The 57,921-nt window shown below is 36.8% G+C and overlaps 3 protein-coding genes, 1 long non-coding RNA gene and 1 other non-coding gene across 14 annotated transcripts; 2 read left to right on the plus strand and 3 right to left on the minus strand.

Annotated features, from left to right (window-relative positions):
- The first annotated feature begins 822 nt into the window (after positions 1–822).
- Positions 823–1,398, plus strand: LOC110866023 (rapid alkalinization factor). Its single transcript, XM_022115378.2, has one exon. The coding sequence runs from the start codon at positions 883–885 to the stop codon at positions 1,228–1,230; it is 348 nt and encodes a 115-aa protein (XP_021971070.1). The 5' UTR covers positions 823–882; the 3' UTR covers positions 1,231–1,398.
- A 30,628-nt stretch (positions 1,399–32,026) lies between these two features.
- LOC110864243 lies at positions 32,027–35,247 on the minus strand. Of its 9 annotated transcripts, none has more exons than XR_004859813.1 (5): positions 34,779–35,247; positions 34,636–34,705; positions 33,956–34,290; positions 33,673–33,899; positions 32,027–32,301 (listed from the first exon to the last, which is right to left on the minus strand). It is a non-coding gene; the product is annotated as an uncharacterized LOC110864243 (long non-coding RNA). The 9 variants fall into 9 exon arrangements; XR_004859812.1 differs by having other exon boundaries at positions 33,956–34,227; positions 34,779–35,246; XR_004859814.1 differs by having other exon boundaries at positions 33,683–33,899; positions 34,636–35,247.
- Positions 35,248–42,001: 6,754 nt separating this feature from the next.
- On the plus strand, positions 42,002–50,585 carry LOC110864241. Of its 2 annotated transcripts, none has more exons than XM_022113267.2 (27): positions 42,002–42,287; positions 42,391–42,571; positions 42,689–42,807; positions 43,688–43,810; positions 43,909–44,055; positions 44,150–44,637; positions 44,749–44,870; positions 44,938–45,029; positions 45,377–45,602; positions 45,700–45,763; positions 45,851–45,999; positions 46,098–46,168; positions 46,289–46,462; positions 46,552–46,623; positions 46,816–46,917; positions 46,992–47,081; positions 47,217–47,292; positions 47,383–47,479; positions 47,572–47,641; positions 48,100–48,279; positions 48,365–48,487; positions 48,796–48,879; positions 49,059–49,243; positions 49,354–49,492; positions 49,584–49,643; positions 49,763–49,867; positions 50,278–50,585. In XM_022113267.2, the coding sequence occupies exons 1-27, from the start codon at positions 42,204–42,206 to the stop codon at positions 50,389–50,391; spliced, it is 3,537 nt and encodes a 1,178-aa protein (XP_021968959.1). In that variant the 5' UTR covers positions 42,002–42,203; the 3' UTR covers positions 50,392–50,585. The 2 variants fall into 2 exon arrangements, with proteins under 2 accessions (XP_021968959.1, XP_021968960.1); XM_022113268.2 differs by having other exon boundaries at positions 42,695–42,807.
- Positions 50,586–52,251: 1,666 nt separating this feature from the next.
- Positions 52,252–54,311, minus strand: LOC110864242 (40S ribosomal protein S14-3). Its single transcript, XM_022113270.1, has 6 exons — positions 54,206–54,311; positions 53,496–53,615; positions 53,367–53,412; positions 52,846–52,931; positions 52,617–52,746; positions 52,252–52,492 (listed from the first exon to the last, which is right to left on the minus strand). Exons 1-6 carry the CDS (start codon positions 54,206–54,208, stop codon positions 52,425–52,427), a joined length of 453 nt encoding a protein of 150 aa, XP_021968962.1. The 5' UTR covers positions 54,209–54,311; the 3' UTR covers positions 52,252–52,424.
- Positions 54,312–56,419: 2,108 nt separating this feature from the next.
- TRNAV-AAC lies at positions 56,420–56,493 on the minus strand. The gene has a single exon. It is a non-coding gene; the product is annotated as a tRNA-Val (tRNA).
- Between the last annotated feature and the right edge of the window lie 1,428 nt (positions 56,494–57,921).

A 57,921-nucleotide genomic window follows, 5' to 3' on the forward strand; every position in this document is an offset into this window, starting at 1 on the left:
CTTGACATGTACGTATAGATGCCAAAAATTTAAATGCAAAGCTAAAAGATGGTTTTAAATATGAGATAAATAAATGGAAATAATAAATGAGGTTAAATGCAGCCATCATCAACTTTTCCAAATTTCTTTTAATTATTGTCGTATGTGAGATTTGAACTCAAGACCTCCTCTCTTACAAACTAAGATATTTAAAGGTTTTGTCTTTACTAAAGAACCAAGACTCCATTGGTCATCACTCATCATCAACTTTTTCTAAGGTTTTATCTGAATCTTTTGGTAAATGTACTAAAATGGATGAGGCTGTAAATAGATAAATAGACTCAATGGAGTTGTTTAAAAATGACTAATTTATAACTCTTTGTTTAATGTTGTATTTATGATTTATCTTCGTTTTTTTGTCATTAACGTTATGAGTACATTATTCATGTTCACAATTACAAAACTTGTTCGTTCTTAAAATTGTTATTTCAGAGAATCCTTACTTTCATTTGTTGATTTTTCATGTTTGTGCATTTTTTTGCATCAATTATTTTGCTATATCTCACATATAAATGCTAATGGTATTATAGCCTAGTTCGCGAACATGTTAATTTCCTTAACGAACGAACACGAACATGCCTTTATTCGTGTCCGTTCGGTTCGTTTACAACCCTAAAAGGACTATCCGGGCATTTAAATCTTATTATTATGGAAGAAATAGTGAGGGGCAAATTTGGAAAACAAGAAAAGAAAAGAATATGAAAACGAGTAAGGAAGGGGGCCGGGGCAGGCAAGTATAGTATTTAAATAAGGGCCTGCAACCCAACCCAACCCAACCCAACCCAACCGCTCTATTTGTCTTTCTTCTTCTTCTTCAGCCAAACCAAACAATACAGACAAACAATGGCGATTTCTACTACCAATCTTCTTCTTCTGGTGATCTCCGCCTTGATGTTATCTAGTTTCATCATGCCACCGGCGGCTGCCGCTAGTGGTGGAGATGAATTGATGTGGATGTCGTCAAAGCAAGGAGGAGGATGTAGAGGATCTGTAGGCGAATGTATGGAAGAGATGGAATCGGAAAGCACGAGGCGTATATTAGCGACGAGTAACTACATAAGCTACGGAGCGCTGCAGGGGAACAATGTGCCCTGCTCTCAGAGGGGTGCCTCCTACTACAACTGTCAATCAGGTGGTCAAGCTAACCCTTACCAGCGTGGTTGCAGTACTATTACTCGTTGCCAACGTTGATTTCATTTCTTCCTCCCTCTGTTTTCATTTCATTCCATTTCATCATCATATGAATGAATATGATTGATTGATTGTTGTATCAAATAATTCATAGGAATTCTGTTATCCTTCTTTCTAATCTTGAGATTACCGAATATATATATATAAAATATTTATTTTGAATTTGAATCACTGGTTTAATCATATTCACAATATCAAGAACGAGTATCGAGATTCGAGAGCCTGCCCTTTAACGTCGTTAATATATTTTATTTTTATTTTTGCTTTGCTACTCCTATTCTATCTCGATCTTAAAATAAGATGTTCATTTAAATTTAAGCAATCATCCAAAGCATAGCAGTGGTTTATCAGGGGTAGGTGATGGTTTTCCATCACTCACAACACCCAATCATTGGCCGCCACGTCATTGAGCTTGATGGATTTTGCTAGGAGTGCCCATCACTAGTGATGGTTTTTCCCAACGGTCAGAAATACAACACCAACCGTAACAAAATTTTGGGTTTCAACGCGTGATCATGGCAACGCGTTATCAACTTCACACGTGGAAAGGTTGGGTGGCGATGGTGTTTAACGTTCATTAACGAGTGATGGGTTGCCCACTACTGAGCGCCCCGACCCCCTAAGAACAAATATGTAACTTCAAAATTTATCAACTTTTGATAACTAACTTACTACACATGTAACATTGAAACCAAGTATAAAAATCAGTTTTTACACAAATGGTTCAAGTGTTATATGGATAGATATATTCCGTGCATAAAAGATTACACATTTGGTCTAAAATGTTTGACATACTTTCTTTCATGAATTTGGTCCGTTCAAAAAGAAATGAAATGTCTACCCGGCCATCACTTCAATCAATCCAGATTACCACTGGAAGTTGTTGTGCAAGGCTAGCAACATTTTACTCAATACAAGTTAAGTGTGAAGCGTTTTGATTTTGGTTTGTCAAGGTTGAAATTCCATGTTTTAATTATTGCAGCAATCAATACAATAGTAAGGTTGCTTCACTTGCTTGTAACTACTAGTTGTTGCTTCATTGAATTTGCTTCACTAATAGGCTCACGATTCGACTTTGATCGTTATGAACTAGTACCAAGATCGAGTCCTAGACAAGCGGACCTTATTTTAACAGCCAGAACAGTAACAATGAAAATGGCCCCTTCCTTAGTGAGATTATACGAGCAAATGCCTGAACCAAAATATGTTATTGCTATGGGAGCATGTACAATTACAGGGGGATGTTCAGTACGTTTTGGGTTTGGGAGTGAAAAAGGAAAGCACTCTTTATGACAAGAAGACTACCGTCAAATTCATGAATTATATTATATTATATTATAGTTTCATCAAAATCAAATTCAAATCCTCCTTTCCTTCCTGGCAAGAAATGTAGCACAACTAGTTATACTAGTCTATCAACAAATTCAGATTTGACCAATGATAAAAACACCAAAAACTGTCATTCCAACACAACACAATATAACCATAATATTTAACACTGCTAGAGGTCATGTGTATGACAAAGTCTAAATCTTATAGGATTAAATATGTAATTGCTTGCAGTATATCATCGATTATCATCTTTATATAAAAATAGGCATGCAACTAAAATGATTTAATTATGCATCATTCAGTATTTTTCTTTTGAAAAAACAAATTCATCAGTATTTTTCTTTTGAAAAAACAAATTCATCAGTATTTTTCTTTTGAAAAAACAAATTCATAGATGATTGCTTCGGTGGCTACCATGAATTTATTCTTTTCTTTACAAAATAAAAGTATAATCTTCAATTCGCGATATATTTTTTTTCTTAAAAGCTAGGGAAAGATGGACATTACTTTCCTGTTTTTTTAAATTCGCATTCTAAATTATATACTAAAGGAAAAAATAGAAAAAGCAGAAAAATGAGATGTGATTAGTCATCTAAATCTAATAAGAGTATTATATTTCTAAGTTATAGTTCCATAAAAATAAAAATTTAGTATACCATTATTATATTATATTTATACATATGACTGCATAGTTAACACGAATAGTAATTAATATATTTTAGTATTTGCTTTTATTTTTAATATTTTATTTATTATCGTTTGATATTTTAGTAACATATAGTAATTAATAATTCTTAGGTATTTGTTTATTTACTCTTTATTAGTAGTATTTTAATTAGCAGCTAATTTGGTATCGGTTTGGTTAATTACTGATCAATACGATTCATACATTCGGTATAGAAGTCAATACGTGTTTTACATTAACCGAAAATTACAAAAACAAACACCCATACAGACACCAATGTTGTTTTAACTGTACCAGTCAGTTCAAATTGTCACAGTACTGGTATTGATATTTATATATCGTCACAGACACAGTTATAAATTGTTTAAATGAAAAATATTTTGAAACCGAAAACCATAAGATGAATACATGTATCGCTACAGATGTTGTTTGGTACGGTACGCTAGCGATGCGATGTCAGTTAATCGAAAGAAAAGACAATAAAAATAAATACCGGTACCGAACTGATGTTGTTCGTTTGGTTGCGATTCAGTTCACTACAGTGACGGCACGATATCTATTATCAAACAAGAAACCATAAAAAATAATACATACCTGTACCGGTGTTACCATGGTATAAAGTATCTCACTTAATTTGATATCTCTTAAATAACTTCCGTTCGTTAACTTTTTCCCCGACATTATGGTATAAGTTTTGTTAAAAACGAAGTTGTATTCAAAATTGAGTATTTATTTGGTATCATAAAATGGTACGATAATAAACTGAACCGATTCTAATGGTTTGGTTTTCTAAACAACATGATTCATTTTCAAATAACGTTTGTTTTACATTATCATTTGTTTTGTTTCGCTGCAACGCGCGACGTCAACAAATATAATTGGAAAGGGATCATGAAATTTGATTTTTATAATAATATATAAAGTTTTTTTTCCATACTTTTATTATTTCAGTATTACAATAAATTAATATTATATTCACTTTAACTTAAACATATTTCTTTAATTTTAACTTTTAATGATTTTCTTTTTTTAATATTACTAATACTATTTGAACAACATTAGTACTATACCGTATAACATCAGTATAGTTTTTTTTATTAGTAGCGTCATCATGTGCATATTATTATGTACAATTCGATAAAAGTTATATTTGAACAAGCCATATATAGTTAATATTTTTTAATATCACTAAACGAACATATATTGACCAAACAACATTGGTAAGTCTACCGTATTTGTTTTTATAGTTTTCTCAACATGGCGGTATAAATTCATTGAACACAAAGTTTTATTTACAATAAAGTTTTTTTGGTATCGTAAGCTATATCGAGTGTAACGCTCCGCTTTTTCGTAACTTTTTTTCTAAACTAGCAAGCTTGTCTTGTAAATCTTATTTTGGAAACCTGTTCCTCTCATAATCGTATTTCGTCTTATCATCGTAAATCCAAGACTTAAATCGTAGTAAAATCCATCGTTTTATCTCAAATTATACCCTATTATTTCATTTATACTTATATGATTTTGATTCATTATACTTTGATTCATCATCTGTAATTCTTGTAATCATATAATAAACGTACGGATACGTATCATACATACACCATTTATACGTTTTACGCATATTTATACGTCTCTGACACTTACGGAAACTTACTCATGCTTCATTATACTTATCCACACTTGTTCTTATGTTAGAACCCCTATTAGATGCGTTATTTACTTAAAATACCCTTAAAATACACTTAAAACCTTCGAATATAAACTACTGGGGGTTAAATTGCCAAAACTGAAACTTGAATCCGGATTATATACCCGTCGCGTCACGCGACGGGAAGGGACTGGTGTTGTCGCGCAGCGCGAGCACGTCGATTCGTCAGCTTTGTGTTTCCAGCTCCGAGATTGGGCAGATTTGTGTTACTTGTTATGTTTTTCACATTTAATACTCACCTAAACCAACCCTAATCACCTCCTATTTAACCCAACTCACTTCCACTCACTTACCACTTTACAAACTCACTAATCCTCACTCAAAACACTCCAAATCAGTAGCTAATTCCCTGTTTAAAGTCAGAAACAAGTCAGATTCATACAAGTTGCTACAATGAGCATAACTTCCTCATTTCTTCATCTTTTTCAATGATTCTTCTTTCTAAACACTTAGAACAACCTTAGGTATGTTTTCCACAAGTTTTCCATGGAAAACCAAGGCTGGAACATCACCATATAAGGCTCCAAAGTGCAACAAACTTTCTTTTGATTAAACACTTGATTAACTCACTTAAACTTGAGGTTTCTCATACACATTCCTATGTCCTCATGCTCATAATCTAGTCTATGGTTAGTTGGGCTTAAAAACAAGGTTGTGGCATGTAAATCCAGAGGTTTAATCCTCATAAACATTCTATTTTGATAAGGTTTTGACCTACAAGTGATGAACAAGTCCTACACTTGAAGTTGTGTGATTATTTGGATAGCTTGGGCTATCCTACCTTCAATCCACACATCACTTGATGTTTTCTTAGTTAGATAGTATGTATTTCCATTTCCTTATTGTATGTATTCATGACCATCCTTATTGTCTATGACAACTTGTGCATTGGTGAAACACAAGAGGTTCCTAAATGGAAGATTTATCTTCCTACCTCCTACATGACTTCTATGACATCCTTGTGATAATCTTGGACTAATAACTTATAATATAAACTATATAAGATATATAATGCAGGTAGGAAACTTGATGATAACCAAAAGGTTATTTGTCAAGTTAGTAAGTTACATCACCTAAGTATTTAGTTTTCTCGTTATGATTCTAATGGGTGTTACACCCATGAAATCATTCAAACCCTATGGGTTTTCATAGTGTCAAGAACGAGTGCTAAGTCTAAGTGATTACTTTCTTGTATTTACTTTGTTATACTTTAATTTCGAATTTCCACCCTTAAGCATACCATGAACTCCAATCCAATTACATTCGATCTCTTAATCTCATTACTCGCCAACACTTGGATAATCGGAAAGCACATGCAATTTTGTGAGTATACTTGAACCCCTCTTTTCATTTACCTCTTTTTGGGGTGTAACATGTTTATGTATGAAACTTACACTTAAACTTTATTCGTAAATGCACAAACATTTCGTATACATGCTTGCATACTTGATTACTTGATACATTAAACTTGGGGTTATCGTTTTGTGTTAAACTTATCATTAGCTTCTATCGAGCCTATCCTTGACATATATAGCGTTATAGGATTAACGCACCACCCGTATTCTTGAGGTTATGTCATGAGCTTATTGCGTGTCATCATTGGGTTGATTAGTAGAACACATGCCGAATTTATTGTTTATATTGTATCAATAGCTTGCCATGTGGAATTGTTTAAACTCATTTTTATGCTATGTATGTATGAAAACTTGTATACTCGCCTTTTCTTTTGCATTGAACTTTATTTTAAACATGTTATAGGTTGAGGATGACGATGCTATGAAATTGAAGTAGCGATGATGCCTAGACACACATATAGACGCCTTAGGTTTTAATAAGTTGTATCAATTTTGTATTTGTTTGTTGTATTGTTTTTCTTGTATTAAACATGTTGTATTTCAAGTTCCATGTATTGTAACATTTCGTTATGAATGAAATCAACCTATTTCTTAAATCCATTGTCACAATTAGCGTTATGTGTGATGAGCAATCTTTCTTCGTCTCACTCTGATGTTTCCGCCATCGGTTGGGGTGTGACATCGAGGGTCTGTACGATACTGGTATCGTAATGGACAGATAACGATCGAACAACACCGGTACTGATACAAGTATTCGATTTTACTGTTTTCAATCGATGTAAAACACATGTCGATTGGTAACGATTATCATATTGAGTGCCAGAATGAGTACTGTAATGAACAAGACCCCGATAATGACCAAAGGCCCACAATGAAGCGCGTGGTAATCACACTAGTATATATAATTGGAAAGTGAGTATGTATGGTAACTTTATTTTTAAAATAATATATAGTTTTTTTCTACATAATACTACAATATATTCTATTACACATATTATTATTTACATTTAATTGCACCGCTATCGTACCAAAAAGAACCGAATAATCTAGGTGTCGGTACCAGTATTTATTTATATTGTTTTTGCTTTCAATAAATCAGTATTTATTTATATTGTTTTTACTTTCGATGCACTGACATCGTATCACTACTATAAAATACCGAACAACATCGGTACCTGTATATGTACTCATTTGTATGGTTTATGTTTGGTAATGAATTTTGTGCTGTAACTGTAGTCAATCGAACGAAAAAATCAATATTGGTACCGGTACTTATTTTTAGGGGTTGTTTATTTACCTCTTAATGAGGCTCTTAATGGTTCAGACCTCTTATTGGTTCAGCACTTAATGGTTCAGACTGTTTGTTTCATGAGCAAATGTCTAAATGGTTCAGGAATTTGCCTTTGAAAGGTTAAGCATTATACTGAGTCTGAATGGTTAAGACCTCTAAAATCTGAATTGGTTAGACATTTGCCTCTGAATGGTTAAGCAATATACTGGCTCTTAATGGTTCGGACTTCTTACTGGTTCATCACTTAATGGTTCAGACCTCTTACTGGTTCAGCACTTAACCATTTAGAAGTTGCCAAACTGCCCATTAGTGTCTTTACATTTGATAAACTAACGCATCCTATCGAACAACATTGTTACATGTACCTGTATTCATTTTTATGATTTCCAGTTTCAATAATTTTCATTAATACAATTTTGTCTGCAATGATAAACGAACATCACTACCAGTACCGTGACGATTTGAACTGATCGATACCATTTGGACAACATCGTTATCGATGTAACGCTTCGCATCTTTATACTTTCTTTATTTAGAAAGTTGTAATCGTATTTCTATTTTTGGAAACTTGTAATCGTATCGTATCCATAATTCATTTCCAATCTTGTAATCCGAGGCTTTGATCATAATGGAAATTCATTTTTATGCATATACTTGTTACATACTTGTGTTATCCCTCATCACACGTCGAATACATGTTTATACGCATAGATCGAGACTCGAAACATGTAACAATTCTCATTAAAATCCATAATTAGGATGATAATTAGTCAATAAGGAAACGCTAATTGAGACACCCAAGTAATTCTGCACTAACCCTAAAATTTTCGAAACAATCGGAATCAGGATCAGGGCCCCTAAAACTCAGGGGGGTTAAACCCTAGTGGATATTTATCTTCTAATTTTGCTGTAGAAATGAAAATCATTCGTACATTTACTCAGCAAAGCTATCTGGGACACGAAACAACCTAGGCTAGGAAGTAGACCCGTCGCGCCACGCGACGGGTACACATATCTCTTTCGCGTGGCGCGAGGGGGAGCATTTTCCAGATATAAATAGGTGATGTTGGCACTTGAAATTTGCTGTTCATTCGACGTTCAAACTCGAATTATGCTCTGAGATATCATAAAAATCGTTCACAACACACACTAATATCGAAACGCTGCCGCAAAACAGGGTAATTACTCGATCGCTATTACGATTCATTTTCCGAGATCAATATATCCAAAGAATGTTTAAGTGCCGCCCACATTGGGTTATACTTTGTCGTTCGTCGTTAAATCGATGAATGTTTAAGTATTGCACTTTGTCGTTCATTGTGAGAATTTGATTTCGTGAGTTATCGTGACTGCTGTATTGATCACTAACCCAGTTTTGTGTGCATTATTATTGAAATTAGGTTAACCAGGCTAAATCATATTCTGTCCGTGTTAAATCTGCAATGTGAGTCATTCTCTTTTTATCAACTGTTTTACAATACTCCAAATTATTTTCAGAAATATAATTACAGTGATTAAGTTGATGTAATCACCAAATTACAGCCAGTATGTGGGGTATTGTGCACATTACTACAGTTTAAATCATTTTAGGTGGGCGAACCTAATTTTAATTGATTTACGTCATTCATTGGGGCAGCCAATGGTGATATGACCACTGTCACAGATCCGGTCGAGTGACAAATACTGTGGGTAGTTGGTTGATATCAGAAACATGCGTAAAAGATCTTAACACTGTGTATTAAAATAAATGTGTCATTTTCAGTAAAATGAATGATTCACTCAGTATTTCCCCACTGACAAAACCTTTTTCAAACATGTTTCAGGTGATCTACTATAATTCAGGAAAAGTGCCGAGGAGCATTTCAAGCTTACGATAGTGGCTCAATATAAAATAAAGAAATATGTTTTGAAATAAAGATTATCAGAAAATTCTTATTATTGTAAATGATCGGGGTTTTGTCCCGAGTTGTGAAATAAAATAATCGGGAAAAGTTTTTAGCTTTAAAACGATCCTGACGTTAAAATTCCGCTGCTAAACTCAATTAAATAAATATCACGGGATTTCTGTCCCGCGGCTCCTGAAACGGGTTAAACCGGGTCGGGGGCCGTGACAAAACACTTGGATATATTAATCATACATGCATACACTCATATTATACTTTATTACACTTTGAAGACCTAAAAACGGGCTAAAATGCAAGTTTACGACATAAAATATCATAATTACAAAGTTCAGGGGCCAAAATGGACATTTTCATAAAGTACTCACTAGCGCCACGCGGGAGATACGAGGGTATCTCCAGTGATGCGTGGGAGATGTCGATCCACAGCAAAACGCTGCCAGCTCGCGGGTTGGTCTATTTTTGTCACCTTTTTCACCTCCAAACACATTCTAACTCATTTAACTTTAACCCTAATCAACTCCATTATAAATAGGAGCCTCCATAGACTCCTAAACACTTTCCAAACATTTAATCACTCTCAAAACACTTCCAAATCATCCATAAATTATGCGTTCTTGGCAGAATTATCTAAGTGCTAAAAGTGAGTTCAAACTCACCTTTCTTCATCTTTTATTCATCTCTTCTTCCACTACAAAGCTTGGAACATCACCATTTTGAGGTCCAAACTTTCTGTTTTGGATGATTATATTGTAAAATTTTATAAAACTTATACTTTCTTACATGAATCTTGTGTCTACTTGTTCCTAAACCCATCTATGGTTATGGGACTTGTTAGAGGCTGATTCTTATAAGTTTAGAGGTGCAAACACCCTCTAAACTTTCTGTTTTGACTAAGGTTTTAGATGACCTACAAGTGATGAAACCATCCAAGCTCACCATCTTCAATATGGTGCGACTTGTGTTTTGGTAAAGGTGTGAACCATGGAAGCCTTAGCTTTCCAAACTTGTTCCACCCCCTCATTTGATGTTTTATCATGTTATTCCAAGTAGTTTCCTAGACCTAAAGTAACACAACTCCGACGCATCTCCAACATTTTCCATGATGGATATGAAACCCCCGGGTTGCTCTTACTTGGCTACTTGATGAACTAGTTAGTCTTTATTTTATTTTCATTCAACGGGGTTATCAATTATGTTGATAACTTTGTGCTTTGGTGAATCATACAATGAGGTATACATACCTCCATGCTTGACTTACATAAATTCTATGATAATATATGATGGACTATTACTATATAATATAAAATATATAATTAGCCGAATTCGTGATACTAACCGATTTATGGTTAAGTGTTATGAACATTGGCTATTCTCTCTTCGTTCTAAATTCGCCATTTATGATTGGGCAAGTTAGAACCCATGAAATCACATAAAAACTTAGTGTCAAAATGAGTATTTAAGACGAGATATATTTTCGCATACGTATACTTTATCATATTTAAATTCCGAATCCGAATCCTTTGCCTAAATTCGAGTACTCACACACCTTCGTTTCCCCATGTAGAGTAACTTCGGTGTTCCCATCTCAAACGACTTAACAACTTCACGGTTTAACTCGGAAAGCTTGCAAAACCGTGAGTATACATGACTCCCCTTTTACTTTTAACACTTTTAGGTGGAATACGTATATGTTATTAAACTCACGCGATCACATACTTTATGCTTAAATCACAAACAAACAATCCAACATACATGCTTAATACGCTATACTTGAACTCATATATGCTAGAACTCTTTATGCTTTATACTTGTCATTAACTTCGTACGAGCCTCCCTTAACATGTATAGCGCTATAGGATTAACACACCGTCCGTATTCTGAGGTCATGTTGAGTTAAACAAAACGGTCTTATCGTTGCCACGATAAGATTACGCCAGCGTGAATCTTTTGGTTGACATTTATAGTTGCATGCTAGTATCGTATGTTAGTTTTAAGATAACAGTTATGCCATGTGGATTTGTTTAAACTTTTATACTTATGCTTGTAATCAAACTTGTATGTTCGCCAATACTTTATGTATTGACCTATACTTTAATACATATTGCAGGAAATTGATGATGATGATGAACGGAATCTAGTAGGATAAACTAGAAACCCATTTAAATTTTAGTACTTTGTTGTATCTTGTTTTTTGTTCAATGTTGTATTTTGTTACTTGAATTTAGTAATGAAATGAAATCTTGAACTTTAAATACTTGTCGCAAAATAGTGTTATGAAGTCTCTTGCAAACTCGTTTACAACTCACTCCGATGTTTTCGCAATCGGTTGAGGTGTGACAATCGATACCGGTGTGTTTGTTTTTTACGTTTTCAATCGATGTTAAACATGTGTTGATTTCTATACCGAGTGCATGTATCGTATCGGTACTATAACGAACCTAATTGATACCGATCGAATGCCTGCGATAACGTAACTCCGCAAAGCGTGAGCAAACATCATATTAAACCCTGCAATTTATAATAAAAATTAGACTTACATATTCCAACTGAAATAAAAGGAATAGGTATCATCACACTTGCCGTGATAGACTCGGTCATTAGCAAAACCAAAATAAATGTCAAAGAAAAATACACGATGACTTTTACTTTTAAAGTTTTGAGTTAAATGCTATTTTAGTCCCTGTGGTTTGGTCCATTTTGCCAGTTTAGTCCAAAGGTTTCATTTTTAACCTGTGGGTCCAAAAAGGTTTCACAGTTGCCATTTTAGTCCACTTGGTTAACTTCATCCATTTTTTCTGTTAACGAGAAGGCCAATTTGATCATTTTGTATGTAATTCTATTAACTAAAAGGGCAATTAAGCCATATAAAATGACCGAATTGGCCTTGTCGTTAACAGAAAAAATGGATGAAGTTAACCCAGTGGACTAAAATGGCAACTGTGAAACCTTTTTGGACCCACAGGTTAAAAATGAAACCTTTGGACTAAACTGGCAAAATGGCCCAAACCACAGGGACTAAAGTGGCATTTAACTCTAAAGTTTTATATTATATGACTTTTATCTCAAAAAAGTTTGGGAAAATTACAAAAATAATCATTGATCAATATCACTTTTCATGCGTCTTTGGAGCGGCACATCATGTGTGGGCTGCGTCTTTCAAGCATGGGATGTGTCTTTGCAGCGAAACCCAATAAAAATGGACACGTGGCCACGAGATGCGTCCTTCTAACGAGACATCATGCACGGGATGCGTCCAATAAATCCTTTTATGGTTAAAATTACAATCTGACAAAATTAACAAGGTTTGCCACATAAGATGTTTAGTGTGTGGAACTATTAAAATCTAATTTCCCTAATGAAATTTAAATAAGGTTCAAAAAATAAAAATAGATGAAGATGTCGTTTATTAGAAGGTTAAACAACCACTACTTTGAAAGGAAAGAGGTGATCGGTCTTTAGATTAAAATGGTGGAAATTAAATTTTAAACTTTCATTTTATTACCAATATATTGTATTGTCTTAATATATCGTGTCTTAATATCTCAAGTTTTAATATCGCATGGAAATTACTTTTTTATCCCACATAGTAGTAGGCACTAATCTTGAAAAAAATCATGAACGAGTATTTAGGACCCGCGCGTTATGTGACACCCACGAAAATGCTTAATCACGCTAGCTTCGCCAGCAACTTCATGTCAAATTTCGAGACGAAATTTCTTTCGACTTGGGGATGATGTGATAACCCGTAACTTTGAGGTAAAAACCGCCCTAGTTTTACTTTCATAAATCAAATTCTACGCTTTTATTATTTGATGAATTAATTACATTTTATCCACATCGCGGTAAACCGACCCGAAGTGTTTAAACTAAGTGCATGTCGATTCAACCCACTCGCGAAACCCGAAACTTATAAGGCCCGAACCATAGCACGAATATTACACATTTATATTAGTTGAATAATTATATATTTATACTTAGTTGATTGTTAGATGTAAAAACATAAATAAATAAATAAATTACTTAATCTAAATGCCTAAATGTTACAACAAGATTTCGTTGGCTGCCATCTTTGTTTTAATTACGGCCCACTCACTACAGCCCAAACCCTTTTAAGTGTTTTCAGCCGAAAAGCATTCCCTAACCGGCCCAATGAAATCCATTTTATTATATGTTCAGTAGAAACTCGATAAATTAATACTTGATTATTTACTAAACTCTCTAAGATAATATTTTTTGCCGGTCCCGACTCGGGGATAGGGTGATAAATTAATAATTCGCTAAAATTATAAGATAATACATTTTTGATAATTTCTTTAGACCCCATATAAAATATAAATTAATAATTCCTTATATATAGCATATTACATGAATGATTTATGAAGGTTTCTTGAAAAATGACTCAATTGTCTTTTGTTTTTTGTTGACTCAATGCCAGTTTGTGTCGCTTAACATCGCCTCTTTCGGGAGCAAGTGAGAGATACTCTAAAGACCGCTTAACTGTATTCGATATTGTCGCTTGACTCACCTGCAAACCATAGTTACTATGAACCCATTCTTGCAATTGCTTTTGAGTGAGACTTGGATTATCCTTGTTGTGCTTGCATAATGCTCTTCGAATCTCGTCTGTCATTGTTGTTTTTTTCACACCTTTAAGATGGGAAGCCATGTTGTGTGTATGATTTGTTTGTGTTAACCTATTTTGATCTTGTATTTATATAGAAAATATTTTTAATGTCCATAAAGTGATACATTGAACACAAGAAGCATAATAAGGTGGGAGATTGAAGGTTTCTTTCAAATTGGGTCGTTCATTTGATATACATGCATTGTATACAATAATTAAGTGGAAGCTTGAAAGGTATTTGTAAACTAAGTATTCTACTATAAATTAATAAAATATTAATTAATATATAAATTAATAATTATTAATTTATCGATTAATTAATAACTCTTTTAATTAATAAATTTTGGTGGTCCCAAGTGTATTATTTTATAGAGTTTCTACTGTACGTAATTGCATGATTATTAGATGACTCCCTAAAACCAAACCCTAACCTATGTTTTGCTATACCTGCGATCTCTCTCTCTCTCTTTCTCTCTCTCTGCCTCCCTTCTATTTGCGCAAATCAAGAGCTTCAAGGCTTCAAGCAATCGGTTTCTTGGCTAGAATCGAATCCCTTTATCGCTAGGTACGCACGTCTTGCGTTTTAGCTTTTAGTTCTTTTAGCTCTTATATGATCTAGGTTATTCTATTGTTTCGTTTCGTTGGTTGTGCTCTAGATTTACTTGGATGTAACTGGTGTTAAGATGATACTCATGGTTTCTTTTTGCCAGGATATATATTTTTTTTGAACAACGAAGATCTATTATATGTATGGGAAGTTGGGTTTGATTGTTGGGTTCGGTTGGGTGCTAGGGTTTGAAATTTTGTAGACATTGTGGTTAGATTGTCGGTGGGCTGTGAAACTTGTGATGTTTTAAGTCTTAAATAATCTGAGATGGGACATTAATCTGTTGTACGTAATGTTATATGTCATCGTTGCTCGTTAGGGATGGAATTAATGTCATAAAACTCGTTTTTATGAAGTCGGATAATGAAACAGTTCTGCGCAGGAGGTTACAGTCGACTTTAATCAGCTGTAACCGGGTCATAATATAATGAAAACTGGGTTTTCTTGAGTCTATGACGTGCTATTTCGAAATACGCTTCTAATGGCGCTAGAATCATGATTTTTGGACGTCGTTTGATATTTTAAATAAATTATTTCGTTTCAGCAACTAAAGCTGCGTTTTTCTGTAGATTCTACGAGTTATGTTTTAAGTCATAACTTGATGAATACTTAGAGCATCCACAATAAGGATGTTTTTAGATGTTTTTGGTGACATGGATGAGAGAGAGTGTTGAGGTGGAGGAGAGAGGTAGTTATTTTGTTCTTCCACAAAAACATGAAAAAACATACATGTGAGTATGATTAGGAGAGAGAATAGATGAAAAAGAAATTAATATTTTTATGTATTGTGTGTAGGGCAAGAGAGAGAAACAATTTTATTGGTGGGGCAATTGACATGTGGCAAATAAAAACATCCACAAAAAACATCCTTATTGTGGATGCTCTTAGAGTTAGACTAGGAAATTTATACTGTAGATGGTCTTAGGTGTCCGTGCAAACCTCCAACTGGAATTTCATCAATCGGATAAACGAGGATTTTTAAATGAATTTTTCGGTGAACTACAGTCAGAAAGTGATGAATCTGATTGCTGCTTAGTAAAAGATTTTTGTAAATTCTTGATAAAGAGTTATACTCTAAAACTTTAGGCAAAATGGATTTTAATAATCCAAACTTTCACCCATTGGCCGGCAACGGACCCAACTTCAAAAATAACCGGTGGTGGTCCCAACTTTTCGTATATTGTAAACCAATGGACTTTTACTAATAAAAACCTTAATTTCTTTTTGTCTCCTTATCCTTTTCGGCAACTTTTTCGTATAATGTAAACCAATGGACCTTTACTAAAACGGAAAGGATAAGGAGACAAAAAAAATTAAGGTTTTTTTTAGTAAAAGTCCATTGGTTTACAATATACGAAAAGTTGGGACCACCACCGGTTATTTTTTAAGTTGGGTCCGTTGCCAGCCAATGGGTGAAAGTTTGGATTATTAAAATCCATTATTCCAAAACTTTAACACAATACCAACCCCTCCGAGGGCACGTCACATAAAAATCACGTAATTTTTGCAAGCTCATAAGTACGGTAAATGGACATCCCAAAACAGTTTATTTTCAGTGAATTGAGTTATGCATGTTTATGAGTTTGTAAAGTGTCGAATGTGCTACTTTTAGTGTCCGCATGTGCGTAATGGTTGTATAGCTGATGAATGGCATGTCGTAGTGTATATTATGAACATGTACTTAAAAACTACTCGGTAAAATATTTGTGACACTTGTACGTATGTTACTTGTTGAATACGTGTAGATGAATACGTGCATTATTTGTATACGAACCTAATAAATATTGATAACCATAATAGGGTATGGTTGACCAACATAACACAAAATTTTATTTGCCGAGCTAAGCTAATGTGAGTTCACACATTTACTAAAAGCATGTATTTCCGGTGGTTGGGAACGGACAACACTTTCCCTGGTTTGGGATTGCCTATTATTCCTGGGGATGGAATACTGTTAATTTACTATTTATACTGCATGTCTTTAGCGGACTAAACGAAACTCTATTTGAAAATACCCGCGCATTTATATCGATTAATCGTCGAGGCCTGCGAACGGGATAGTAGTTAGTAGCACTATTAGGTTGACAAACCTTACACCGTGCCGTAGAGAATAGGAGTGAACTTTTATGCCTGGGCAACTGGTCAATGATGATAGACATTGACTTGGGGTACCAACAACATTTACAATTAGTTTTGGTATAACACAGTTTAGTAGCTAAAAGATGGGGTAGCTCTCCATGACATGTTTTATAAAACTGAGTAACTTAACAACCTACGTTTTTGAAACAACATCGGTAAACTGTGAACTCGCCAACTTTATGTTGACACCCTACTGCATGTTTTGCAGGTTGTTAGGTACAGCTATGGACGGCCGTTGCGATCGGCTGGAGTGTGTGTGGTTTGTAAGCTTCATGTTACGTATATATAATGAACTTGTGGTATTACGTTATAATGGGTTTACTTTATATTTCCGCTGCTAACTTAAACTGTATTTTGGACTTTTAAACATTGATCACTAATCGTGTTGATTGTGATGATTTATAACTTACATAAATGGTTCAACGTGATTAGTGGCTGGATCCTGGTCAGTCGCACGCCTCGCGGTAAAACCCCGCATGTGGAAATTGAGGGTGTGACACGTTACGGTGAGACCGTTAAACCCGAAAAAATAGAGGTAAAAGTGTGTTGAACCACTCCCGCACGTTGTGGTATATTAACTTAAAAATTGTAGACCGATAAAAAAAACGAAATTCTAAAAATCTGAAAGACGGTACCGTTAAACCGAACAAAATATAGATGTAAAATATACTTTTATTAATGAGTTAAGTGTCATTTCCGTCCATGTAGTTTGTCAACTTTTGCCATTTCAGGCGAAATTTCATAATTGCACCACTTTCCTCCCTGACATTCTCGAAATGTGTCATTTCAGTCCCAAAAATCTAGAATAAAATGTCATTTTCGTCCCTGAGTTAACTGAGTTTTTTTTTTTAACTAGGGTTAGTTTTGGACTGAAACGACACGTTTCGAGAATGTCAGGGAGAAAAGTGGGGCAATTATGAAATTTGACTTGAAATGGTAAAAGCGGACAAACCACAGGGACGAAAATGACACTTAACTCTTTATTAATTAAAGTGATTTAATATATTTTAATAATTCCTTACACGTATTGTCATTAATTGTGTTATAAGGTTATGAATTGTATCACACCTTGTAAACGGAAATCACATTTTGTAAGAGACATCTTCTGTACTTAATCGTGTGAAACACCCATTCAGAAGTTGTCAAACAGCCCCTAAGAGATCTGAACGATTAAGTGTTGAACCAGTAAGAGGTCTGAACCACTAAGAGTCAGTATAATGCTTAAGTGTTTAGAGACAAATGTCTGGCTGATTCAGATAAGAAGTCTTCACCATTCAGACTTAGGATAATGTTTAACCGTTCAAATGCAAATTGTCACACCCTGGCTTTTGCGGAAGCGTGGGTTTAGTTGGTGTGACTTCTCAATACCATAGTAACAATCACAACATGCTATATGATAAAATATTTGATGTTCATCCATTAAAATAATTGAAAATGCATAACATATTGTTTTGAGACAACATCAACCACAAGATACGTTTACAAACATGACTTGTTTAAAAATGAGTTCATAAGACTCGATGAAAAAACTACCAACAACACAAAGATTTGAGACAATGCAACTCGTCCAGGAAGGAGTTACACTTCCCAAACCTACGACTCCGGATGACATCCTTATTTAGTACGCAGCTAAACATGCATCACTTGCCAGATCCAACTTAATTTCCTGAAATACATGTAGTTTAAAAGTCAACAAAAGGTTGAGCGAGTTCATGAGTAAGTCTTATGTAAATAAAACCGTTTAGTATGTCTGTAAGTAAAATTTGTCCCTGGTATGTAGCAATAAGGAAAAAGAGATCACCGACGGTTTGCAAAGCCACCGGTATGTGTGAAAAGGTGCAGGGAAACTCAAACCTAGCATATTTGTTACCGGGCTTCCGGCTGGAAGACACAGTCACCACTATGGGCCGCCCCGGCCTCACGGGTGTGGGCTCGCTACACCCAAATAGATCTATCACTCTTGTGTCCCTTGGTCCTATAACGAGGATTAATGGCCTCAAGTGTTGTGCCCACCCTTCACATGATCTAGTAGTGTAAAACCTCCCTAAGCTAACCATACCATGTATATAAAAGTCTGAAATAATTTGTAAACATGTATTCCACCCCCGAAGTATAAAACCAAAAACAGTAAAGGAATAGGGGGTCATGAACTCACCTTAGTGCGTCTTGACTCGAACTTAAACTCTTTCCGCTACACGACAACCTACAACGTACTAATGTCTATTAGACGAACGGGCCGTGCCTTGGCTTAGAGTTTAGTGTTTTGATTTGCGTTACTTAGGTATTATTTTGTTAAAATAATAATAATTATTTTAACTTAAATAGCGTTCGTAGAAAAATAGTTAGACAACTATTTCATATCTATTTTCTCGAATATTTTACTAAGTGTTCGGATTCTCGGAAAATTTCGGCAGAGTCTCCTCTGTAAATAGAGGTGTCCATGCTTTAATAGCATATCATTTTCTTTTATATGAAATCAATAGTTCATTTACAATAATCAAACCAACATATAGACATACAAAACTTTACATACTTCATTTTAGCTTTATTACTCGAAACAGGGCTGTTTTCGAGGATTTTTATAAAATAGTTACCCTTTTCTAAAAATCACCAAATTTTTACAGAATATGAGATATGTTCCAAAGTTTATTGTGTAAAAATATCAAAGTCCAATTCGTTACCCATATTTTATAAAAAATCATTTTCTTGACTGCAATCAGATTTGTTACCTTCTGATCACAGTTTACGGAAATATTCGCTAAAAATCAACCGTAAGTCCGTTTGACGAAATTCCAGTTGGAGGGTCGTCCTGACAATGGTGTCTATCTACTGTAAAAATTTCATGAGTTGATTTTATTCAGGTTTAAGGTTATGACTCCGAAAGTAACCCACTTTTTCTGCAACAAAAATGCAGCTTGAGCTGCTGTCCAGAAATAATCTTTTAAAAATAGTAAACGGTCTCGAAAAATTATGATTCCAGTGCCATTTGTTTAGTTATTCCAAAACATTCATTTTAGGCTTTTGAAAATCCACTTTTCGACTTAAAATGATCCCGTTACAGCCTGTTGAAGTTGGCTGGAAATCCAACTCAGCAAGCTGTTTGAGTTCTTGTGTGAGCAAAACAATCAACAATCGAACAAGAATCGAAGTGAGGCAAGAGTATGAATGAACTTACTACTAGCACAAGGCTAGGGTTGTAATCTTAGGATGAGATGACAAGAAATGATGGTGAGAAAGGCCTTGAACAAAGCTTCTTGAGAGCACTTCAACTTCTTACTTCTATGGAGGGTCTTGGAGCTTTGAATGGAGTTTACTAGTGAAAGAGATGAAGTTGTGAAGGTATATGAAGATGAAAATCAGTTGTGGTGAGATGGGGGGGGGTATGGGCCGATTTTTAGAGGGAGAGGAGAGAGGGTGGAGTAGCAATGATGGAAGTTCTTGGAAATGTGCATTACTAGCTCCTAGGGGAATTATGCCAATAATTTTGGCCAATGAAATAAAGATCTTCTTTACACAAGATTTAACCAAAATATATGCTAATGATTATGGCAGATTTTCGGATATGGGGGGGTAAAGTGTAAATATTTTGTTAATTAGTAGGTATTTACTAAAAGCTTAAGGGTATCTACAAGTAGTGGGTGTATGTCATGTTTGCATGATGCATGGGGGTTTTTGTGACCATGATTAATTTAAAATACTAAAATAATATTTCTAACAATATTTTCATGTCCCGGGTAATGTCTGGTTGTTCGGTTTCGCATCGTTCCGTTAAAGCGTTTAATTTACCCGTAAAGCGTCTTTTGTGCATCTTTTTGTAACGAAATTAATTCCAACACTTAGGAAAGTGTCCAGGGCTACTTGGTCAATATTATGAATAATATGAGCGTGTTAAAAAAACTGAATTGTTATTAAAAATGTGGAATTCTGTAATTAAATTGCGTTTTAGGCACTTTCCGGCACTCAAACTGTCACCTAGTGACATAGTCTTATATTTCTCACTTCCCTATACTCCATACTGGTGTAGTGATTTAACTCTGGCCCACACTGGCCTAAAAATAGTATCTGTCTAAGTGCTGGCATTGTCAGCATGTGTCTGAGTTATCCGCTTACTGCGCTAACTGTGCTTTGTGCATCCGGTTTGACACTAAGAGTCTATATGAAATAATTGGAGTGACTGTATGTAAATAATGCACATGTATGTATATGACATAAATCAGTAAGCAGTTAAAAGTGTCAGATGTAATCAAGCACAGTCATTAAGCACATAATTAGGGTTAATTAATCTGTACAGTACCTGTAATTTTACGGGTTGTCACATTCTCCCCCTGTTAAGAAAATTTCGTCCCGAAATTTTAAGCTCTACTTCTAGTAGCAGGGGTCTTGGGGAATAAATGTGGGTACTTGGTCTTCATACGATCCTCACGTTCCCACGTGAATTCCGGGCCGTGTCGTGCATTCCATCGAACTTTGACTAGCTTGACACTGCTCCGACGTGTCTTATTAATCTTCCAATCCGTAACTTCAACTGGTTCCTCCACAAAGTGGAGTGTGTCGTCGATATGAACCTCGTCAGATGGAATGACAATTGTCTCTTGTGTTGGACTCTTCCTCAAATTTGATACATGGAATGTATCGTGAACACCGTTGAGTTCAGCAGGTAGGTCCAACTTGTAGGCTACAAACCCGATCCTTCGCAGGATTCTAAAAGGACCAATGTAACGCGGATTCAACTTCCCACGCTTTCCAAAGCGTGCCACACCCTTCCAGGGTGAAACCTTTAACAAAACCATATCCCCAACTTGGAATTCCAGGGGCTTCCTCTTTGGATCCGCATAGGCTTTTTGTCTGTCGCGAGCTGCCTCGATGCGTTTTCGAATCTGTGCGATCTTGTCTGTCGTCTCTTGGACGATTTCGGGGCCAACAAGCTGCCTATCACCCGCATCAGCCCAACATAGTGGTGATCGACACTTGCGTCCGTAGAGAGCTTCGAATGGTGCTGCCCCAATGCTTGTGTGGTAGCTGTTGTTGTACGAGAATTCGACCAAGGGTAAGTGATTGTCCCAGCTACCGCCTAGGTCCATAACACATGCTCTTAACATATCCTCTAATGTCTGAATAGTTCTCTCACTTTGGCCATCCGTTTGTTGGTGTAATGCTGTACTCAAGTTTAACTGAGAACCAAAAGCTTCTTGGAAGGATTGCCAAATCCTTGATACGAAGCGTCCATATCTATCAGAGATAATCGAGAGAGGCACTCCATGACGTGCAACAATCTCTCTCATGTATATTTCGGCCAGTTTACTCGTGTTGTCCTTCTCCTTGATTGGCAGGAAGTGCGCAGACTTTGTCAGTCGGTCTACAATTACCCAAATTGTATCATGACCCTTGGGCGTCCTTGGCAGTTTCGTGATGAAGTCCATGGAAATCTGTTCCCATTTCCAATTGGGTATTTCAGGTTGCTGCAGAAGACCTGAGGGTTTTTGGTACTCAACCTTCACCTTGGCGCAAGTTAAACATTTGCTGACGTATACTGCAACATCGCCTTTCATCCTGGGCCACCAATAGAAATCCTTGAGATCTTGGTACATTTTATCCGCTCCTGGATGAATCGAGTACCGTGACTTGTGAGCCTCATCGAATATAACTTTTCTTAATCCTCCACACAGAGGAACCCAAATTCGTCTCATAAAACACAAGGTTCCTTCCTCATTTGGTACCAATTGTTTCTCCATCCCACGGAGATACTCATACTCGATATTGCTTTCTTTCAAAGCTTCTCCCTGTGCGGCACGAATGCGCAACGAGAGATCTGTCTGGACAATCATCTCTAAAGCCCTAACCCTTATGGGCTTAATCCTTTCTTTTCGACTTAGGGCGTCAGCAACTACATTCGCCTTCCCTGGGTGATACTTGATCTCACAGTCGTAGTCGTTCAATAGTTCAACCCAGCGTCTCTGTCTCATATTAAGCTCCTTTTGATCGAAGATGTGCTGTAGACTCTTATGATCAGTGAAGATTGTACATCTCGTTCCATACAGATAGTGTCGCCAGATCTTTAATGCGAACACTACAGCGCCTAACTCCAAGTCATGCGTGGTGTAGTTCTTCTCGTGAACTTTCAGCTGGCGCGAAGCATAAGCTATAACCTTCTGTCGCTGCATCAACACGCAGCCTAAACCCTGACGCGAGGCGTCACAATATACCACGAAGTCGTCCGTGCCTTCGGGTAGGGATAAAATCGGTGCGTCACAAAGCTTGTTTTTCAACAACTGAAACGCTTCTTCTTGTTTATCGCTCCAATCAAACTTCTTGTCCTTCTGAGTAAGTGCGGTCAGAGGTTGAGCGATCTTAGAGAAATCCTCAATGAATCTACGATAATACCCAGCCAAACCTAAGAATTGCCGAATCTCGGTTGGCGTCTTCGGGGACTCCCAATCCTTGATCGCTTCGATCTTGGTGGGATCCACATGGATTCCTTTTCCATTAACCACATGTCCAAGAAACTGGACTTCGCGTAACCAAAACTCACATTTCGAGAACTTAGCGTACAACTTCTCTTTCTTAAGCAGCTCTAGAATAGCTCTCAAGTGTTGTTCGTGTTCTTCCTTCGTCTTCGAGTAGATCAAAATATCATCAATGAATACGATTACGAACTTGTCGAGGTATGGCTTGCAGACTCTATTCATCAAGTCCATGAAAACTGCTGGAGCGTTCGTCAACCCAAACGGCATAACCAAAAACTCATAATGTCCATAACGAGTTCTAAAAGCAGTTTTGGGAATACTTTCCTCTTGTATTCTCAACTGATGGTATCCTGATCGTAGATCGATCTTTGAGTAAAAACTCGAACCTTGTAGTTGATCGAACAGGTCATCGATCCTTGGCAAAGGATATCTGTTCTTGACAGTCAACTTGTTGAGTTCGCGGTAGTCTATACACATGCGAAAACTTCCGTCCTTCTTCTTAACGAACAAAACTGGAGCTCCCCAAGGTGAGAAGCTTGGTCTGATGAATCCTTTATCTAACAGCTCTTGGAGTTGCGTTGACAGCTCTTGCATCTCCGATGGTGCAAGTCGATAGGGTGCCTTAGCAACAGGCGCGGCGCCTGGAACTAAGTCAATGTGGAATTCGACTTGTCTTGGAGGCGGCAATCCTGGCAAGTCTTCTGGAAAGACTTCAGGATATTCCCTTACGACAGGGATGTCTTCGATCCTTGGCTCAGCGGCCTCCTTATCAACGATATGTGCCAAGAAGGCAACACATCCTTTCTTCAAACACTTCCTAGCTTTCAAGCAGCTAATGATCCTTAATGGCGTATCGCGCTTCTCTCCATGAACTACAATCGTCTCTCCATTCTCCGCCGGGATGCGGACGATCTTTTCATGACAAACCACTTCGGCTTTGTTGCTAGACAGCCAATCCATCCCTATTACCACGTCGAAGCTTCCCAACTCGACGGGCAGTAGATCTAGCGAAAATTTGTGTCCTCCCAATTCTATCATGCATCCCCTAATAACTTCACCCGTTTCCACTAGTTTTCCATTCGCCAATTCAATAGAGTACGGAACGTCTAACTTACTAGCAGTTAACCCTAGCATGTTCTTAAAGTCTAACGATACGAAACTATAATCGACACCAGTATCAAAAAGCACAGATGCATAGCGTTGATTTATAGGGAACGTACCAGTGACAACGTTCGGATCCTGGCGCGCTTCCCTCGCACCAATGTTAAAAACTCGGCCTTGAGCTTGATTTATCTTTGGGCATTCCCTTTTGAAGTGCCCAACGTCCCCGCAGTTGAAGCATCCTGGCCCTCGGCCATTACCATTACCATTCCCGTTTCGATTCCCGTTTGTTCCCCGATTACCAGCTTGATTCGGGGCATTCCCACGATTTCCGTTTCCCCCATTATTTCCTTGCGGTCTGTTTCCATTACCGCGGTTGTTGTTATTGTAACCCCTTTGGCCACCTTGGCCTAATCCAACCCAACACGTCTCCTTTGAATGACCTGTCTTCCCGCAAGATTCACATTTTCTGAGTCGGCACGGGCCGGGATGATGGAACTGACATGTACCACACTTGGGCAGAGTGCCCATGTATCCTCTTCCTCTGTTCTCGGCACCATTTCCGGCCCTGGCTGGTGCGCTTCCTTCTTCCCTCTTGCTAACACTGCTGGTGCCCTTTTTGAAATTTGAGAACTTCCTTTTGTTCTCACTTGGCGACGATTCAACATGTGTTTCCTTCTTTTTCGGTTCAGAGATTGAAAATTTGTTCAGTCGGATGGCTTCCTCTGTAAGTGCCACACTGAGATCAATGGCTTCGGTAATCGTTGGAGGTTTGGACGTCGTTACCATGCTCATGATTTGGGGTGCCAATCCCCAGATGAAACGCTCAATGCGTTTAAACTCAGGCTCAACCATATACGGCACAACACGTGACAAGTCGTGAAACCTTTGCACATATTCAGCAATCTTTGGGCCGTCCATCTTGAGGTGCCAGAACTCGGTTTACAGTTTCTGTATCTCGGCCCGAGAACAATATTTCTTCCTCATGAGCTCCTTCAGCTCAGTCCATGTCATAGCATACGCCGCTGCTTCCCCCAGGGTCTGTACTTGAAGATTCCACCAAGATAGGGCACCATCAAGAAAGAGCCCTGAGATGTATGTGACTTGGTGCTCGAGAGCACACTTGCTCATCCTTATGACAGAATCTGTCTTCTCTGTCCACCTAACGAAAGCAACAGCACCCCCAGTGCCGTCATAGTTCAAGGGCTTACAATCCAGGAATTGCTTGTAGGTACAACCGTTGGGAGGGTTGTTGTTGCTGTTCGGAATGTTGCCGCTTGTTTCTCCTTGAGAAGCAGCATACTGCGCAATAGCGGCAGCGATGATTCCTTGCAGTTCTGCCTGGTTAGTCGGCATGCGCGCGTCACGTCGAGGAGGCATTTCCTAGAGGATGTTCCATATCGGTCAGGTCATAGTAAGTATAATAATCATACGTATATATAGTATCATTCATCATTCACATAACATCTCATGTCATAACCATGACAAATAATCAACAATGCATGAAATTAAAAGACTTGCGATTCATGTTTCATAAACAAACCACCAATACAGTCTTTTACCATGTGCCAAAATATATGTCTGAGTACAAATACAAATAAACCAAAACCAAAATCGTGGTCTCCAAAAAAAAAGTCTTCATAATCACGACTTTAGCGCTGTCTTCCCACTAAGCGTAGCTGGTCTGAAATCTCTGTTGCCGAGTATACCCCTAAGCTGACGGTGGAGGAGGAGGTGGAAAATGAGAGAAAATCAATCGGCGCAACTGCACCAAGTCCTCCTCAAGTGCATAGGCAAAACGCAACACGAAGGCAACCTGTCGATCGAGAGGGAGGAAATGAATGTTTGAATCCTGAAACGATGGAAAGGAAGTGTGCGATGCTGGAAACTGGGTCTGACATGGACAGTGAGGATGTGGAGTCCTCTCCAACCGCTGGACACACTGCCTCAAGGCGTCCCGCCGTAACTGCAGCGACGTGAGCGTGTCCTCCACAGAGAATCCATCATAAAATGGATGATAAGTGTCAGATACTGGCATGACCTGGGGTGCTGACCATAGGGATGGTTCACCCATCGGGGCTGAAACCGGAAGTGTAATGTGTGGGGTAAATACAAACTGTGAAGTAACATGGGGTAACTGGGTCTCGAAAGGTGCAGAAAGTGACGCTGGTGGAACAAAATCTGAATAAGGGACCTGCGGTAAGAACTGGCTAACCTCTGGCATGAATAGGGTGTGCCCGAAAAGCTGGCTCGACGATCCCTCCCCAGGTTGGGGCGGAGGAATGCCCTGAAGGAAAGTGATAAGAAGGTCGGTACGATGGGTATCGGATGTGAACGGAGGAAACAAGGGAGCATCGAAGGTTACAGCGGTAGGTGCGGGAGGGGGAGTGACTGGGACTACGTACGAAGGGTAGTCATCATCCTCAATCCATCCATTGCTGGAGTTGGGGTACCTCGGGTCCATGTGTGTAGCAAATGGTGCAAGATCGTCAAAAATCGACACGGGGTCGGGTATGGGTGCTAAGTCGGGGATCTCAACAGCTGGTGGTGCAACAACGGGTGCATCAGTGACAGGAACAGGGTCAACGGCAAGAACGGGCTCGGAAGTGACTGGAGCGGGCTGATAATCAACAAGCATGGCAGGAATCGGATCATCTGGATGAGCAGGAGCCTCAGCAGGCTGCTCCATCTCCATCTCCTCATCAGCGTCCATGCGAGGAATGTAACCGAATCCCAATGGTGGGATATGAGAAGCTACAGACTCAAAAGAATCAGAAGCGGACGAATCGGACCGAACCTCCATACCAGGAAGCTCGACCATGGGAACAATAGGATCAACAACTGGGATATCAACAGGTGGAACACCGTCCTCCACTGGGGCCCCACCATCCTGGTCTCCCTCCGGGGGACCCTCGATGAGTAGTTCGATGTCACCATCGGGTAGAGCGTCGATAGGTTGTTCCTCAAAAGGAACTGCAGCGAAGGGGAGAGGGGCAGGGATGGGAACAAGGGGTAGGTCCTCCCCTGGTGGGCCGTCAGCTAAAGGTACATCATCTCCGAAGTCTGGTAGGGCAAAAGGCTGAAAGTCATCTTCATCAGTGCTCGTGTAGTCCGAGGTGTAAACTCCCGAATCGGTAGCCATCTCGTCGTCAGAGGTAAAAGTCCTCGGGTCACTCGCATCGGATACTCCGCTACCGGATGATGCCATGGTGTCTGTAACACAACCACAACATATGCACACAAATAAGGTAAGCATGTAAACAAATAATAATGAAGTCATGTATGCATCCTAGTCTTCCCAGACTATCCCACCCAATCTCTAAGACTGAATTCCCTAGTCTCTCAGACTAACTCCCTGGCCTCTAAGACCAACCTCCCAGTCTCTAAGACTCAAATTTTTCCCCAGCCTCTAAGGCTAAACATCCCCAATCTCTAAGATTGAATCCCTCAGTCTTTAAGACTGAACTCCCTCAGTCTCTAAGACTGATACGAAAATATTGAAAAAATGTATTTGTGACCTTTTGTTTGTAAAAAGTTTGTGCCACGGATCTGGACTTTTAGTGTATGCAAATGTAAAAACGTTTGAAAACATTTTCGTGAGAGCCCTAGTGATCATAGTCTAGACTCGAGAATGAATCCTAGTTCGCTATGATCGAGGCTCTGATACCAAGCTGTCACACCCTGGCTTTTGCGGAAGCGTGGGTTTAGTTGGTGTGACTTCTCAATACCATAGTAACAATCACAACATGCTATATGATAAAATATTTGATGTTCATCCATTAAAATAATTGAAAATGCATAACATATTGTTTTGAGACAACATCAACCACAAGATACGTTTACAAACATGACTTGTTTAAAAATGAGTTCATAAGACTCGATGAAAAAACTACCAACAACACAAAGATTTGAGACAATGCAACTCGTCCAGGAAGGAGTTACACTTCCCAAACCTACGACTCCGGATGACATCCTTATTTAGTACGCAGCTAAACATGCATCACTTACCAGATCCAACTTAATTTCCTGAAATACATGTAGTTTAAAAGTCAACAAAAGGTTGAGCGAGTTCATGAGTAAGTCTTATGTAAATAAAACCGTTTAGTATGTCTGTAAGTAAAATTTGTCCCTGGTATGTAGCAATAAGGAAAAAGAGATCACCGACGGTTTGCAAAGCCACCGGTATGTGTGAAAAGGTGCAGGGAAACTCAAACCTAGCATATTTGTTACCGGGCTTCCGGCTGGAAGACACAGTCACCACTATGGGCCGCCCCGGCCTCACGGGTGTGGGCTCGCTACACCCAAATAGATCTATCACTCTTGTGTCCCTTGGTCCTATAACGAGGATTAATGGCCTCAAGTGTTGTGCCCACCCTTCACATGATCTAGTAGTGTAAAACCTCCCTAAGCTAACCATACCATGTATATAAAAGTCTGAAATAATTTGTAAACATGTATTCCACCCCCGAAGTATAAAACCAAAAACAGTAAAGGAATAGGGGGTCATGAACTCACCTTAGTGCGTCTTGACTCGAACTTAAACTCTTTCCGCTACACGACAACCTACAACGTACTAATGTCTATTAGACGAACGGGCCGTGCCTTGGCTTAGAGTTTAGTGTTTTGATTTGCGTTACTTAGGTATTATTTTGTTAAAATAATAATAATTATTTTAACTTAAATAGCGTTCGTAGAAAAATAGTTAGACAACTATTTCATATCTATTTTCTCGAATATTTTACTAAGTGTTCGGATTCTCGGAAAATTTCGGCAGAGTCTCCTCTGTAAATAGAGGTGTCCATGCTTTAATAGCATATCATTTTCTTTTATATGAAATCAATAGTTCATTTACAATAATCAAACCAACATATAGACATACAAAACTTTACATACTTCATTTCAGCTTTATTACTCGAAACAGGGCTGTTTTCGAGGATTTTTATAAAATAGTTACCCTTTTCTAAAAATCACCAAATTTTTACAGAATATGAGATATGTTCCAAAGTTTATTGTGTAAAAATATCAAAGTCCAATTCGTTACCCATATTTTATAAAAAATCATTTTCTTGACTGCAATCAGATTTGTTACCTTCTGATCACAGTTTACGGAAATATTCGCTAAAAATCAACCGTAAGTCCGTTTGACGAAATTCCAGTTGGAGGGTCGTCCTGACAATGGTGTCTATCTACTGTAAAAATTTCATGAGTTGATTTTATTCAGGTTTAAGGTTATGACTCCGAAAGTAACCCACTTTTTCTGCAACAAAAATGCAGCTTGAGCTGCTGTCCAGAAATAATCTTTTAAAAATAGTAAACGGTCTCGAAAAATTATGATTCCAGTGCCATTTGTTTAGTTATTCCAAAACATTCATTTTAGGCTTTTGAAAATCCACTTTTCGACTTAAAATGATCCCGTTACAGCCTGTTGAAGTTGGCTGGAAATCCAACTCAGCAAGCTGTTTGAGTTCTTGTGTGAGCAAAACAATCAACAATCGAACAAGAATCGAAGTGAGGCAAGAGTATGAATGAACTTACTACTAGCACAAGGCTAGGGTTGTAATCTTAGGATGAGATGACAAGAAATGATGGTGAGAAAGGCCTTGAACAAAGCTTCTTGAGAGCACTTCAACTTCTTACTTCTATGGAGGGTCTTGGAGCTTTGAATGGAGTTTACTAGTGAAAGAGATGAAGTTGTGAAGGTATATGAAGATGAAAATCAGTTGTGGTGAGATGGGGGGGGGGGGTATGGGCCGATTTTTAGAGGGAGAGGAGAGAGGGTGGAGTAGCAATGATGGAAGTTCTTGGAAATGTGCATTACTAGCTCCTAGGGGAATTATGCCAATAATTTTGGCCAATGAAATAAAGATCTTCTTTACACAAGATTTAACCAAAATATATGCTAATGATTATGGCAGATTTTCGGATATGGGGGGGTAAAGTGTAAATATTTTGTTAATTAGTAGGTATTTACTAAAAGCTTAAGGGTATCTACAAGTAGTGGGTGTATGTCATGTTTGCATGATGCATGGGGGTTTTTGTGACCATGATTAATTTAAAATACTAAAATAATATTTCTAACAATATTTTCATGTCCCGGGTAATGTCTGGTTGTTCGGTTTCGCATCGTTCCGTTAAAGCGTTTAATTTACCCGTAAAGCGTCTTTTGTGCATCTTTTTGTAACGAAATTAATTCCAACACTTAGGAAAGTGTCCAGGGCTACTTGGTCAATATTATGAATAATATGAGCGTGTTAAAAAAACTGAATTGTTATTAAAAATGTGGAATTCTGTAATTAAATTGCGTTTTAGGCACTTTCCGGCACTCAAACTGTCACCTAGTGACATAGTCTTATATTTCTCACTTCCCTATACTCCATACTGGTGTAGTGATTTAACTCTGGCCCACACTGGCCTAAAAATAGTATCTGTCTAAGTGCTGGCATTGTCAGCATGTGTCTGAGTTATCCGCTTACTGCGCTAACTGTGCTTTGTGCATCCGGTTTGACACTAAGAGTCTATATGAAATAATTGGAGTGACTGTATGTAAATAATGCACATGTATGTATATGACATAAATCAGTAAGCAGTTAAAAGTGTCAGATGTAATCAAGCACAGTCATTAAGCACATAATTAGGGTTAATTAATCTGTACAGTACCTGTAATTTTACGGGTTGTCACACAAATGTCAAAATCATTCAAATATCTGCTCGTGAAACAGACAGTCTGAATCATTAAGTGCTAAACCAGTAAAAAGTATGAACTATTAAGAGCTAAACAAACAACCCCTAAATCTTCCCCTTCACAACGGGTTGATCTTAAAAAAATTACTTCTTGAACAAGAAGCGAAAGAAAAGAAAAAAAATGTTGTGGATTTTTCTTTTAACTAGTTTAAACCCCGCGCGTTGCGCGGCGGGACGTAAAATTGTGCTACCAATGTTTGGGGGTAGAACTGTGCTAAGTAGCAAGTCAACAACAACCAAAACCGGGAAAAAAATGTAAAAGAAAAACACGAATTATAACACCAAGTAACTGACGTGACATAAAACGTAGATGAACTTGCATTTATACCAACACGTATTAAAAAGTCGAAGGGGGTCAAAAAGCTTTTCGAAAATAGAGGGACAAAAGTGTCAAGTTTGAAACTCAAAGGGTAGCAAAGTAACCCACGTGACGTAAAACATAAACGAACTCGCATTTATACCGAAAGCTTTTAGAAAATGAAGAGACAAACATGACAAATTTAAAACTTAAGGGAGTAAAATAAACTTTAATTGAGAAAAAAAAAAGAAGAAGAAGCACCAGCAGCAGCTTGAAGGACCACCAAACAAACAAAGTTACTTTGGTGGCTAAAATCAATTAGGTGAAAGTGATAAAATGTTAGTGGTAGAAGTGTAATTAACATCCTATCCTTGTACAAATAATACACTGTAGATAAGATACTACCTCAAATGTTATATACTAGAATTGAGCCCCCGCGTTGCGGGGCGGGGGCGTAAAACCATACTATTAGAGGTCGGGGTGGAAAAATATGCTAAGTAGCAACCCAACAATGATCAAAGCTAGGAAAAAGATGAAGTGAATAATGTGACGTAACCACACCAAACATCATTATGGCATAAACCAAGTAGCTATAAATAAAAAAAAAACATAACGGGTTTGTCGTTACCCGGAGTATTTCTAATTTAAGTTTTTTTTATAGCGTAACGGGTCAATGTACCACAAACTAATGATATATAAGTTCTTTTGTCATGAGCTACACGTACTAATAATCCTTTGCTTGCCTTAATTTTTAGAATCCTCCAATATATCACTATTGCCTTGTTGTTCAAGAATAAGATTATTTCTTTGAGAAGGGTAGATCTGCATTTTTTGGAGGTAAACAATAGGTTAGTATTAGCTTCTATGAAATGGATTGCTGTTGTGGTAGTGTGAAATTTTGTTGCACCGTTGCAACATCTGCTGCATATTTTAAATTGATGCATCAACATAAATAAGAATGAATGCTGTACTAAATTAGGTATTTGATGTACAAATGCACTCCAGTTATAATATCAAATTTAATTAAAATTTGCTGCTGTCAAACTTTAGATACATCAATAGTTGAAGCATACATGAAATTTCAAATTTAATAGTTAAAGCATACATGAAATTTCAAATTCAATGCATAATATCGAAGATTTGCATTTATCCATTTAAATCGAGTATTTTTTTTAGTACACCTATACATGGATTTTATGGTGAAATTGAACAACTACGCAATGCCATAATCAAGTACAAACCATAATCAAAAAACTAAGAAGCACAATTAGACCGCGGGAGTGGTGGCGTTGGTTGGGCGGGGGAAGCCTGCCAACGCTGGCTAAGCCACTCCGTGCCAGCGTTGCCCAACCAGCGTCGCTATGGTGCCTGGCGGGGGGTGGGGTGAGCTGGCTAGCCAGGATTGGACCTTCAATTTTTTACCGTTAGCAATATTTAAGTGGGTTCCCCAACGCCGCTAACCCACGACGCTTCCACACCACACTTTTTTGGGGTGGTCCGGTGGACCCCACTATCGCCAAGTGTCGAGCAAAGCCGCCAACCCAAGCCGCACCACTCCTCACAGCCTTAATCAATGCCATAATGAAACACAAGCCATAATCAAAATGCGCGCCAAAAACCTATCAGTAGATACGAAGGGCTGATTAAATGAGTTAAAGAAAGAAATAAAAGCTTCTCAAGTGTTTCAGCAGGCTGCTATTGCAAGAAATAAGGCAGCTACAAATCTAGTCCCTGAAGAATTATGATTTTTAAAGATATCAACACAAACTCACAAAGCCAAAGTTGAGGTCTAAGAAATAGATACAAAGTAGCACTGTGATCATATTAAATTATATAAAACAGAAATTAACAATTTCACTATCAACATAGCAGCATAACTGAACTTGTAATTTGTAAATTGTGTCTCTATGAAAATCGATTGCTCAATTAGCCATAGAACGAAACAAAAATAACCTAAAACCGCACACAAATTCACGGGATACATTCTTACTGGTAACTAATAAGAAAAACTCAGGGAAATTAGCACAAATCAATTTGAGGATGACCTAAAGTCAGATGTAGTCCAAAACAAACAAGATAAAGTCATATGAATAAGTTGCGCACTGTATTGTAGATCATTAAACCCTAGGAATTGTAGATCTATTACCAATGAAAATGCAAAATAGGCGATTAAATAGCAGAAAACAAGCTTACCTTCACTCACCAGAAGTTTTTGAGGAGAAAAGACCTTAAACTTGGAAATTGAAATTGAAATCGAAAGGGTCTCTCTTTACTCTCTCGTGACCATTGTCCGGCTGTTGGAGTTACAGCTGCAAAAACCCATCAATTGTCACAATCCCACTTGTCGGAACCACCTCTAGCTGCTTTACTCGCCGACCAACAAAAACCCAACATCAACCACCAGCTAAAGACCTAAACCACTCTAATCTTTCATCAGTTGTCAAAAAACTACTGAAGCAATAAGGTGGGAACTTACCACAATGTCGGTACACCTTAGTGTTTGCCAAGCTACACCAAAACGGGAGATTTGACTCGTCGGAGTTCTCCTGGAACCCTAGGCACTACCGATAACCTCGCTAACATCATGGTCTCTTCCGTTGAGTTCATCGTCAACGTTAACCTTTGGTATCAACCAGACCCATCGCAGCTGGAACAGGGAGCAGAAGACGAAGATGGTCACCGAGTTCACGCTCTCTCTCTATTTTTCTTTTGTCTCTCTATAACCTATTCTCTGGTCCCCTCTCTCTACTGCACCAAAAACGCATAATGGCAGAACCATAAAAAACCTCCAAATTTTGGCTAATTGATGTACTGTTCAGAAGGTCCGACGCAAAATGTTATATATAGATAATATAGGAATTACTAAGCCTATGAATGTAACACCAGATGATTATAACTCCTTATACTGATTGCTAGTGAAAACTAATCTAACTAAATACATATACAAAATCTGTTCTAGCTGGCACTTCAAAACACTTGGACATATGAAAATTCAAGTTCATTTGTATTCAGCAAGTTCTAAATTGCCTTAATAAAAATCAAGGTACCTATCCCTATGTTGATTTATAGTGGAAAAACAAAATAACTAAATACTAATCATCCAACTAAAGAAAGTAGAACGATTAATTTTTATCTTTTTCTTCTATCAGTCAATACCTCCATGGAAATCTCTTTTACTGGGTCCAAGTCATTTATCTTTGATGAAAAGCAAAGAGAACAGCGGAATCTACAATCAACCCAAGTGAGACCCAAAGTGCATGTCAATTTGTACATGCAATCTGAAAACATAAACGCCATACCTCAAATTGTAAAGATTTACCCAAAAGTAATTAAAATTCGAGCCCTAGTTGCTGAAACATAACAGAGCTGTAATTTCAGACGTCAAGCATCAAGCATGGATTCCGATGGACGGTTCGCCGGAATCGAAATTGAAGGGAGCGACGTTTCTTAACGGACTGAAGAAGGAGGAACAGGAGGACATCAACGTTGTGGCCCACCGTAGGCGATCGTTGGTTCCCCTTCCGTTCAGGCTGTCTCTCTTTCTGTCGCTTTGATTATCTCTCCTCTCACTCTACTGAACCAATCTTCTCCCTTCTCAGACAGAAGGAGTAGGTGAATACATTCATAGAGCAAGCAAAGTAAGTGAGCAGAAAGAAGAAGAAAACGAAGAAGATGGGGCTGTGTGTTTTCAGTGGTAGGATGAAAGAGTGGTAGGATGGAAGACCGACAGATGCCAGTCATGATAAACCTGGTAACTTGAACTGTTCTTAAGGCCTTTCATCATTTGTATATATATAACTAGTTGGTCATCCGGTGCGTTGCAGCGGCTCAAACTGCATTTCACTTAATAAAATTTTTTGACAATAAAAGAAAAAACTTAAAAATATTTTACTTTTATACGGTTGCATCTTGGGTTTAAATTGCAATCATATAGATAATCAAGATTGCTCTTGTTTAGAATTCTTTTAGTATATGAAGTTCGTAGTTTTGTACCATCATTATGTGTCTTGTTGAAACTTCACATAAAGATGCAGCTTACTGAGTGTTTCAGTAAAATATCAAAATGCAGCTTACTAATAGTTTTGTTAGGTTTTTTTTGAGCTACGTGTTGTACTTTTAAAACCTAACGCAATACCAACCTGAGTTAACTTTAACCATACAAATAAGCTAAACCAGTCACACATTATTTACAGTAGACTATTTTTAAGATCTGAAAATCATATCACACACCACTACACCATCATATTCACTTCACACACTAAAATGGCTAATAGTCCCATCTCAGCCATCTTCGGCGCATCAGAACCGTCAAAAAGAGAAAAAAACGCCAGTAATCAAACTCTTTTTTATCTCAATCTTTTGTATAATTTCTTACCCTCTCGGGTCATCCAGATCCACCATCAATCCATCTCCTTAACCCACATCTAAAAATCAAGCCAACTGCTTAAATCACATCACAAATCGTAGGACTTCAACCCACCAAGTCGTACAACCACCACCGCGAATCATCTTTTCTGCCGATCGTCGCCCGTCGTCAGCCGCGGACGCCATGAATGGTGGTCTTTCGCCACCAAAATCACCTTAAAACATGTACTGGTGCTCGAAAACCCAAGTCACAAGCCGCTATGGGTGCGGTTGTTGACCTCTAGGTTTATCACCACCGTTCTAGGTGCACCGCCGGGGTGTGCCGCCATGGTGCCGTCGGAATAATGAACACCGCTTGTATAAATGAGTAAAGGTAAGAAAACAAAATGAAACGCAGGATAAGAAAAAATACACAAAGTCACGTGTACAACCAAAACCTTTTACACTCGGTGGCCCAATCATTTACTGCCAGCACTACCTGCTTAGCACTGTTCCTAACAATCGACGTGAATTGTTATTATGTATAATGTATAATATAATATAATATAATATAATATAATATAATATAATATAATATAATATAATATAATATAATATAATATAATATAATATAATATAATATAATATAATATAATATAATATAATATAATATAATATAATATAATATAATATAATATAATATAATATAATATAATATAATATAATATAATATAATATAATATAATATAATATAATATAATATAATATAATATAATATAATATAATATAATATAATATAATATAATTCATAATGTGGGCTGCCATCTACCATACTTAACGGGTCAATGAATAAATATAGCCCAAGTAATCCTTCAGTCAATCAAATTTGTGGCCCAATTTTTTGTCTAATTTAATTCTTTTTCATTGATCACTAAAAAGTGCATTGTTTCCTCCTGTTTTAATTCATTATCCTTTTAAACCTACCAATCATAAAATCTGAAATATAGTAGCATACTTTATAAACAAATCAATGCACTTAAGAGTTAAATAACGTGTATACTAAGGCTATGAGGAGTGATTTTGCTCCATCTTCTAGGATGGAGCTTCACGTCAGAAGCCACGTCATTAGAGAGTGGAACGATGACTCAAATGATGGAGTAAGAGAGTGGTGGATAAGCATGCCCCTTTCTTTAATTAAATTACAATAAATATAAAAACAAAATTAGATTAAATACTAAAATTAAAATAACTAGATTTTAAATAACATTACATAACTAAAAACGTAAATTTTTAAAAACAGCATAACTAAAAATTTAAATAACTAGATACAACACGATGTCTAGGCCCATTTTCTTTGCTATCTCGTCTTTCAGTTTTTGCAAAGTATGGTGGTCTTTTTCTGGATACGAGTCGATGTCGGTCGTCATTAATCATTATTTTCCACTCCTCCAATTGCGTCTTTTGTTTTCTAAACTGCCCCTTTTCTTCTCTTCTTTTGTCTTTTAACCGAAGCTTTTCTTGCGCTATCTCCTTCTTGTTTTTTATTTTTTCAGCTTCGAGATCCGTGTACGCTTGGAGTTTAGCCATTAAGCCTTCCATTGTTGAGCTACTTCCGGTCCCGGATGCGGCTTGTTTTTTGCAGCCACAGCCTTCTTTGCTTTGTCCCTTCCTGGGGGACGTCGCACCTCTTCGACCGCAAACTCATCAACGTCGAATTCCGACTCGTCGTTGATATTTATTTGACGACAACCTTTCAAGCCGGTTGGTGCTCCAAAACCTCTGGCCCTTTTGTACCGTTTTGCTAGTGGCACCTCGTTTGGGACCAATACGCACTTGTGAGACGGTCCTACCGGTGATTGTGGTGGTGGTGTTTGTGCTTGACTCGGAAACAACATGCTCCACGGATTACCAAATCGCATTTGCATTTGTTGGAAGGCGTTGGGAGATTGTTGAAAACCCGTAAAAGAATATGGAGAGGAGCGAGCGGGTCGAATTTCGGCGAGTAGGCGGGAGCCGAGAAGATGTTAGCATTCGGGTTGGGGTTCAGATTGTTTGGGTTTCGATTCGGGTTGAATGGATCCATAAATTAGAAAACTTGGTGAAAGATTTTTATAAGAGGTTGGGTTTTGTAGTGATGATTTTATAAAAATATAGAGAGATTAGGAGAAGTGGTGTAAATAAAACTAGGGTGGAATGGTATTTATAGATAAAAAGGGTTTATTATTATTTTTTAAATCCCCAACGTTCAAATCTACAACGGTCACCTTCTTTCCAATGTTCACATCGCTCCGTCTTCATTGTCCTCTCGATGCCGCCTGTGCCACGCTGCTCCAATGACGGGGCAACCGGAGTGGTGTTGCTGACCCATCTTGAGGCATGCCTGATCTATGCCGCCACCACTCTGCCCTGCCTAATAACTTACGAAAAGCAAACACATCATTAATTAAGGACTTATCTTGCGACATCTTAAGTTTATATAAACATATAAATTATATTTATATCCGTGAAAAATGTTATAAATAACGGTTGTTAATTTTTGACGGTTATAAAAGTGTAACGGAAAATAATTGAAATCGAAATGCGTAATTTTAAACGAGTTCGCAAACGCGGTGCGATGTGCACCTAACCACCTTATCCCTTTTTTTCTTTTCTTTTCTTTTTCTTCTTGGCCGAATCCACCATCCATACTCTCTATGTAGAAAGATTTTCTTTTTTACTTCTTTGTCTTCCTTTTATTATTATTATGTATATTTGATGTTATTTTTTTAATACCCAAGGCCATATCACATCCACTTGAGTTTGTATGGTGTAATAATTAAGTCAAAACCAATCTTATGGTTGTTTCTTGAGTCATCCAACATCCATACCCACCATACCATTTTACTTATTGATCTTTTTCTTGACAAAATATCTAAAATTTGGCTTCCTTTTTCCTATATAAATAATGCTTGGGTAGACCATAACACTTTATCACCTTCAAGAACACACATGCATCTCTTTTTCCCTCATTCTCTCTCAGCTCTCGCCGTTTTCTTGGGGCTGATTTCTAACAAGCATCAAACAAGGGTTCACAAGTTCAAGACTCTTCTTTTTCTCTAATCCTTCTTCCTTGCTTATTTGTGTATGAACATACCCTTCTAAATGTCATTTTTACGCTAGTTACGAGCTTATATGCAAGTTATTTCGTTTTGTTGTTGGAATGTTCTCTTAAAATTTTCTAAAACAAGTAAACTAACACTTAAAATGGACTTGTTTTTGTGATCTACTTGATGGTTTTTGTTAATTTTACTATGAGAGTAGTTCTAGTTTCTAAAAACAATATATTTACAAGATCTAAACGTTTGATATAATAATAAAAAAAAGTCATGTAGCCTGTGTGTTTTTAGTTTTTCAAACACTTAAAAATGTATGTATACACAAATTTGGAGTTCAAAATATGTGTATGTTGCTACACGGATTCTTCGTGTGATTAAAGTATGTTTTTTTTTTTTTTTGTTTTTTTTTTTTTGTTATTGGAGGTTTTGGTGCAAGAAGAGTATTTAACATTATAATATGGTTTGTTTGGTTATTTTGATTAGTAAAAATAATAAGTTTTGATGTTTTGTGTAAAAAGATGGGTTTTCATAGAATAAAGGTTTCAAAACTATATAGGGTGAAAACCTAAAGATTAATATAAAATAGTGGTCAATTTAATCAAAAGGCTAATATATATAATATATATAGAGGGTAAGGTTCATGCGAGAACCACTTTTATTGTGAGAATCGCGAGAACCAATGTAAACACAACCTAAAATAGCTAAAAAAACCTAACCCCCACTCCCTCCCCGCAAAAAAAACCTAACCCCCCCCCCCTAAAAAAAACCCTACCCCCCCCCCCCCACCCCACAAAAAAAAATCTAAACCCCCACCCCCGAGCTAAAACTAAGCCCCTAAAAATCTAAAAAAATAAAAAAACACACAATTTTTTTAAAATATTTTTTACATTAAAATCGCTACATTTAGTAGCAAAAAAAATATTTTTAGTGCATTGCGTTTTAGGTAAAACACTTTTTATGTGTTTTCAGTCCATTTCGTTTTAGAAAACAGACATTTTAAGTGTTTTCTGGCCATTGCGTTTTACAAATAAGACATTTCTTTGTGTTTTTTGTGCATTGCGTTTTAGGTAAAACACATTTTTATGTGTTTTTAGTCCATTGCGTTTTACAAAGTACATTGTCTTTTGAGTTTTTAGGCTATTGCGTTTTAGAAATAAGACATTTCTTTGTGTTTTCTGGCCATTGCGTTTTACAAATAAGTCATTTCTTTGTGTTTTTGGTGCATTGCGTTTTAGAAAAATGTCATTTTTTAGGTTTTTTTCATTGCGTTTTACGTAACTGGGGTTTTTCTATTGCGTTTTACGCAACTGGGTTTTATTTTTTTTTAAATATAGCAATAGTATACTCGTTTTAAAGATAAAAAAACGCTCGTTTTTTTGGTGCAATTTTTATACAAAAATAATGTCGTATGAAAGAGTTATTAACGTTTAAAAAATGGGGGGGGGGGAATTAGAGGAGATGGAAACTATTGACTTGGATTGACTAGAATGCCCCTAAACAAACTCACGCGCCTCTTTTCTTCCCTTCAATTTCCATCATTTAATCTTAACCCTTGATTAACTAAATGGATGGTCAAGATCACTTCCTAGTCTTCCTAGCCAAATAAACTTCCTATTGTATCTTCACCCTGTCTATATAAACAAGAGTTAGTATTAATTTGTTTTAATATATAGAACATTGAAAGAAATAACAACTCTTTTGTCTTTTAATGTCTCTTATCATCTTGTGAATTTTCTTTTACACCCTTTGTACTTTATTTGGTTGTTAGTTAGCGAATTTTTATCTTAACCCGCTATACTTCACTCTTTTGTCAATTTCTGTTTAGAGGATGTTTAGGATTTCTTTTTAAAAGTTCTTTTTAACTTCTCTAAGAAGTTAATAAGTCAGAAATTGTGACTTTATCTTCTCTCACAACACAAGCAATCCCAAACAGATTATAAGTCGTTTTTAACTTTTCAAAAAGTTAATAAGTTGATGAAAATAAGGAATCTCAGACACCCACTTTATCATTATTACCCACTTTATCATTTGCTAAATTTTCAATTACACCATCTGACTTTGTAATTTAGTGAACTTTCGTTTACATCCTTGTATTTTAGTCAGTTGTCATTTATTGCTTTGCATTTAGTGAATTTTGAGTTACTATTTAGCGCGGTTTTATGTCCCACACCCCACAACGTGGTAGCATGGTTATCTCATTTAGTGAATTTTTGTTTACACACCCTGTATTTGATTTAGTTGTCATTTATTAATTTTTCATTTGCTATTCAACATGATTCTATCACCTTCTCTCCCGACCCACAACGTTGATAATATGGTTTTACGCCTCCTACCCCACAACGCGGGGCACATAATAACTCAGTTAACGGATTAGGTTCGGTTTTTTTTAACAGCAAATTTGAATCACTGACGGACCATTAGAGTATCATCGTGCCACTAGTGAAAACAACCGATCATATCCATCTCCACTAGGCAATAACGCCTATACACCAATTTAGAAGGAAACCCAATAAATTTAGGAAAAAACCTCTTTTAGGAATCGAATATACATAATACAGATTTATACATACATATAAAAAAGTTATTGTCGTTTAAATATGATGGGGGGAAATGGCATGTGATTAGCATGTGCATCTTTGTTTGGATCTTCCTATTTTACCCCTCCTGATAGTTCTAAGGCTCATATTATTTACAAAAATGCCACCGCATCAATCTCAGTCACAAACCACTAAGATCTTGTGGCCGAGAATCGTTCTCATCGTTCTCACACTATGAGTCGTTCTCTCCTGATCCTGTTCCTAAATAAACAAAGCGCATAATAACTCAGTTAACGGATTAGGTTCGGTTTTTTTTTTTTTTTTTTTTTTTTTGCAACAGTGCCTATACACCAATTTAGAAGGAAACCCAATAAATTTAGAAAAAACTCCTTGTGAAAATTGAACCCATAACCTAATGGTCATAACTCTTATCCCACCACCAGAATACCACTAGGCTGTATGAAATGTACAATTAGGTTCGTTTAAGAGTCTCGATGATTCCTAGCAAACCGACCCCCAATCTTTCTTCTATAAATACAAGACACTAACAAACCCCCTTAAACAAACAAACAAACAATTTCTTTCTTTCTTTCGTTCGTTCTTTCCCCTTTCATCTACAATCGAATCGAATATACAGATTTATACATACATAATAAATAAATAAATCCACCTATTCTTCTTCTTCTTGTAGTAATCAATCATCCGGAAACCGCCTCTGATTCTTCATCCAGAGGTGATTGCTTCCACCATGGTTGAGACAAGGCGTGGCTCATCTTCATCCAAACGCCCACTCTCCTCTTCTTCGCTACCACCTACAACCAAGAGGTCCAAGGTACCTTTCCCAATTTTCAACACCTAGGGTTTCCAAAACCCTAATTAAAATTACTTTATTATTTGTCTTTCCAATTGCTTTAATTAATTTTCGATTCATCCAGACTTCTTCTTCTTCCAAGAAGAAAGCCTCTACAAAATGCTTACCGCCGGAGCCACTTGTCAAGGAATCAGCTCAACAACAGGACCTTCCATCCGCTGATCAGCTTAAGAAAGATGTAGTAGATGTTATGGATGATCAGTCTCCGGCGGATGTCAAACCTTTGCTCTCTCTGATGCCACTAGGTGTTCTTCTCTTTGATTTTTTCATTGCATTGCATTGCATGCTCTTTTTTTTCATTGCATTGCATTGCATGCTCTTTGTTTTTACTTGTATACAGTTTCTGACAGCCTTTAATGCAGTTGCAGGGGATTCTGTGGGCGAAGCAGAGACGAATAAGGCCAACGGTGGTGGTTCGGTGGGCTTCAATCGTCCAAAGAAACCTAATGCATGGGGGAAGCTTATTTCCCAATCCTCTGAGGTTTATATAATTATTATTATTATTATTTTACACTTCTTATTCAATAATGTTAAAGATAGCAATATTGAATTTCATATTGGGTTATTTAGACCAAATTATACTAACTGTTTTATTATTCGTTTAGTGGATGCCTATAGTATTCAAAGGATCACTTGTTAGTTAGTTTTCATGATATTTTCTGACAATTGCATTTAGTGAAGGACTACAGTATTTAAAGGATCACTTTGTAGTTAGTTTTCATGATGTTTTCTGAACAGCATTGCCTGCACTGCCTTAACCTCGCCCCAGCTCCCCAACTCACACATACACCCTCTTGTAAGTTGTAATTGTATGTGTGGGAAATCATCCTGCCCTAAGTATCAGCTATTTTAACTGAGCATTGTGGAATACAAGAGATGATAGTTTACTGGTGTTGAAAAGAATATCTGAGATTGGCTAATGGACACTTCTTTAAGTGTTACATACTTGCATCATGCGGCGTGGGTGGGCATAAAACTATCATACCGAATTATTAAGTTCTGTTCTCTACTACGTTGTTTCTTTAAACCTGTGAAACTAGATTTCCAACATTGTAATTTCCTTTTGGTACCAGAACTATTTGTTTTTAGGCTTTTAGCCAAGTGTACATCACAATGTTTAAGTCCATTCTTTTCCTTTTTGTGAACATGCATGCAATAATATGTTTTCTCGCATTTGGTAGGTTGCTTTTATTCTGTACACTTCCCAAGCATTCATCTATCATTTTTGTTTTCTACAAATATATATTTTCTTCTTATTGTCTCGCAACACTCTACTTACAAGGCCTAGAAGGAAGTTTTTTAGATAAACTCGTGTTGGAATTTATGCAATATTATAGAATTTGCCAAATTTTGATTTACAGATTCCTCATGTTGCTATGGACCATCCTGTATTCACCGTTGGTCAAGACCGTCAATGTGACTTGTGTATTAGCGATCCATCCATCAGTAAATCATTCTGTAGCATTCGGTACATAGAGTCAGTGGTAATCTTTTCTTTTCTCTCATTGAATTTTTTTGGAACTCTCTTTTTTTAAATACATATAGCAAAGGGTACTAGTATGGTTCTGTTTATTCTACATAGCGAGGAGCTTCATCTACTGCGTTGCTTGAAATCACGGGTAGCAAAGGTGTCGTCAAAGTCAATAGCAAGATTTATCATACAAGGTCAACTGTCCCACTAAAATCAGGAGATGAAGTAATCTTCAGCTCGTCTGGAAAGCATGCTTATGTATCCTAAGCACATTATTTATGTTTTCTTATTTCAATCTTGTTCACACTTTATCTTATGTGTTTCACAAACAACTTCCTTAACATACTGTCAGATATTTCAGAAACTGTCAAAGGACGCTGTCACTACAAACATGACACCTTCATGTAGTATATTACAACCACATAACAGTTTACTAAAACAACTGCAATTTGAGGCAAGATCTAGAGACCCGTCTGCTGTTGCAGGAGCATCAATACTAGCATCTTTGTCAAACGCCCAGAAAGAAATATCACTTCTACCTGTTGACATGAAGGATGGTTCTAGTCCTAATGATAGGCAAAAGGGTCCATTTAATGAGAGAGCTGTTATACATGATGCAAAAGCTCATGAGTTACGACCATTACTGCGGATGCTTGCTTCAAAGTCGGAAATATCAAAGCTTCTTGATGAACAAAGGGAAATAAGAGAACTTCGTAAGGATATTAATCTTCCTATTTCATTATCAGCGCGGCATCAAGCATATAAAGATGCCTTAAAACAACGTATTCTTGATCCTAATATGATTGACGTTTCATTCGACAGTTTTCCGTATTACTTAAGGTGCAAACACTCCCAGTTTTTGTAAAGATTCAATGATGTGCTCGGCATTTCTTTTATTAGATGTAAATAACACATACTGTATTAATAAGTTGCTACGTTCGAATTTTACAGTGAAACCACAAAAAGTTTACTGATTGCTTCGATGTATATACATTTGAAGTGTAACGAGTTCGTGAAGTACTCCTCAAGTCTGCCTACTTTATCCTCTAGAATACTGCTATCTGGTCCAGCAGGTACATCGTTAACTTGTTTTATTTAAAGATAACATTCTCTAATTGTTTTACATTGCATGTTCTTTAGGTTCAGAAATATATCAAGAAACATTGGCAAAGGCTCTTGCAAAACATTTTGGTGCTCATTTGCTCTTGGTTGATTCTCTTTTATTACCTGGTGTAAGCTTCTTATCATATATTCAGTTTACGATATTAGTTACCCACATTACTTTTAAGGTACAAGTACCATTTATAGAACTGTTCGAAACGGGCCGGGTTTCACCCCCAAGTACCATTTTTTCTTTCTTTCTGCATATAACTTTTTCGTGAATCATGAATTATTAATGCGTTAATAATTAGTACTACAAAAACAATTTCATAACAATGATAATTGAAAAACCTGTAAATAAAAGATTTTTGGAGGCCTTATGCATTACATATAGACTTTGGGCAGACTTTCGACATGTTTGACACTGGGCAACATACCTTTAAAATCCTTTTTATGCTTTGTTTGGTTATCATATCAGGGATCAACATCTAAAGTAACCGGCACCTCACTGAAGGAGAGTACAAGGGCTGAAAGGGCATACATTTTTACAAAAAGGGTTACACCTGCAGTTGGTATGCGTTCAAGAAAACCAACATCAAGTGTTGAGGCTGACATAGTAGGTGGTGGGTCAATCACATGCTCTCATGCTCAACCAAAACAGGAAGCATCCACTGCATCATCAAAACGTTATACTTTCAAAGAGGGTATATAACTATATAGTACTTGCATTTTATATAGTGTTTATTTCTCATCTCTCCATTTATGTGTATATTTGAATGTAATGAAACCGTCATTTGGCAGGTGATAGAGTTAAATATGTGGGATCTTTGCACTCTGCATTTTCTCCTCTGCTACCTGCCATAAGGTATCTTTTAAATGGAAAATTTTAGGCCTGTTTGGTGAATTTATAGTTCTATGGTTTTTGAAATATACTCTATGCATACATTTGTAGTGGTCCAGTATACGGTTATAAGGGAAAAGTGTTGCTTGCATTTGGTGAAAATTGGTCTTCCAAGATTGGGGTTAGATTCGATAAACAAATTTCAGGAGGCAATGATCTTGGTGGTATCTGTGAAAAAGACCATGGTTTTTTCTGTTCTGGTAATAATTAACATTCAACGCGCCCTGGTTTATTTTTTAATTGTTTCTAGCTAACATGGGGATTGATAAAAACAATGCTTTTGTGGTATTATATGCAGCTGATTTACTTCGTCTAGATTCTTCTAGCTCAGATGACATTGAAAAGCTTGCTATTAGTCAACTTTTTGAGGCATGTTTTTTTTCTATCCTTATAACTTCATATTGCTTGCTTTGGTTGTTTATTTACATGATATATATGCTGATATTTCTTTCTGTATTTTACTCCGAACACCAAATTTATATCTTTCAGGTTGCTCTTAAAGAAAGTAAAATCAGTCCTTTGATTTTGTTTATAAAAGATATTGAGAGGTCAATGCTAGGGAACCCAGAAACCTATGCTTCTTTTAAAAGGGAGTTTGAGAAATTGCCTTCGAATGTGGTTGTCATTGCTTCTCATGCTCAGACAGACAACCGCAAAGAAAAAGTAAGGATTAAGGAATCAGCATCAAATTTTTTTATTGCCGTTTGTGTTATTTTTTATGTTCTTTTAGTTTCTAATTTTAATGAATGCAGTCTCATCCTGGTGGATTACTCTTTACAAAGTTCAGGAGCCATCATACGTCATTGCTCGACTTGGCCTTCCAGGTACGCATTGACTTTTCTCTGTGGTCAACTCCCAATCATAATAGGAGGACGACATCCAATCATCAGATTGAATTTATATTCTATGTTACACATCTTTCGCGTATGGTAGCTGTTAAGAGTTAAGACCATTATACTTGACAAAACACATGCACTTTAAATAACATCAGTAGGGTTTTGATGAAATGGTTTCAGGATAATTTTGGTAGACTACATGATAGAACCAAAGAGACACCTAAAGCCATGAAGCAACTATCCCGCCTTTTTCCTAACAAAGTGACAATACAGACACCTCAGGTAATTAAAAGCCATTTTACTCTAGTGGTGTGTTTTTGTAAATGTTTAATGATATTTATCAAAATGAATGGCAGGATGAAGCATTACTTTCAGATTGGAAGCAACAGCTAGACCGGGATACAGAGACCTTGAAATTACAGTCAAATATTGTCAGCATTCGTACAGTGAGTACCATCTTATGTTATTTATTAGTATAAAACACCAGGAATAGTTTCACTAATAATTTTTATATGCAAACAATATAGTTTTTGTAATTGTATTTGGCACGGCGAGTATTATAACGTGTTTCTTGATTTCAGGTTCTGAATCGAGTTGGTCTTGGTTGCTCTGATCTAGAAAAAACCTGCATAAAAGATCAAGCCTTGACAAATGAAAGTGGGTCACATTTCATTCTAATCCACTTGTTGCTATGTTTCATTTTCATATCAAGCTCTTAAGTAATTTATTTCACTTTGGTTATATTAGATGCTGAAAAAGTTGTTGGGTGGGCTCTTAGTCATCACTTTATGAAGAGTTCTGAACCTTTTGCCAAAGATGGCAAACTCGTGATCGATAGTGAAAGGTACTTCTATAAAAGGATAAGAACCGAGCTTGGTAATCAATCTCTGAATTATATATGCATGCTTAGTTCCTGTTTTGTGTTTTCTATTGCAGCATCAAATATGGGCTCGATATATTGCATGGTATTCAGAATGAGAGTAAAAGCGCAACGAAGACACTTAAGGTAAAAGTTATGCCTGCTTCTTTTCGTCATTTTACATTAATACCAACATCTTAAGGCCTTACGGGCCAGGATTAAACCGTTGAAACATGACATTATATAAACCCAGCAAACACTTTATTGCCCAATCTTTTGAACATTTATTATAAATAGTTATCGCATCGATTATGATTAAAAAAATAATATTATAATAACAGCAACTCTTCTGAATATAACGGTTTAGGAGGTAACATGCATTAAAAACATGGTTGACCTTCAGCCCATTTGATCATTGGCCAGTTCCCTTTTAAGCAATAATTTTTATTTGATTAAGCATGACCCAAGTTTTGTGGGTTCTGCCTTCATGGCTTCTCAAAATATATAAATAAACTGGCAATCACATCTTAACTTTTGACATCGTATAAACGGAAGGAAAAAGTAAATTTATAAAATGTTCTGATAGACTAGTGATGACATTGCAGGATGTAGTTACTGAAAATGAGTTTGAGAAGAGAATTCTAGCCGAAGTTATTCCACCGAGTGAAATTGGCGTCACTTTTAATGATATTGGAGCTTTAGAATCAGTAAAGGATACCTTAAAAGAATTGGTGATGCTGCCTCTTCAGAGGCCTGAGTTATTTTGTAAAGGACAGTTAACAAAGGTGAAAATGAGACTAATATTATATCACAACTTTTTTTAATATAAAAAAGTTTAGTCAATTCTAACCATAAATTGTTTGTTTTCAGCCTTGCAAAGGAATTTTGCTTTTTGGGCCACCTGGTACGGGTAAGACGATGCTTGCAAAAGCTGTTGCAACTGAGGCAGGTGCTAATTTTATCAACATTTCAATGTCAAGCATTTCTTCAAAGGTAATTTTTTTAGTCTTATTGATGACTAGAGCATAGAGGTGGGAATTTCTAATGGGTCAATCTGGGTTATGTATTTTCTTTAACTGGTCAAATAAAAAAGAAGCTACTAGAAAAAAAAGTACCAACTACCAAATCACATTATTTAAAAGACTTCATATTGTAGTTAAATGGTTTTTGTTATCATATTTAACCAAAATCATTTTTAAAAAGTGGAAAAAAAACTAACCCCACCTCTTTTGACCAGTTACCTACTAGAAAATTTCATTTTCATCATAGAAACTAATAAAGTATCTTTGTAATTTTTGTAGTGGTTTGGTGAAGGAGAGAAGTATGTGAAAGCAGTTTTTTCTCTTGCTAGTAAAATCGCTCCTAGTGTTGTGTTTGTTGATGAGGTTGGTATATAAGCTTTTAAGCACTTCTATTATTAACTGGATTGTCCTTTTTATCTTTGCAATGAACACAGTTTTAGACCATTTATTGATTCAACAGCATGATTAGTATCCAATTAATGGTTCCAGTAAAATGAACGGTGGCAATGACTTTTATTTTTGTCTTTCTATTTTTTGAATAGGTTGACAGCATGTTGGGAAGACGTGAAAAGCCTGGTGAGCATGAAGCAATGCGTAAAATGAAAAATGAATTTATGGTGAATTGGGATGGTTTGCGTACAAAGGATAGAGAACGGGTACTTGTACTTGGTGCAACTAACAGGCCTTTTGATCTTGATGAAGCTGTAATTAGGAGATTACCTCGAAGGTATGTGTTTTGTAAATAGGAGATTACCTCGAGTCAAAACAGGTTATTTGTAAATAATGTATTGAGTGTTGATATTATTAAATAAAATAGTTATGGTGTTTGTGGTGCAGGTTGATGGTGAATTTACCAGATGCCTCAAACAGGGAAAAGATTTTAAAAGTGATATTAGCAAAAGAGGAATTGGGACCAGATATTGATCTTGAAGCAGTGGCTAATATGACAGATGGCTACTCAGGAAGTGATTTGAAGGTCTTTATCTTTTCTCTCTTGGTTGGATTACACCTTTGTTTTTACATATTTTATGTTTTATTTGTTGACATTTTATCTTTTGAAATTTCAGAATCTGTGTGTGGCAGCTGCACATTTTCCAATAAGAGAAATTCTGTACAAGGAAAAGAAGGTTTGTTTCTCTGATGATTGTTATTCATTGATATCAACTCTTGATGTAAACTGCATCGCTTTTATAGAACTATTGAGAACGTGCCTTTTTTTTTAATTTTAAATATACATTTTATACAGGAGAAGGCTACAGCATTGGCAGAAAATAGGCCATTGCCTTCTTTGCATAGCAGTGCAGATGTCCGCCCTTTAAGTTTTGATGATTTCAAGAAGGCACACGAACAGGTAATGTGCATATGGTTCTTTTTAGATTTCTCACAAATATTCGGTGTCGCAAGCATGATCACTAAACATATATGATTTTAAAAAGCAAATTTTTTTATTATGCCATTAATAAGGATGCACTATTGTTGACTGGCCTGTCTGACCCATTTTGTTTTTAGACTATTTTGACCAGGTTCTAATTTGCTGCATCTAGTTATACCATAAATAATAATTGAACTATTTGTCAAATCCAAATGATTTATAATATAGTAATATTGTGGACTCAAGTGAATATCAACTAGTTTGGGTAATGATGGTGGGTAAATTTACAAAAACCCATAAAAGGAAGTTGTTGTAAAAATGATAAAAGATGGGCAATTAGGAACACACATTAATAAACTAACTACATGATTGATGTTCCTTGGGTGCAGGTGTGTGCGAGTGTATCTTCAGAGTCGGCAAATATGAATGAATTGTTGCAATGGAATGAATTATATGGAGAAGGTGGTTCCAGGAAGAAGAAACCTCTGAGCTACTTCATGTGATTGATGGTATCAAAATCTGAAGTTTCTTGTTCTTCCCTTATAATCAATCATTAGGTTTCTCTTTATGTATAGCAGCAGATTAATTAACTAACTTAACTTATTAGTCATTATCGTGTTCAATGTTTAATGGTTTACATAAATCAACTTGCAAGGTCAGCTTTAGAACTCCCATTCAACGACATTTGATCTGGTAATTTGTTTTTACAGATGTTTGGTGAGGGTTGAATCGCTTGGGGTCAAAGCTTATAGATTTAAGTATGGGCTGGATTGATTTGACGCCCTTGGTTTAACCTTGTTTGAATGGCTAATGACCATAAAATTCGCACATATCATCCACCGTTTAAAATGATTTTAATCACTAAAAAAATAAGAAGACTTTTCCCGGGTTCAAACCGGAGACCTTCAGTGTGTTAGACTGACGTGATAACCAACTACACCACGAAACCTCAGGATGCTGGTTTGCTTCAAAGCAATTTTTTTTTTATCTTTTGATAACTATTTAGTTCCGCTAAAACAATATGCATATATAGAATATCAGTTTGTTATGTTTGACGAACCAAAAGAAAGCTCAAAACAGGTGTCACGGTAAATTTTGCGAATCTGATTTAACCAGGAACCAAAATTAATGATGATGGAATCTCATGAGAAACCAACCGAATGTACTTGATCAGGGGAACCTCGTACGTAAAGCTCTTTTAGTATTATGAATTACAAAATAGCAACTTCATAGCTAGTCAACTAACTTTAGATCTCATCATAGTCTACTTTCTACGATCCTATATAAGTAACACTGATTAATGTTTTTCATTATTTTAGAAAATCAATAGATAAATATTTTTTGAATATTCCTCAACAAGACACAAACACACCATTCATCAGTTATCAACCTACGAACAATACTAATATTGCACTCTTCATAATGACTATTGGCCGCTGCCACCCTAATTTATCTCCCGATCTGGTGCCATTGTTGCTGCATCACCAATGATGGTGGTGGAGGCAAGGGTGGCGATGGGGGAGGCGAGTTGCAGTGGCAATGGCGGTGGGAGACGAGCGATAATGGCGGTAAAGGTATAGGTGGAGGTGGCAGCACTGACCAGGCTGAAGGGGGGGCAACGGCAAGGGTGGCGGATGGGACAACAATGAGCTGTAAGAGATTCTATTTTCTTCAATTCCAACAAATTTGAAAACCAAACATAGTAAAAAATGGATTCCAATTGCACCTAATACATTAGTTTAACAGACCCTTAGTATTGAAAGTTCTAGAGGTTGTTAGTTACTAATCCTGTTAGCCCTTTAAAGTCCATATTCAGCTTCAACTCTTAAACTAAACAACCTCCTCTACTTGTTTATATTTCCTGCCCATCGCTACAAATCTGATAGCCGTCACGTAGCTGCTTACTTTTTGTTTCGATCACTCCCCCAGAATCAGTCTGGGGGAAAAGAAAAACAGATTTAAAGAAAAACACAACATAGAACTTCAAAAAACAATCTAGAAACGTGTTGATCAAAACACAGTCTTCTTGGGTGTTCATTGGATATAGACAACCATCCAGCAAATTTCAAAAAGACCTACAAAGAGCATAACCAGACCACTTGGTCGAAAAGACAAAAAGACCAAGATAACATTGCTGCAACACCACGTCTCCCCTAACAATCATCATTATCCACACCAATAAGCACCAACCCCATACATCATCAAACAGATTTGACAAGATCCTCAAAACATTTCAACTCTTTAACACACACTGAAACTCTCAAACTGATTTGATAAATAAGGTGCAGATCTCAAGCACACTGACATCCATTGAATTGATATTGACCTCAACTACACATCTAATACTTCTGACTAGGCAAAAATAAAGCATAAAACCCATATATGAAGTAAATAATAGAATATCATTCAACAGAAATATAAAGCAGTTCAACAAAAATGCATGTCAACCAGAACATAAAAATAACCTACAAAAGTTGAAGACAACAAAAATCCAAATTGCAAATACTTTGAAAACATACTGTAGACAAAAAACATATCACAGCCTCCTTCCTCTTCTCCCACTCTTTCGACGAGTGCTATCTGTTGGAATTGGTGTCACGTCCTCTGTCATCATCAAAACATACAACTTACTTATCAGCTACTCTTTAAACATAAATAAAAGTTCTTCAAAGAGCAAAAACAACAAATACAAAAATTTGTATATATAAAATAAAGAATATAAGCATACCAATGCGACCAATCTTCATGCCAGAACGGGCAAGAGCTCTGAGGGCAGACTGTGCACCTGGACCGGGTGTCTTTGTCTTGTTACCTCCAGTTGCCCGTAGTTTTATGTGGAGGGCATTGATTCCAAGCTCCTGTTGTTACAGCAGAAATTTGTTAGATGTAATGGATCAAACAAAAACAAACTGCTATGATTACAATATAGCAAGACACTAAAAGAAACAAGTAAACACCTTGCATCTTGTTGAAACATCTTGTGCAGCAAGCATAGCTGCATATGGAGACGACTCATCTCTATCAGCCTTTACCTTCATTCCACCTAATGAAAAAAATAAAAGGATAGTAGATAAATATTAAGATATAAAAAAACTATAAACCAAACACGCAATAGCATTTGAATTACAGAAAATATCTCGTGGAAAAAAATATTAAAACTACAAACTACTAACTACTTTCAAAAAAAAATCTGTTGAGAAAAAGCCTAGACAAATAAATTTAATTCATGTTCTCTTTGCAATGGATCAGAAAAACAATGTGCATGTAATTATATCTCCCAGTATGAACAAAATATAACATTGCTCACAACAAAAAATTGAACATACAACACATGTTCCTATGTAAGTACTTAGATATATGATTTGCAAGAGTGCTTCCATTGAACCATGAATCAATCATTGTACTCATTCTTCAGTAACATAAAATATCCATAAATGAAGTAAATAGACTTCTTAAAAATAAGAAAAAAAAAACATACCAGTAATCCGAACCATGGTTTCTCTCCCAGAGAGATCAGTCACATGCTACAGAACAAAAGGGCAAAACAATATATAAGAAGAATCATGTTTTAGGCAACAAAGTATACACAGAGACACTTTAAACTTACAATGAAGGTATCATTGAATGAGGCAAAGATATGTGCAACCCCAAATACAAGCTCTCCTTCACGGGTAGCAGGACCGAGAGTGACATTGTCTTCCTTTGGCTCTCTAACCTTTCTCTTCGACTATCAGAAAAAACATATAAAGCAATATTAAAAAGCTTATACATCCTCAAAAAAACAATTACACAGAAAATGAACAACCTTAATATACAAAGGCCATGAAATCACATGGTTGTTAATAATAAAAGTTTCTAAAAACCACTATACAAATACAGTACCATTTCTTCCTAATTGGAGTTTATCATTGACTTTAATTGGCATTACATCTTGCATATCACATTTCCAACCTAATTTAAGGAAATTGAAATATAGTTTTGGATCATATCTTGTTTGAAACTGAGTAATCTTAATTTTTAACTTGAGATTGAATTAAACTGTAAAAACCAAACCAAACCAAACTAAAATAGACTAGGTGAAACAGTTTGATGTTGAAAGCTTAAACATAAACTTAAAAGGCATGAAACTATAAAAAGCAAATAGTTAAAATGACAGTGGCACTAAGAGATTGGTTAGATCAGGGAAAGCTCCTAGATAACAATGTTGATTGTACGATACATTTGATTTTCTTCATGATTAGGCATAAATAAACAAATTTGGAGACGTAAATACAAACTCAGAAGATATGGTGATCGAAATAAAGGGGAAGAGGTTACCATGGCGTGACTTCTCTTTTCTTCTTAGTCCGGCTGGCTGATTGCAGGTAGCGGCAGGCAGGCACTAGGGTTTATGACGACACTTTCCATCTTATAAATCGGACTGATTTTTCAAAGCCCAGTTTAACATGTTCTTTTGGCCCATACGCTACAACCCCTTTGGGCCTACTCATCATTCCCTTATTATCTAGTTCGGGTCGAAATCCAACCCACCCACTATCGCCTTTAGCTGTACACACTACACAGTGTAAACGAGCCGAGTCACTAGTAACTTATTCAAGATCAACTCGTTAAATATTCAAATAGAGTTGAGCTAAAATGAGCTCGAGCCCGATTTTGAGCGTTTATTAAGACTCTTGAGCTTTTATTGAGACTCGTTAATATATGTGTAAGGAGAAAAGGGGGAGTGAGGACTAGTAAAAGGACCATTTAAAACCATAAAAAAAGTGTATGGTAATGTGTGAGAAGAGTTGGAACTTGGTAATTAATAGCCCGATTTTGACCGTTATCCCGATTGAGGGGTTAGGACAATGCATGTCGGCAGTAGAATACAGAACCATTCTCAAATACCGGCTAATGATCCCTATGTACCCAGAAGATGAAACCTGCCCGATATGTCGTAAAGCTTGTATGGATAAATATGGGGAGCACGCAGTTCACTGTAAAGAGCTCCCTGGGTTTAAATATCGGCATGACTGGGTGCGAGATGTTTTGGGGGACATCTTAAGAAGAGCTGGGATTTCTGCTAAGAAAGAGGCCCCTGTGAATTTTCTCACGGACCCGATGGAAGGGAGATCTACTCTGCGACCAGCGGATCTGCTCGTCTTTGGCTGGGCTGGGGGGAAACATGCTTGTGTAGACCTCACGGGGGTTTCCCCTTTGGTTGGTTTAAGGGAAAATGGGTTTGTAGCTGGACTAGCAGCAAGAAAGGCAGAATCAAAGAAAGTGGATAAGCACGCTAAAGCTTGCGCAGAGAACCAACATGTTTTTATCCCTTTTGCCTTTGATACTTTTGGCTCCCTAGCGCCATAAGCCATTAACTTCTTGACGAGGGTTCAACGGGTTATCCATAGCAATTGTTCGACCCCAAGGGGGCAGGGGTTTGTGTTCGGGAGGTTGGGGTTTGCAATTCAGAAAGGGTTGGCGGCGCAGCTTGTTGCCCGTCTACCTTCTGTTTTGATGTAACTGAACAAGTTTTCTGGTTATATCAATCGTCAATTACTACTTAAAAAAAAAATAAAAAAAAATAAAAAAAAATAAATTATCTAAGTTAAATGGGTTTTGTTATTATCAATCCGGGGATACACATGTCGTATTCTAGTTCAGCGTGATATTCGAGTTCTCGCCGTGTTCCGGTTCATTTAGAACTTTTGGGTTCGTATCTAGCAGACCCACAAACACGACCGTTTTAAGAGCCCTGAATATATTGTTAGGTCAAAACAAATATCACAGGAACACTAGAACAAACACACAACGAGCTCACACACTCACACACTCTAAATCGCAAGAATCAGAACGCAAGAATCAAGCTTGATCTACATCCACTCTCCACAACTAGTTCTCTCTTTGTATTGGGTGCTCAAAGTGTACAGGTACAAGAATAAAAGTATAGGGTACAATTAGGTTACTGAATTTAATAATATAAAACAGACTAAAGGAATAATCCTCAGCTTAGAGGAATAATCATTTGCTAATATCAAATCCTCCATAACCCAACATATATAAAAAATATCCGTTGCTATTTTATATAAAAATTGAAATACATTGATCGACTATCACCTACCATTAGATTTTCAATGTGTCTTCTCTGACGGATTAATGAAAAGTCATATAGTTCATGGCGTCGCCGTAATGAAGGTACAACATCCTCCAGGACCTCCAGTAAGTTATACCCTTTCTAGAGCAGCATGTCTTCCACAAACTATTAGAAAGTAATTCAAAATCCAAAGCTTCACGCAAAAGTAAGAATGCAGCTTTTAGATGATATTCTCCAAATGAAATAAATAGAAAAAAATATCACGTTTATTTTATTAGTGGACATATATATAAATGCAGAATCTATATGTAAGGTTCGTAGCATATATCACTGGCTATTTTATAGTAACTAATTTACATTACTAAAAACCTATATTAATGAAACCAGAATATATTTAAATAAATAACATCTGAGTCAGTTTAAAAAAAGTGATACATTGAAAGACAATAAAAAAAAGATGGCTTCGCCCGGGTTCGAACCGGAGACCTTCAGTGTGTTAGACTGACGTGATAACCAACTACACCACGAAACCTTTGTTGCGATGTTACTTCAAAATAGTTTTGTATCATTTAGTCATTTTATTTTTTATTTTTAATAGCCAAGAAGACGAACTTTCATCCAAAGCATTTCCCTGTTTCGCTCCCTAAGGCTGTGGAAGAAGTAAAAGCAATGAGGGTAAAGAAGACAACTCGGTTACGTGGCCGCTCCAGTTGTTTTGGTGTATTGTTGTCTGTTTTGTTATGTTCTTGGCGGTTGTGGGCTTTTCTCTTTTAATAAATTAAAAAAAAAAAACAAGAGTTGGCCCAGGAAGACCCTGACTGCAAACAAAACAAAGCATAACTCCAGAGTCTACAGAACAATCACGCTCAATGGAACACCCCACCGTTTGTCTGCTAAAACCACAGATACAGGGAGGGCCATTGGGCTTTATACACCCACTCAAAACACCGGATCACTAAACATGTTCACCACCAAAGCCGAACCACCCATTTAAACGGAGCCTGCCTGGGCAACTGCCAGACAAAGACCTGCTGGACAAATGGAAACTTATGGAGACAAAGAGTTGGGATCAACCTGATATCATATGCTCTTGGATGCCTCTGGGCATAAAGGAACGAAACAAGAAACGGGCTACTTTACCAAGAGATAGCACGCCACTCATAAAGCCTGAACACACACAAGCCCCGTGGTACCAAGATATGGCACAACACACAATGTTAACAAAGCCCAACACATAGGGCTGTAAACGAACCAAACGTTCAGCGAAGAGTTCGTGAACCGTTCGGCATGAAGTTCGTTTATGTTCGTTCGAATAGCTTAACGAACGAACACGAACAAAAAAATTCGTTCGGTTAGCTTAGCGAACGAACACGAACACATGTCTCGTTTGTTCGACCACGTTCGTGAACGTTCAGTAATATGTTCGTTTAATTATATTAAAAAATAATAAATAATAAACATTTTATCTAAACATATTGAAAAACTGAAACCCTATTTTTTCTAAGTTAGCTAAAATTTGGACGTTATAAGACATTTTTTGGGATAATTATGTCTAAGTTAGTTAAACTTTATTCATCGTTTGGTGGTGTGGTAAACTTCTTGTGTTTTGATTTATCATTTGATGGTTGTATTTAACTACTTATATCCAATGTTTAAGGATAACAATGTTTTCATTTTTTATTTTCAAGTTAAATGTTCGTTTGCGTTCATTTTTATTTGCTTGCGTTCGTTTGTGTTTGAGACCAGTGTTCACGAACTGTTCGTGGACAATTGAATTTCCTTAACGACCGAACACGAACATAAACTTATGTTTGGTATGCGTTCGTGAACAGTTCGCGAACATATTAATTTCCTTAACGAACGAACACGGACATGGCCTTGTTCGTGTTTGTTCGGTTCGTTTACAGCCCTACCAACACACACAAAGGCATTTTAGTTAACATACAAATTTTTATTTCTT

The sequence above is a fragment of the Helianthus annuus genome, chromosome 6 (genome assembly GCF_002127325.2).
Source record: "Helianthus annuus cultivar XRQ/B chromosome 6, HanXRQr2.0-SUNRISE, whole genome shotgun sequence".
Lineage (NCBI taxonomy): Eukaryota > Viridiplantae > Streptophyta > Magnoliopsida > Asterales > Asteraceae > Helianthus > Helianthus annuus.

Bases quoted from the DNA above. Each gene is read 5' to 3' on its own strand.
- LOC110866023 (XM_022115378.2), top strand. From the start codon at position 883: ATGGCGATTTCTACTACCAATCTTCTTCTTCTGGTGATCTCCGCCTTG.
- LOC110864241 (XM_022113267.2), top strand. From the start codon at position 42,204: ATGGTTGAGACAAGGCGTGGCTCATCTTCATCCAAACGCCCACTCTCC. The intron at 46,918-46,991 runs GTAATTAAAAGC...AATGAATGGCAG, and splicing joins TGACAATACAGACACCTCAG to GATGAAGCATTACTTTCAGA. The intron at 48,280-48,364 runs GTGAAAATGAGA...GTTTGTTTTCAG, and splicing joins GTAAAGGACAGTTAACAAAG to CCTTGCAAAGGAATTTTGCT.
- LOC110864242 (XM_022113270.1), bottom strand. The intron at 52,747-52,845 runs GTGTTTACTTGT...CTGTAACAACAG, and splicing joins ATGTTTCAACAAGATGCAAG to GAGCTTGGAATCAATGCCCT. The intron at 52,493-52,616 runs GTATGCTTATAT...TGATGATGACAG, and splicing joins CATGAAGATTGGTCGCATTG to AGGACGTGACACCAATTCCA.